This window comes from Henckelia pumila, chromosome 2, assembly GCF_033568475.1.
Source record: "Henckelia pumila isolate YLH828 chromosome 2, ASM3356847v2, whole genome shotgun sequence".
NCBI lineage: Eukaryota > Viridiplantae > Streptophyta > Magnoliopsida > Lamiales > Gesneriaceae > Henckelia > Henckelia pumila.
Genome location: NC_133121.1, coordinates 30,263,913 through 30,336,001, shown reverse-complemented (window position 1 = coordinate 30,336,001; position 72,089 = coordinate 30,263,913). Strand labels below are relative to the sequence as shown.

At 38.1% G+C, this 72,089-nt stretch overlaps 3 protein-coding genes across 7 annotated transcripts; 2 read left to right on the top strand and 1 right to left on the bottom strand.

The window, feature by feature from the left end:
• The first annotated feature begins 30,918 nt into the window (after positions 1-30,918).
• On the top strand, positions 30,919-52,597 carry LOC140881564 (ALBINO3-like protein 2, chloroplastic). 2 transcript variants are annotated; one of them, XR_012150007.1, is made up of 14 exons: positions 30,919-31,258; positions 31,863-31,969; positions 39,760-39,887; positions 40,848-40,919; positions 42,091-42,192; positions 47,291-47,350; positions 48,749-48,814; positions 49,423-49,470; positions 49,966-50,142; positions 50,231-50,286; positions 50,362-50,479; positions 50,726-50,815; positions 51,593-51,713; positions 51,797-51,934. XR_012150007.1 is itself a non-coding variant. In XM_073286972.1 (14 exons), exons 1-14 carry the CDS (start codon positions 30,933-30,935, stop codon positions 51,948-51,950), a joined length of 1,614 nt encoding a protein of 537 aa, XP_073143073.1. In that variant the 5' UTR covers positions 30,919-30,932; the 3' UTR covers positions 51,951-52,597. The 2 variants fall into 2 exon arrangements, 1 of the variants encoding a protein (XP_073143073.1); XM_073286972.1 differs by having other exon boundaries at positions 51,604-51,713; positions 51,797-52,597.
• Positions 52,598-54,688: 2,091 nt separating this feature from the next.
• On the top strand, positions 54,689-55,433 carry LOC140885332 (B-box zinc finger protein 32). The gene has a single exon (XM_073292301.1). It carries the CDS (start codon positions 54,793-54,795, stop codon positions 55,366-55,368), a length of 576 nt encoding a protein of 191 aa, XP_073148402.1. The 5' UTR covers positions 54,689-54,792; the 3' UTR covers positions 55,369-55,433.
• A 543-nt stretch (positions 55,434-55,976) lies between these two features.
• Positions 55,977-58,013, bottom strand: LOC140884764 (beta-glucuronosyltransferase GlcAT14A-like). Of its 4 annotated transcripts, none has more exons than XM_073291611.1 (4): positions 57,223-58,013; positions 56,886-56,964; positions 56,679-56,797; positions 55,977-56,590 (listed from the first exon to the last, which is right to left on the bottom strand). In XM_073291611.1, the coding sequence occupies exons 1-4, from the start codon at positions 57,758-57,760 to the stop codon at positions 56,097-56,099; spliced, it is 1,230 nt and encodes a 409-aa protein (XP_073147712.1). In that variant the 5' UTR covers positions 57,761-58,013; the 3' UTR covers positions 55,977-56,096. The 4 variants fall into 4 exon arrangements, with proteins under 4 accessions (XP_073147712.1, XP_073147713.1, XP_073147714.1 ...); XM_073291612.1 differs by having other exon boundaries at positions 56,679-56,794; XM_073291613.1 differs by having other exon boundaries at positions 57,286-58,013.
• Positions 58,014-72,089: the final 14,076 nt, after the last annotated feature.

Sequence of the window (72,089 nt, the reverse complement as noted above, 5' to 3'; positions counted from 1 at the left end):
TTTGTACAAACGATCTTTTGTTTAATGTAATTTACACTTTTATTAATGGCAATGACTTTATCTTTCTTCATATTGTTATATTATGATATACTATTGTTGTTTTGATAAAGACCTTGAATATACTATAGTGTATGTAAGATGTGGTAGAACATGGGGATGTCTATCATGAAATACATCTTATAGTCACTGTATATTCTAAACTGTTCCTAGTCGATTGAGCCGTCCGATAATAAGGATAAGGATCGCTCGAGTTTGAGACTAGCATTTGCGATGCGGAGTACCACGTTTCATTGGTAGGGAACATGGAGATGTTCGAAGCATGCAAATGGATATTCATAGGATGAATAATCGAACTACCCTATCCGGACTTTCCAAGTGGTTATCACTTATCGAGTGGATTAAGTCCGCGGTTTTGGTTGTACACCATTAGTCCTTACTACTTGAAACATCATGGAGACTCTATATGCTAGTACTGTGCTTTGACTCGTTTACCGACTCTATGGGGGTCATCAGGTGTCGGGATTGGGTACAGTTACAACACATATAGGAGTCGATGCATTGTTGTCAAGGATTCACCACATACTTGCGAGTGTGGATATCCTATGCGATCTGAGGAGATATTAGTGTGACGAATCTCTGGCCAGAGTACTTGATGTGATTTAAGAAATGGTTTCTTAGTAGCACATGCGATGTCACTAATTTGATCTTCAAGATGTATTGCATAGTTATCGAATCTTGAGCGACTCTCGATATACCAATGGTTGTTGATTCGATCGGGATATATGGATGAAGGGACCGTACTGTACGCTAACCAAAATCTACTGGTTCTTGTAGGCACTATCAGTGATACCTAGGGAATCATGGGGCGATGTTGCTAGGCGCTTTACCATGATTCGATGGGCAAGTCGGAAAGTGTTGTTCCGAGTCACAAGGAGTTGTGAGCCCACGGCTAGCTGTATCCCTGAACCATTGAGGGTCACACAGTGTAATGGAGTTTTAATCCCCGTTGAGATAGTTAAATTTAAAGAGTTAAATTTAATGAATAAAGAAGTTGAACTTCTTAAATAAGAGTAAGGGAGTAGGATTTCCTAAAATGACATAGGGATGGACATTTTTGGAAACCACTGAATTCGGATTCAGGAAAATTTATCTTGACTTTAAAATGTGCAGAAATGGTTTCTGTGCACATTGGTAAAATCGGTTTATCAATCGGAGTCACGATGAATTTTATATTAATTTCTGAACGTGCGGGCTTTGCTTGTCGGGCCTCAACTTATGACTAATGGGCCCTAAGGTGTTAGTGGCCTGCATTATAAATAAGTTATTGCAGTACAGAAATTACACACAACTGGTCATAATTTGAGAGACAGAAAATCGAAAACCCTAGCTCTCTCTCAAAAGAAATTCGGCCGCCCCCTCCCTTCTCTGCGTGAGAAATTCCGGTCTGTGATTTTGAATTGCAGTCTGGAATAGCAAATCAAATTCGTTTATTCTCTTCGTAGAAAACTTCTGATAGATTTTCTAGTGCAATCTATCAGAGGGATTAAACCTCCATTCGTGGACCTGATTGAAGGAGTTCATCAGTTCCTGGGAGAGACAACAAGAGCAGAGAAATCTGTTGGAGTCCAATAATCTCGCTTCGAGATTGAAGGTAAAATTTAATAATAGTTATTTAATTTTACACACACTTATAATTTAATCGTTAAACGGTTGATACCCACACTATGGAATTGTTCCATAATAAAATTTTTAAACTTCCGCTGCACCGGGTATCAATCGTGATTGATCTGAACGCCAGTTTTCCAACAGTGGTATCAAAGCCAGGTTGCTCAGATCAAACGATTAAATTAATCGATTGTACAAAAATTTTTGAGTCTTGCTTTTTAAAACAAAATAAATATTTTAAATAAAAAAAAAAATTTTTTTTTTCGGGCAAAACCCGGGCAGCGATTGGATCGCTGCCCGGTGGGGCAGCGACGGTCGCTGCCCCGGGCGGCGCACGGCGCCGCCCAAAGGGGGCGCACGTCGCCGCCCAGGGGCGGCGCTCAGCGCCGCCAGGGCAGCGCAGCGCAGCGCTCGGCGCTGCCCAGGGCGGCGCACGGCGCCTCCCAGGGCAGCGCACGGCGCCGCCCCCTGGGCGGCGCCAGGCGCCGCTAGTGCAGCGATTGTCGCTGCCCTAAAGGGGCAGCCGGGCTGCCCCGGCCCGCGCCCACGGGTGCGGGCCAGCCCGGGAGTGTCCCGGGCGGCCCGCGGGAAAAATTATTTTTTTATTTAAATTAATTTTAATGTGTTAAAATTTTATTTTTGGTCCGGTCAAAAATTGTTTTTGATTGGTTCACGAGGCATCGGATCGAATTGTTCGAGTCCGAAAATTTTAAAATTGATTTTTGGATAAATTTGAATTTTTGGAAAACTTTAATATTTTATCCTTAAATTGAATTTTGAAATCAATTATTTTTGGTACAATTGATGATAAGATTTGATCTTATGTATATATTAAGTAAAATATGATTTTATCTATAAAATTAGATTCTGTAGATAAAATATGATTTTATTTAATAAAAGGTAAAATATGATTTTATATGTAAAATATGATTTTATATATAAAATATGATTTTATCCTGTTTAAATTTAAATTTCCATATGCATGATATCCAATAAATTAATTTTAAATTAAATGTTATTGGATAAGGATGATCGATTGCCATGACCAATTTTGTAGGTGTATGTTAGGAATATACATTTGTTTTATTGTTGTTGGTTTTATTAATGGGCCTGGTTTATGGCCCAAAATGAATGTCATATGTAATAAAAGTGGGCTTGGTTTATGGCCCGTTCCCACCTCTAAAATGTATCCCCTACTTGTCATTGCTATTTATTGTAAATACATTAGATTTAGTGGGAGATCAAGATTTGAAGATGGTGGGCCCAGCAGACAATAAAGACGAAGAAATGTAAATTGGAAGCTAATGTAATAGGATTGCATTGCATACTGCATATTACCTAGGATTGGACTAAGACTCGTGATTGGCAACCACGAGTCAATTAGAAATGGAATCGATCATCCTATATATAATATATGATATTATGATTGTATGCATGTTTTAGACATAATTGCGTGAATCCGGCAAGCATGCAATAATTTGAAATTGATGAGACAAATTTTTTATAATTAAAAATCCCTCATTTTAAATATGATTTAAAATTGATATCAAGATAAATAAAGGAAATTTAAATTTGTTTAAATATTTCTACCTTCCATCAACGGTCAATGTATGAGATGCTACCCGCGGATACGGTCCGGCTCATATTATTGGGGGGGCCCGTTCGTCGGAAAGCTGTACATTGGATCGACAAATGTTGTAAGTTGGGTGGAACTCCCATGGGATCGTCTCATATTATTGGGGGATCCACATGGCGACCGTCCATCACAACTTAATATTGATGGGTCATCTTGACATGTCACTTTAAACGGCGTCATATTATTGGGCCCTTATTGGACATGAGGTAAATACATGGGGGTTGCTTTGGAAGCAATTGGGCTCTACCTTTTGAGAATTATGGTTGGCTGATATTATTCGGGACCATAAGTTTGTCAATTGGACTCCATGTTCTCACTAAGAAAAAAGTTTCCCGTTTTCACTAGAGGGTAGTGAAATCGTTAAAATAGTGGGAGTGAGATTCATAAAATTAAATTCGCCTATTTTATGTCTTAGTAAATTGCTTAAACAATCATTGATATATGTCTGTTTTTCTTTTCAGTATTTCATACAATGAATTCGCGTAATCCATTATTCTCGATCCTCGAACAAAACAAGTTGACTGGCGCAAACTATACGGAATGGTTCCGGAAGTTGAAGATTGTCTTGACTTCGGAGAAGATGCTCTACGTGTTAGAGAAATCACCTCCGAAGGAAGCACCAGCTGACGTAAGTCCGGAGGAATTGGCCAAACTTGATGCATGGTGGGACCATGACATCAAGACCAAATGCTATATGCAAGCCTCGATGTCTGATGAACTCCAGAGGCGATTTGAGGACACCGTGAATGCTGCTGACATTCACGCTCAACTCAAGGAACTTTTTGGGGCTCAATCGAGGGCTGAAAGGTTCGCTACTGTTAAGGAGCTAATGACGTGTCGCATGCGTGAAGGGACTTCGGTCCGTGATCATGGGGTACGAGTGATTTGGCTCATACAGAAGTTAGCAACTCTTGATTTGGTGTTGGAGCATGAACTCAACGTGGATTTACTGCTTCTGTCTCTTCCTTCTTCGTTTGACGGATTTGTGGTAAATTTTAATATGAACAAGATAGAGGCCACCCTTGAAGAGATGGTCAATATGCTTGTGACATATGAATCCACACTAAAGAAGGATAAACCAGCTTTCTTGGTGGGCTCCTCATCTTCTGCTAAGAAGGGGCCAAGTACGAAGGGTAAGAAACGTTCTGCCCCACCCAAGAAAGTCGAACCCGAGAAGAAGCACAAGACAAAGGCTTCAAACAATGGAAAATCCAAGGATGTTTGCCATTACTGCAAGAAGCCCGGTCATTGGAAGCGCAACAGCAAGGAATATCTAGAGCAGTTGGGAACTGCAAAGGGTATGTTCTATATTGAAATAAACATTTCACTTAATACTACTTCTTGGGTATTGGATACCGGATGTGGATCTCACATTTGCAATGATTTGCAGGTGATGACAAGAAGTCGCAGGCTTAGAATGGGTGAGACCCAGCTGAGGCTCGGGAATGGTTCCAGAGTTGAAGCTACAGCCATTGGAGATGTTTGTTTAATTTTGCAGAACGGTTTTAAGTTATTTTTAAGAGATGTTTTATTTGTTCCGGATTTAATTAAAAACATTATTTCTGTTTCTATGCTAGATAGAGATGGTTATTCTTGCAATTTTGTGAATGGGATTTGCAATATTTACAAGAATGAATGTTTGATTGGAAATGGACAACTTGAAAACGATCTATACAACTTAAAACTAAAAGACGTTCCAATAAATTATGTTGATAAACCGGCGACAACAAACAAAAGGAAAATCGATAGCCAAAACCCGGCAAACCTTTGGCACGCTAGGCTAGGTCATATTTCCTCAAGGAGGATGAACAAGCTAGTGGGAGAGGGCATGTTTGATATGTCTGATATTAACTCTCTACCTACTTGTGAATCCTGCCTAAAAGGAAAAATGACTAAATCTCCTTTTAAGGGGAAACCTGAGCGTAGTCAAAATCTGTTGGATTTGATCCATACAGATGTTTGTGGTCCATTTAGAGTTGGGACTCAATATGGCCACACCTACTTCATTACCTTTACTGATGATTATTCAAGGTATGGGTATTTATATTTAATGAAATATAAGTCTGAAGCATTTGAAAAGTTCAAAGAATTCAAGGCTGAAGTAGAAAACAAGCTAGGTAAAAGTATTAAAGCACTTAGATCGGATCGAGGTGGAGAATACTTGAGTACCGAGTTTTTGGACTATCTGAAAGAGAATGGGATTCTTTCTCAGTGGACTCCTCCTATGACACCACAGCTGAATGGTGTATCGGAGCGTCGTAATCGAACTTTGTTGGACATGGTTCGATCCATGATGAGCTTCACTGAGCTTCCACCTTCGTTTTGAGGCTATGCGCTTGAAACGGCGGTATTGTTGTTGAACAACGTCCACACTAAAGCAGTGGACAAAACACCATACGAGTTATGGAATGGCAAAGCTCCTAAGTATTCGTACTTGAGGATTTGGGGATGTCCTGCTTACGTGAAGCGGACAGTGGGAGATAAGTTGGATAGTCGATCCAGCTTATGTTATTTTGTAGGGTATCCGAAGAATTCAATCGGATATTATTTCTATTATCCTGCTGAAACAAAAGTGTTTGTTTCAAGGAATGCCACCTTCTTGGAGAAGGAGTTCTTATTGGATAAGAAAGGCGAGATGATGGAACTCGAAGAAATTCGAGAAGAACCCGAAATACAAAATAACGATCCTACACCTCAGGAACCATTACTGGACACGCCTGAACCTAGAAGATCCGAGAGGACTTCTAGACCTCCTGTTCGATATGGTCTTCTTCTTGAAGGGGATCAAGATGAACCCGACATTGGATGTGATCCAAGAAACTTCAAGGAAGCAATTTCTGATGCGGATTCAAATATATGGCTTGAAGCTATGCAGTCTGAATTGGATTCAATTCATACAAACCAAGTTTGGTCTTTAGTAGATCCTCCTGATGGAATTGTTCCAATAGGGTGTAAATGGATCTACAAGAGAAAGCTTGGGCCTGATGGTAAGGTATTGACCTACAAGGCGCGATTGGTGGCGAAAGGTTACACTCAAAGACAAGGAGTTGAATATGATGAAACCTTTTCACCAGTTGCAATGTTCAAGTCCATAAGAATCCTTATTGCCATAGCTGCATGGTATGACTATGAGATATGGCAAATGGATGTGAAGACTGCTTTTCTTAATGGAGACATTAAGGAAGAAATCTATATGAAGCAGCCGGAGGGGTTCACATCCATGGGAAGCGAGCATAAGGTATGCAAGCTTCAGAGATCAATTTATGGTCTAAAACAAGCATCAAGAAGTTGGAACCAGAAATTTGATGAAACAATAAAAGATTTTGGTTTCATCAAGAACCCGGAGGAATCGTGCGTGTACAAGAAAGTAGTTAAGGATGCTGTGACATTCTTAGTACTTTATGTTGATGACATCCTACTCATTGGGAATGATGTAGGGATGTTGCAGTAAACAAAGATATGGTTATCAGGTAGATTCTCGATGAAGGATTTGGGTGAGGCATCCTACATTCTTGGGATACAGATCTATAGAGATAGATCTAAGAGAATGATAGGACTCACTCAATCAACCTACATCGACACCATATTGAAACGGTTTTCAATGGATGGGTCCAAGAGAGGACATCTACCCATGTGTCATGGAGTTTCTTTATCCAAGTCTATGTGTCCCAAGACTGATGCAGAGATAGAGAATATGACACATGTACCATATGCGTCAGCTATAGGTAGTATCATGTATGGGATGATATCTACCAGACCGGATGTAGCATTTGCTCTGAGTGTCACGAGCAGATATCAGGCTAATCCTGGTCAAATGCATTGGAAAGCCGTGAAGGACATTCTTAAGTACTTACGAAGGACTAAGAATATGTTCATGGTATATGGAGGACGAGATCTGAAATTGGAAGGCTATACCGACTCTAGCTTCCAAAGTGACGTGGATGACTCGAAGTCAACCTCTGGATTTGTGTTCATGCTCAATGGCGGTGCTGTCTCTTGGAAGAGTTCCAAGCAGGACACCACAGCGGATTCCACCACTGAGGCTGAATACATTGCAGCATCAGCTGCTGCTAAAGAGGCCGTTTGGATGAGGAAGTTCGTCCAAGAGTTGGGCGTCATTCCTGAATTTGTTGGTCCAGTCCCGGTGTACTGTGACAACACGGGTGCCGTTGCTCAAGCAAAGGAACCAAGGTCTCATCAAAGATCCAAACACGTACTGAGGAAATACCACATCATCCGGGAGACTGTGGAAAGAGGAGACATCACTGTCGAACGAGTGGCCTCTGCAGACAATATCGCTGATCCGCTTACTAAGCCCTTGCCAGGACCATTGTTTGACAAACATCGCGAAGCAATGGGTCTACGTAGTATGACTAGTTGGCTATAGGGCAAGTGGGAGATTGAAAGAGTGGGTGCCCAGTGAGCCAACTTGTGGCTATGGGCTTTGATGACTCTTTGTACAAACGATCTTTTGTAATTTACACTTTTATTAATGGCAATGACTTTATCTTTCTTCATATTGTTATATTATGATATACTATTGTTGTTTTGATAAAGACCTTGAATATACTATAGTGTATGTAAGATGTGGTAGAACATGGGGATGTCTATCATGAAATACATCTTATAGTCACTGTATATTCTAAACTGTTCCTAGTCGATTGAGCCGTCCGATAATAAGGATAAGGATCGCTCGAGTTTGAGACTAGCATTTGCGATGCGGAGTACCACGTTTCATTGGTAGGGAACATGGAGATGTTCGAAGCATGCAAATGGATATTCATAGGATGAATAATCGAACTACCCTATCCGGACTTTCCAAGTGGTTATCACTTATCGAGTGGATTAAGTCCGCGGTTTTGGTTGTACACCATTAGTCCTTACTACTTGAAACATCATGGAGACTCTATATGCTAGTACTGTGCTTTGACTCGTTTACCGACTCTATCGGGGTCATCAGGTGTCGGGATTGGGTACAGTTACAACACATATAGGAGTCGATGCATTGTTGTCAAGGATTCACCACATACTTGCGAGTGTGGATATCCTATGCGATCTGAGGAGATATTAGTGTGACGAATCTCTGGCCAGAGTACTTGATGTGATTTAAGAAATGGTTTCTTAGTAGCACATGCGATGTCACTAATTTGATCTTCAAGATGTATTGCATAGTTATCGAATCTTGAGCGACTCTCGATATACCAATGGTTGTTGATTCGATCGGGATATATGGATGAAGGGACCGTACTGTACGCTAACCAAAATCTACTGGTTCTTGTAGGCACTATCAGTGATACCTAGGGAATCATGGGGCGATGTTGCTAGGCGCTTTACCATGATTCGATGGGCAAGTCGGAAAGTGTTGTTCCGAGTCACAAGGAGTTGTGAGCCCACGGCTAGCTGTATCCCTGAACCATTGAGGGTCACACAGTGTAATGGAGTTTTAATCCCCGTTGAGATAGTTAAATTTAAAGAGTTAAATTTAATGAATAAAGAAGTTGGACTTCTTAAATAAGAGTAAGGGAGTAGGATTTCCTAAAATGACATAGGGATGGACATTTTTGGAAACCACTGAATTCGGATTCAGGAAAATTTATCTTGACTTTAAAATGTGCAGAAATGGTTTCTGTGCACATTGGTAAAATCGGTTTATCAATCGGAGTCACGATGAATTTTATATTAATTTTTGAACGTGCGGGCTTTGCTTGTCGGGCCTCAACTTATGACTAATGGGCCCTAAGGTGTTAGTGGCCTGCATTATAAATAAGTTATTGCAGTACAGAAATTACACACAACTGGTCATAATTTGAGAGACAGAAAATCGAAAACCCTAGCTCTCTCTCAAAAGAAATTCGGCCGCCCCTCCCTTCTCTGCGTGAGAAATTCCGGTCTGTGATTTTGAATTGCAGTCTGGAATAGCGAATCAAATTCGTTTATTCTCTTCGTAGAAAACTTCTGATAGATTTTCTAGTGCAATCTATCAGAGGGATTAAACCTCCATTCGTGGACCTGATTGAAGGAGTTCATCAGTTCCTGGGAGAGACAACAAGAGCAGAGAAATCTGTTGGAGTCCAATAATCTCGCTTCGAGATTGAAGGTAAAATTTAATAATAGTTATTTAATTTTACACACACTTATAATTTAATCGTTAAACGGTTGATACCCACACTATGGAATTGTTCCATAATAAAATTTTTAAACTTCCGCTGCACCGGGTATCAATCGTGATTGATCTGAACGCCAGTTTTCCAACACCTATTCTAGGGCCAGGAGGCGACGGAGCGCTGTCGGGGTTGTAGCGGAGTTGTGCCCAAGTTTTGGGTTTATCGCCATCAGTGGGTTGACGACAAACGCAGGTATACTACTAGACTCAGATTAGCTTAAGTGAGTATTTATTAATCTAGTTAAGGCTTTTAGTAGACTATAAGTAATATAATGATTATATGCTTATATGCTTGGGCTTGAGTACTCGGGTGGCTAGGTTTCTTGAGTTAAGTAATCTAAGGTATGGACGTACTATCCGAGATACGCTGGTTGAGTATGCATGTTCTATGTTTGCATGTGACATTGATTATATGTCCATTTATTATGTCACGGATATTATTATGCATTCATTGGCACGTCGAGCCTGTATTTCATTGATGCTAACAGCAGAGGGGTCGCTCAGCCCTATGATATTTTGTGGATGAATACCATAGTTTTGGATCCAGATATATCCACGTAGTATGATATGGGAGTACCTCCTGATGCGACGGCCCAGTGTGCTACATACCATGGCGCCTTTGACTGAGTAGTGTTCTATCGATGTTAGGTTCCGATACCCTTTACTTTCATTGCATTCATAAAATGTGTATACTCATACCTTCGTGCTGAGCGTTGTATCACTCACGTTCATGTATATTTTTTTGGACACCCCATTCGATGAGGCAATTGCAGGTTTCCCAGAATCGGAGACCAGTGTGTAGTTGGCAGTTGGAGAGTTGGGACCTTAGTTGATGCCGACGGTATTAGTTTGGTTTGACCCTTTTGTATTAGATTTTGATTGTGTTGTATATTACTAGTTTTAAATTATTTATCGGTTGTATTTTGCCGGGTTAGAATTTGTTTTAAGTTTACGCAGTTTTCTTTGATTATTATTTAAGTTTTAATTGCATGCTTAAGTCTCTGTTAGTAGGTGATTTTGGGTCGGTCACTACAAAGAAAGCGAGATGGTGGGCGGTTGCGAGCCTAGACGCCGTCTTTTAGAACACTGATTTATACATATTTGAGATGTTCGGCCGAGCATCTTATATTTTTTTTCAAAACAAAAGAACAAAAAAAAATATCATTGCAAGCTAGCGCTCATGTTTGATGTTACCCTGCATACTAAAAACTATGTGTGTGTGTGTATATATATGTATATGTATATATATACCCATCATACGGAGTTTTTTTTAACAATGATATGAATTTATATTGCATTTGAAAGATTTATGTAATTATATATTTAGGGTGTGTTTACTGAAAGAGTGGGTGCCCGGTGAGCCAACTTGTGGCTAAGGGCTTTGATGACTCTTTGTATAAACAATCTTTTGTTTAATATAATTTACACTTTTATTAATGGCAATGACTTTATCTTTCTTCATATTGTTATATTGTGATATACTATTGTTGTTTTGATAAAGACCTTGAATATACTATAGTGTATGTAAGATGTGGTAGTACATGGGGATGTCTATCATGAAACACATCTTATAGTCACTGTATATTCTAAATGGTTCCTAGTCGATTGAGCCGTCCGTTAATAAGGATAAGGATCGCTCGAGATTGAGACTAGCATTTGCGATGCCGAGTACCACGTTTCATTGGTATGGAACATAGAGATGTTCAAAGCATGCAAATGGATATTCATACGATGAATGATCGAACTACCCTATCCGGACTTTCCAAGTGGTTATCACTTATCGAGTGGATAAAGTCCGCGGTTTTGGTTGTACACCATTAGTCCTTCTTGAAACATCATTGAGACTCTATATGCTAGTACTGTACTTTGAATCATTTACCAACTCTATTGGGGTCATCAGGTGTCGGGATTGGGTACAGTTACGACACATATAGGAGTCGATGCTTTGTTGTCAAGGATTCACTACATACTTGCTAGTGTGGATATCCTATGCAATCTGAGGAGATATTAGTATGACGAATCTCTGGCCAGAGTACATGATGTATTTTAAGAAATGGTTTCTTAGTAGCACATGCGATGTCACTATTGGATCTTCAAGATGTATTGCATAGTTATCGAATCTCGAACGACTCTCGATTTACCAATGGTTGTTGATTCGATCGGGATATATGGATGAAGGGACCGTACTGTACGCTAACAAAAATCTATTGGTTCTTGCAGGCACTATCAGTGATACCTAGGGAATCATGGGGCGATATTGCTAGGCGCTCTTACCATGATTCGATGGGCAAGTCGGAAATTGTTGTTCCGAGTCACAAGGAGTTGTGAGCCCACGGCTAGCTGTATCCCTGAACCATTGAGGGTCACACAGAGTAATGGATTTTTAATCCCCGTTGAGATAGTTAAATTTAAAGAGTTAAATTTAATGAACAAAGAAGTGGGACTTCTTATTTAAGAGTAGAGGAGTAAGATTTCCTAAAATGACATAGGGATGGGCATTTTTGGAAACCACTGAATTCGGATTCAGAAAATTTATCTTGACTCTAAAAGATGCAGAAATGGTTTCTGTGAACATTGGTGAAATTGGTTTATCAATCTGAGTCACGATGAATTTTATATTAATTTCTGAACATGCGGGCTTTGCTTTTCAGGCTTGAACTTATGACTAATGGGCCCTAAGCTGTTAGCAGCCCACATTATAAATAAGTTATTGCAGTACAAAAATTACATAACAGAGGTCACAAAATATTTTCGAAAACCCTAGCTGTGTTTTCTCTAAGTGGCCGCCCCCCTCCCTCTCTGCTCGGGAAAATCCAGCCTGTGAATTTTGAATTTTCAGTCTGGTTTAACGGATCAAATTCGTTAATTTTCTTCGTAGAAACTTCTGATAGATTTTCTAGTGCAATCTATCAGTGGGATTAAATCTCTGTTCGTGGACCTGATTGAAAAATTGTTCGTCCATCAGTTCCTGGGATATACAACAAGAGCAGAGTAATCTGTTGGTGTCCATAATCTCAATTCGAGATTGGAGGTAAAAATTTAATTGTTATTTAATTTTTACACGCACAATTTAATCGTAAAGTTTTGATACCCATTATGGAATCGTTTCATATAAAATTTTTAAACTTCCGCTGCACCGGGTATCAATCCTGATTGATCTGATCACCATTCTCCAACAGTGGTATCAGAGCCAGGTTGCTCAGATCAAGCGATTAAATTAATCGATTGTACAAAAAATTTTTAAGCCTTGGTTTTTGAAACAAAATAAATTTTTTTAAAATAAAATTTTTTTTTTCGGGCAAAACACGGGCAGCGATTGGATCGCTGCCCATGGGCGGCGACGTGATCGCTGCCCGGCCCAAGCCCCTTTGGGGCGCGGGCAGCCCGGGAGCGTCCCGGGCGGCCCGGGAAAAATTAATTTTTTTAAAATTTTAATATGTTAAAATTCTATTTTTGGTCCGATCGAAAATTATTTTTGATTGGTCCACGAGGCGTCGGATCGAATTGTTCGAGTCCGAAAATTTTAAAATTGATTTTTGGATAAATTTGAATTTTTGGAAAATTTATAGATTTTATTCGTTAAATCAGATTTTATGAAATTAATTATTTTTGGTACAATTGATGATAAGATATGATCTTATGGAAATATTGAGTAAAATATGATTTTATGTATAAAATTGGATTTTATATGTAAAATATGATTTTATTTGATAAAAAGATAAAATATGATTTTGTTTGTAAAATAAGATTTTATATATGGAATATGATTTTATCCTTTTAATTTAAATTGTCATTGCATGTTATCCAATAAATTAATTTTGAATTAAATATTATTGGATAAGGATGATCGATTGCCATGACCAATTTTGTAGGTGTATGTTAGGAATTTACATTTATTTTTATTGTTGTTGGATTTATTAATGGGCCTGGTTTATGGCCCAATATGAATTGTCATATGTAATAAAAGTGGGTCTGGTTTATGGCCCGTTCCCACCCATTAAAATGTATCCTCTACTTGTCATAGTTATTTATTGTAAATACATTAGATTTAGTGGGAGATGAAGATTTGAAGACGGTGGTGGGCCCAGCAGACAATAAAGACTGAAGAAATGTAAATTGGAAGCTCAATGTAATAGGATTGCATTGCATACCTGCATATTACCTAGGATTGGACTTAGACTCGTGATTGGCAACCACGAGTCGATTAGAAATGGAATCGATCATCCTATATAATATATGATATTATCGTTGTATGCATGTTTTAGACTAAATTGTATGAATCCCGCAAGCATACAAATTTTAAATGATGAGACAAATTTTTCAAAATTAAAATCCATCATTTTAAATATGATTTAAAATTGATATCAAGATAAATAAAGGAAATTTAAAATTGTTTAAATCTTCCTACCTTCCATCAACGATCAATGTATGAGATGCTACCCGCGGATACGGTCCGGCTCATATTATTGGGGGGCCCGTTTGTCGGAAAGCTGTACATTGGATCGACAAATGTTGTAAGTTGGGTGAAACTCCCATGGGATCGGCTCATATTATTGGGGGATCCACATGGCGACCGTCCATCACAACTTAATATTGATGGGTCATCTTGACATGTCACAATAAACGGCGTCATATTATTGGGCCCTTATTGGACATGAGGTAAAAACGTGGAGGTTGCTTTGGAAGCAATTGGGCTCTACCTTTTGAAAATTATGGTTGGCTGATATTATTTGGGACCATAGTTTGTCAATTAGACTCCATATTCCCACTAAGGAAAACAGTTTCCCGTTTTCACTAGAGGGTAGTGAAATCGTTAAAATAGTGGGAGTGAGATTCATAAAATAAATTTCGCCTATTTTATGTCTTAGTAAATTAATTAAACAATCACTGATAATTGTCTGTTTCTTTTCAGTATTTCATAAAGATGAATTCGTGCAATCCACTATTCTCTATTCTCGAACAAAATAAACTGACTGGCGCAAACTATACGGAATGGTTCCGTAAGTTGAAGATTGTCTTGACCTCGGAGAAGATGCTCTACGTGTTAGAAAAATCTCCTCCGAAGGAAGCACCAGCTGACATAAGTCCGGAAGAGTTGGCCAAACTTGATACATGGTGGGACCATGATATCAAGGCCAAATGCTATATGCAAGCCTCGATGTCTGATGAACTCCAGAGGCGATTTGAGGATACCGTGAATGCTGCTGACATTCACGTACAACTCAAGGAACTTTTTGGGGCTCAATCGAGAGCTGAAAGGTTCGCTACTGTAAAAGAGCTAATGACGTGTCGCATGCGTGAAGGGACTTCGGTCCGTGATCATGGGGTACGAGTGATTTGGCTCATACAGAAGTTGGTAATGCTTGATTTGGTGTTGGAGCATGAACTCAACGTGGACTTATTACTTCTCTCTCTTCCTTCTTCGTTTGACGGATTTGTGGTAAATTTCAATATGAACAAGATAGAGGCCTCCCTTGAAGAGATGGTCAATATGCTTGTAACATATGAAGCCACTTTAAAGAAGGATAAACCGGTTCTCTTGGTGGGCTCCTCTTCCTCTGCTAAGAAGGGGCCAAGTACAAAGGGTAAGAAACGTTCTGCCCCACCCAAGAAAACCGGACCCGAGAAGAAGATCAAGACAAAGGCTTCAAACATGGAAAAGTCCAAGAGTGTTTGTCATTACTGCAAGAAACCCGGTCATTGGAAACGTAACTGCAAGGAATATCTAGAGCAGTTGCGAACTGCGAAGGGTATGTTCTATATTGAAATAAATGTTTCACTTAATACTACTTCTTGAGTTTTGGATACCGGATGTGGATCTCACATTTGCAATGATTTGCACGTGATGACAAGAAGTCGCAAGCTTAGAATGGGTGAGACCCAGCTGAGGCTCGGAAATGGTTCTAGAGTTGAAGCCAAAGCTGTGGGAGACGTTTATTTAATTTTGCAGAACGATTTTAAGTTACTTTTGAGAGATGTTTTATTTGTTCCAGATTTGATTAAAAACATTATTTCTGTTTCTATGTTTGATAGAGATGGTTATTCTTGCAATTTTGTGAATGAGATTTGCAATATTTACAAGAATGAATGTTTGATTGGAAATGGACAACTTGAAAACGATCTATATAACTTAAAATTAAAAGACGTTCCAATAAATTATGTTGATAAACCGGTAACAACGAACAAAAGGAAAATCGATAGTCAAAACCTAGCAAACCTTTGGCATGCTAGGCTAGGTCATATTTCCTCAAGGAGGATGAACAAGCTAGTGGGAGAGGGCATGTTTGATATGTCTGATATTAACTCTCTACCTACTTGTGAGTCCTTCCTGAAAGGAAAAATGACAAAATCTCCTTTTATGGGAAACCTGAGCGTAGTCAAAATCTGTTGGATTTGATCCATACAGACGTTTGTGGTCCATTTAGAATTGGTACTCAATATGGCCACACCTACTTCATTACCTTTACTGATGATTATTCAAGGTATGGGTATTTATATTTAATGAAATATAAGTCTGAAGCATTTGAAAAGTTCAAAGAATTCAAGGCTGAAGTAGAAAACAAGCTAGGTAAAAGTATTAAAGCACTTCGATCGGATCGAGGTGGAGAATACTTAAGTACCGAGTTTTTGGACTATCTGAAAGAGAATGGGATTCTCTCTCAGTGGACTCCTCCTATGACACCTCAGCTGAATGGTGTATCGGAGCGTCGTAATCGAACTTTGTTGGACATGGTTCGATCCATGATGAGCTTCACTGAGCTTCCACCTTCGTTTTGGGGCTATGCGCTTGAAACGGCGGTGTTGTTGTTGAACAACGTCCACACCAAAGCAGTGGACAAAACACCATACGAGTTATGGAATGGCAAAGCTCCTAAGTATTCGTACTTGAGGATTTAGGGATGTCCTGCTTACGTGAAGCAGACAGTGGGAGATAAGTTGGATAGTCGATCCACCTTATGTTATTTTGTAGGGTATCCGAAGAATTTAATCGGATATTATTTCTATCATCCTGCTGAAACAAAGGTGTTTGTTTCAAGGAATGCCACCTTCTTGGAGAAGGAGTTCTTATTGGATAAGAAATGCGAGATGATGGAACTCGAAGAAATTCGAGAAGAACCCGAAATACAAAATAATGATCCTACACCTCAGGAACCATTGATGGACACGCCTATACCTAGAAGATCCGAGAGGACTTCTAGACCTCCCATTTGATATGGTCTTCTTCTTGAAGGGGATCAAGATGAACCCGATGTTGGATGTGATCCAAGAAACTTCAAGGAAGCAATTTCTGATGCGGATTCAAATTTATGGCTTGAAGCTATGCAGTCGGAAATAGATTCGATGCATACAAACCAAGTTTGGACTTTAGTAGATCCTCCCGATGGAATTGTTCCAATAGGGTGTAAATGGATCTACAAGAGAAAGCGTGGGCCTGATGGTAAGGTATTGACTTACAAGGCACGATTGGTGGCGAAAGGTTATACTCAAAGACAAGGAGTTGACTATGATGAAACCTTTTCACCAGTTGCAATGTTCAAGTCCATAAGAATCCTTATTGCCATAGCTGCTTGGTATGACTATGAGATATGGCAAATGGATGTGAAGAATGCATTTCTTAATGGAAACATTAAGGAAGAGATCTATATGACGCAGCCTGAGGGATACACATCCATGGGAAGCGAGCATAAGGTATGCAAGCTTCAGAGATCGATCTATGGTCTCAAACAAACATCAAGAAGTTGGAACCAGAAATTTGATGAAACAATAAAGGATTTTGGTTTCATCAAGAACCCGGAGGAACCGTGCGTGTACAAGAAAGTAGTTAAGGATGCTGTGACATTCTTAATACTTTATGTTGATGACATCCTACTCATTGGGAATGACGTAGGGATGTTGCAGTCAACAAAGATATGGTTATCAGGTAGATTCTCGATGAAGGATTTGGGTGAGACATCCTATATTCTAGGGATACAGATCTATAGAGATAGATCTAAGAGAATGATAGGACTTACTCAAGCTACTTACATCGAAACCATATTGAAAAGGTTTTCAATGGATGGGTCCAAGAGAGGACATCTACCTATGTGTCATGGAGTTTCTCTATCCAAGATTATGTGTCCCAAGACTGATGAAGAGATAGAGAAAATGACACATGTACCATATGCGTCAGCCATTGGTAGTATCATGTATGAGATGATATCTACCAGACCGGATGTAGCATTTGCTCTGAGTGTCACGAGCAGATATCAAGCTAATCCCGGTCAAATGCATTGGAAAGCCGTGAAGGACATTCTTAAGTACTTACGAAGGACTAAGAATATGTTCATGGTATATGGAGGAAGAGAACTGAAATTGGAAGGCTATACCGACTCTAGCTTCCAAAGTGACGTGGATGACTCGAAGTCAACCTCTGGATTTGTGTTCATGCTCAATGGCGGTGCTGTCTCTTGGAAGAGTTCCAAGCAGGCACCACAGCGGATTCCACCACTGAGGCAGAATACATTGCGGCATCAGCTGCTGCTAAAGAGGCCGTTTTGATAAGGAATTTCGTCCAAGAGTTGGGCGTCATTCCTGAAGTTGTTGGTCCAGTCCCGGTGTACTGTGACAACACGGGTGCCGTTGCTCAGGCAAAGGAACCAAGGTCTCATCAAAGATCCAAACACGTACTGAGGAAATACCACATCATCCGGGAGATCGTGGAAAGAGGAGACATCACTGTCGAGAGAGTGGCCTCTGCAGACAATATCGCTGATCCACTTACTAAGCCCTTGCCAGGACCATTATTTGACAAACATCGCGAAGCAATGGGTCTATGTAGTATGACTAGTTGGCTTTAGGGCAAGTGGGAGATTGAAAGAGTGGGTGCCCGGTGAGCCAACTTGTGGCTAAGGGCTTTGATGACTCTTTGTATAAACAATCTTTTGTTTAATATAATTTACACTTTTATTAATGGCAATGACTTTATCTTTCTTCATATTGTTATATTGTGATATACTATTGTTGTTTTGATAAAGACCTTAAATATACTATAGTGTATGTAAGATGTGGTAGTACATGGGGATGTCTATCATGAAACACATCTTATAGTCACTGTATATTCTAAATGGTTCCTAGTCGATTGAGCCGTTCGTTAATAAGGGTAAGGATCGCTCGAGATTGAGACTAGCATTTGCGATGCCGAGTACCACGTTTCATTGGTATGGAACATAAAGATGTTCAAAGCATGCAAATGGATATTCATACGATGAATGATCGAACTACCCTATCCGGACTTTCCAAGTGGTTATCACTTATCGAGTGGATAAAGTCCGCGGTTTTGGTTGTACACCATTAGTCCTTACTACTTGAAACATCATTGAGACTCTATATGCTAGTACTGTACTTTGACTCGTTTACCGACTCTATTGGGGTCATCAGGTGTCGGGATTGGGTACAGTTACGACACATATAGGAGTCGATACTTTGTTGTCAAGGATTCACCACATACTTGCTAGTGTGGATATCCTATGCAATCTGAGGAGATATTAGTGTGACGAATCTCTGGCCAGAGTACATGATGTGTTTTAAGAAATGGTTTCTTAGTAGCACATGCGATGTCACTATTGGATCTTCAAGATGTATTGCATAGTTATCGAATCTCGAACGACTCTCGATTTACCAATGGTTGTTGATTCGATCGGGATATATGGATAAAGGGACCGTACTGTACGCTAACAAAAATCTATTGGTTCTTGCAGGCACTATCAGTGATACCTAGGGAATCATGGGGCGATGTTGCTAGGCGCTCTTACTATGATTCGATGGGCAAGTCGAAAATTGTTGTTCCGAGTCACAAGGAGTTGTGAGCCCACGGCTAGCTGTATCCCTGAACCATTGAGGGTCACACAGAGTAATGGATTTTTAATCCCCGTTGAGATAGTTAAATTTAAAGAGTTAAATTTAATGAACAAAGAAGTGGGACTTCTTATTTAAGAGTAGAGGAGTAAGATTTCCTAAAATGACATAGGGATGGGCATTTTTGGAAACCACTGAATTTGGATTCAGAAAATTTATCTTGACTCTAAAAGATGCAGAAATGGTTTCTGTGAACATTGGTGAAATTGGTTTATCAATCTGAGTCACGATGAATTTTATATTAATTTCTGAACATGCGGGCTTTGCTTGTCAAGCTTGAACTTATGACTAATGGGCCCTAAGCTGTTAGCAGCCCACATTATAAATAAGTTATTGCAGTACAAAAATTACATAACAGAGGTCACAAAATATTTTCGAAAACCCTAGCTGTGTTTTCTCTAAGTGGCCGCCCCCCTCCCTCTCTGCTCGGGAAAATCCAGCCTGTGAATTTTGAATTTTCAGTCTGGTTTAACGGATCAAATTCGTTAATTCTCTTCGTAGAAACTTCTGATAGATTTTCTAGTGTAATCTATCAAAGGGATTAAATCTCTGTTCGTGGACCTGATTGAAGAATTGTTCGTCCATCAGTTCCTAGGATATACAACAAGAGCAGAGTAATCTGTTGGTGTCCATAATCTCAATTCGAGATTGGATGTAAAAATTTAATTGTTATTTAATTTTTACACGCACAATTTAATCGTAAAGTTTTGATACCCATTATGGAATCGTTCCATATAAAATTTTTAAACTTCCGCTGCACCGGGTATCAATCTTGATTGATCTGATCACCGTTCTCCAACATTTACTTGCCCTGATAAATGAGGGATAACATTATTAATACTGATTGATCCTATGTTTAGTTGCAAAATTAAAAATCATTATAAATCCTTAAGTCCGTTAATAATGGGATTTAGAAATGATTCTTAATCCTAAATTTTAGAAGGGATTATTAATCTGTACGTGGTGAAAAGAGAAAAAAAAATCAATTCCAAATTTAATCCATCAAACTAAACATATTATTATTTTTTCATAACCACTTCATATCCTATCAAATTATATTAATAATAACATTTTAATATATCCTTGAACAATCTCATATCTCAAAGTAAATGCAGCCTTACAAAAACATTTATGTGAGACCATATCACGTACAACTCTGTGAGACGGATCTTCGACCCAACCCATGAAAAATATTTTTTTTTTAATTTCAAAATATTATTTTTCTCTAGTATATAATTTTTTGCTACTTATCTTATAAAGAAATATATTTTTAAATATATACTGAATGAAAAATATTACTTTTTATGACAAAATACTATTTTTATCAGTATGTCATGAAGAAACACTGATTTGAGTGAAAAATATTATTATTTTTATGTCAAAATATCTTTTTCGTTATAGATATAAAATTGAATGAGTATGACTCTTGTGAGATCTTCTTATGGATCTATACCCGCGAGACAGATCAACCCAACATAAAAAATTACCCAACCACTGCAAGCTAGCGCTCATGTTTGATGTTACCCTGCATACTAAAAACTAAATGTGTGTGTATATATATATATATATATATATATATATATATATATATATATATATATATATATATATAACCATCATAGAAAGTTTGTTTTAACATGATCGATATGAGTTTATACCCTGCAAAATAAAAATTACATGAGTTTATATATTTACAAAAACACGAAATAATTTATGTGAGACCATATCACCTACAACTCTGTGAGACGGATCTTCGACCAAATCCATGAAAAATATCATTTTTTAATTTCAAAATATTATTTTTCTTTGTCATGTCATTTTTTTCTACTTATCTTATAAAGAAATATATACTGAGTGAAAATTATTACTTTTTATGACAAAAGACTATTTTTCATCATATCAAATCTACACAACATGAAAAACGATTCCCATTAGATATGATATGATAAAGTCAATAATATCACAAATCAAGTTAATCAAGGAAATAAATAACTTATATAAAATTATTTCATGTCCAAGAAAGGGAAAAGATATTAAATAAATTTTTTTCAAAATAGGATGATTTTAAGGAATAAAATATTCTTTTCAATCTCCCTTTTTTTGCCTTTCTGGACAAAATACAATTAATTCACAAACAAATCAACTAAACTCCCCCTTAATCAAAACTCCCCCTGAATAGATTCTCCCTCTAAGTATAAGCAGAGGTGTTGTCACGAGATGTTGGCAACATCTAGCTACGACACTTCAGATCAGAAAACATAAGTGCAAGGAGAACCAGAAACAAGAATTCATATCAGAGCGGACATCACAAAAGAACAGTTTTGATTAGGATCAGAGCAAAAAAAACACACAAAACACAAAACCTAAGACCAAAAAAAAATTAAACTATACTAGCAAAACCAAAATAAATAAACTATAAACAAACTAGAATTGATCGCTCTCATATGAGCCATCAGTTCTTCTTCTGCTTCACTTCCTTCTCCCCCTTTTTGTTCAGAAGGGACAGCTCCACTTAATAGGGACTCATAGTGAGCCTTCATCCCTTCGTAATAGGCTAGATCAGCCTTCGCTTGGTAATCTTCTGCTCAACATGCAACAGTTGAGCTTGAATAAAGTTAGGATCAATATCTTGAGCAGCAGATAGTGGTACAAAAACAGTAGTGGCAGAGGAGGTGTTGGAAGCACCTGCCACAACACCTGCAGTAGCATCTGATTCAGACCATGGAAGATATATCTTCCTATTTCCTTTGAGTAATGCAGGTGCGATCTTTAACAACTCCCCAGGCTCAGTAAATAGCTCATCATCATCCTTCTCAATCTCTTGAGACAACATCATAGAATAGATTAGAGATGGATAAGGCAGCTTCAATGTTGGTTGAGCACAATCTGCAAAGGCCATGACTATGTCAAACACAAGTCGGCCATAATTGAATGCAATTCTAGTACCAATAGCATACAAGACAGGGGCTTGATGCTTGGTAACCACAGTAGAATTCCCGGAAGGGGTCCAGGTCTTCACAGCAGTTTTGTGGAGAACAGAGTATAATGAAGTCAGCTTGGCAGCCTGCAACTTCTTAGGGTGAGCTGGAAAAATAATGACTTGACGTCCTTTGATGACAGAAGTCATCTCATCCATGGTAGGCAGTGCAACATCATCACTGGCAGGAGTTTGGAGAAATCCATTTAGGATAGCAGGACTGAAAGAGAAAATTTTCCCATGCACATACACTTTCCCATACTTCATGTACCTTGGATCCTTCACAGCTTCAGTGAGATTGGAGTAGAACTCTCGCACAAGTTCTCTGCAGTAAGGACCAGCAATAGTAACTGTAGAAAGTATGTTCCTTACCTCAAAAAATATGATCATGTTCTGAGCTCCATAGCTCTCCACATCAATGTTGTGTTCCTTCAGGAATTCACGATCAACATACTTATCCCAGCAGTCAGCAATCTCCTTGGAGTAAAAAGTAAATGAATAGGATGATTTTACCCGGTATTTTTCACCCAAGGTGTTGTCCAAGGTGTCGACAACACCTTCCTTGGCACCTTCATCTTCTTCATCAGAGTCATCAGAAACTGACTCTTTTTTCAATTCCTTCTCAGCATCTGAACCTTCACTCAAATCAGAGCTGGAACTATCAGAAGGTTGTGGGCGGTTATTAGAAAATTCTTGAGCATCTCCTCATTTGGTTCATAATCAGATTCATAAATAGGAGCTGTAGCAGCAAACGTAGGATTTTTGCTTGTAGACTTCTTCATTTTAGCCATGAACTGGGCTATTGACATCTCCTCATCATCAGACAGAACAGGAGGAGCAGTAGATGATGGTTCCTCAGGAACAAAAATGGATGCAGATGCATCTTTCTTGATATCAACAACAACTGATGGGGTTTCTGACTCTGTGGAGTCCTTATCAGAGGAATCACTTGCTGATTTGCTTTCAGCAGCAAAAGGAACCAGAATAGCATCTCCAGAAGGTTCCTGGGTACTCGTTTTTTCTCTTTTTCGGCGTACTAGCTTAAAGTCTTCATCAGAGCTTTCATCCCCAGAGGTAAATTCAGTGTCCACTAGAGATGGTCTTGATGGCTGTCCTTTTCCATGGAATCGTTTGGAGGCGGTGTAATCTGGATTGTATCCGGTCTGTCTCTTAGAACGACGGGTCAAGGGTTTCGATGAAAACACCTTATTCAGCACAACCATGTTTGGTAGATTTTCCACATCAATGGCATTACCAGGCTCTCTGTAAGGCCCGAGATTATTTAATTTTAATCCGAGAATATTTAATTTGAGAATTTTTGGAGTTTAGATTTAAATTCTAATATTCTTAAATTATTTAGGATTGAAATTGAATTAAAAAGAAGTTTCAAGGGTCAATTTGCAAATAGTGAAGAGATGAGGGGCCAAAGTGCAATTTTGACATTTTGAGTGGGACACTTGTCTACACATGAATCTGAACGTGTATTGTAAGCATTTTGAATCAGAATTATCAATTCCTTCAGCCCAAAATCGAGAACATCATCTTCTACCTTGGAATTTTGTCTTCCAAGTTAAATATTTCAAGATCCGTGCATCCGAATTAAATTCCGGGCATAGTTCCGTGATCCTTGAAAGAAGAGCTTCAATTTGGTGTAAGTATCTTTATGATTCAGGATATTTCAAAATTGTGTGTGTGAAGAACTAAGAATTTGAGTATGGATTTATGTTCTTGAGATTCTATGTGTTGTATTATCGCAATCGAGTCGAAGATTGGATGCCGTTTCTATTTCTTATGAATTTTTCAGCGTGTATTTCGAAATGGTAGCTGCTGATATGCTGGTATATTGATGTATTTTTGCTGGTATATCATGTATTTGAAGTAGATATGAATGATAGATTGGTTGGATTTTAGTTTTGGTTACCGATTCCGTACCGTTACGCCGTCGGTTTGAAAAATGATCAAGTTGAGTCTAGATTGTTTGAGCTGAGTATTATGTAAGTTCTTGCTGATATAATTAGCTTGCTATGCTCTATTTTCAGATTGGTTTTGAAGGTCATCGAACTCGGGAATTCAACGGCGAAACCGGAATAGCATAGTTCAAGGTTTGCTTTGAAGATTAGCTTCCAAGACTTAGTTTGTTGAGCAGATTTTGATTGAGGTCTTGTTGTGCAGCTATATCAGATTTGAAGAGCTTTGAAACCAAGTTTGAAAGGTATAAGACAACCTTAGAATAAGGGCTTGTACATTCAAGAGACTTTGCTTGAATGCCCTTCCAAAACCACATACTATGTGTTTATATATCTTGTATTTGCACATTTACTTGCTTGTTTGACTTAGCTTGTTATTAGTTGGCTTTTACTCTTATGCTTCTAGATTTTGATGCATTCATCTTGAGCCAACAACCCTTTGAGATTTGAAATGGCAGATTCGCCAAAAGAATACGGATGTTTGGATATATATAAAGGAACCTAGGAGATAGATAAACTCCTATGGTTAGAAACTTGATATAGTATGCCAAAGTCTGGGAAAAGAGCTCAACGCCACCCCGAAAGGGAGAGTAGGTGGGAGATTTGTTGTGTTCTTATTCCCCGGGATCCCAAGAACCGATATAGAACTTGATAGCAGATTTTTAAAATCATGCATTGCAATATATTGGTTTAATGCTTGTTGAGATGTTTATATGAGTATTTCTTTGAACTATATGTTATGCATGATCTAGTTGTTTTATACTGGGATTCAATTCTCACCGGAGATATCCGGCTATTTCTATGTTTGTATGTGTGCATGGGAATAGATGGGGCGAGCACAGGACAAAGAAGGTTGTAAGAAGAACGAGATCAAGATTAGCATGTGGTGATTTCGGGTATAAGAAGTAGAGTTGTTGTAAACCTTTGTATCTAGATCTTGTGTATGTTTTGTTATAAACATTTGCACATAAAGACTTGTATGTATGGCAAGAATAAGAGCATTTGAACATATAGATATGTAGGTTTGTCAAGAACAAGAGTATGTAAGATCTTATGGTTGTATGTCAAGTTCCTTGTTTAGTTACTTGATTAGTTCATGGATTTGCATGTTTTCATCTAGATTTTGATGTTAAATTCATGTTATATATGTTTGTCAATGTTTGAGAATCAAAACAGGGACAAAGACATCATTTTTCAGCTGTTTGGAAGGCAAATCAGAGGGCCAAGCGCGCCCGCCCAGCCCAGCCCAGAGGCGCGGCCGCGCCTAACCAAAGCACTTTGAGTGCCTTGGCCCGAGCCCTATGCGCGCCCACGCGTCAAGGGTTCTCTAAAAAAAAAAAAAAAAAAATTTGTCGATCTTTTCGCGACTCGTTTTTGCGTCGCCAAATGTAAGGTTTTGCGTCGCCAAATGTCTTGTATTATTTATTTAATTTTTAAGTAGATTAATATTCTGATTGAATATTTCTTGTTATTAATTGTCCTATAAGATGAGATTAGTACCCGAGGTCCCCACACTCTCCTGGAGCGATGGAGTCCAGGGGCACAGGTTCTTCAGCAACAGGAATCAATGCTTGTTCACTCACGGGATGTGGTGACATAGGTGTTGGAACACCTTCCGAAACATCCTCTTTGTAGCCCATATCCGATTGAATATCTTGAGGATCAAAACCTTTTCCTGCCATTTGAATTTTACGAGAGTGAAAATCAGAGAAAAAATTAGGGCAAGATGTGAGCAGAGGCTATGAAAATAAAGAGAAGCGAGGATTGAAACAAGGAAATCATGTATTTCCAAAAACAGATAAATACCCAAATATATAAATCACTCAACCTTTCCTATCATCACTCGTATTTACAGCCTTGCTAACGGTAAGAAAGTCAAATGGTAACAAATTCTAATCCTAACGGCACTCTAATTTGATTAGGAAACAAATCTCTTTAATTTTACCCGATAATCTAGGCCCAAATATTTCACCAAATTTTTTCAAAATTAACTCCTCATCAGAATATGACACCACTGAAACAAAATCCAATCCCATTCAAATTCAAAAATTCAGAGGATAGGGAAAAATTCAAAATTTTTGTTTGATCAGAATTCATAACCTTTCGGCCAAAGATATTCACAAATAAAAATATGCATGTCCTAATTATGTCTAAAAATAGAGTGTGAAAGAAATTAAAATGCAATCATATGCACAAATATATGTTGACAAATGAGGTGTTTTCCACGATGTTGGCAACATCTCCCAGCAACACTTCAGGATTCTAAAAAAATTTTGATATCAACTTTATTATTTTTACAGAAGTGGTAGCCTGCACACTAAAGGTACGATCTTCAAATGGACCCCTTTAGGTAGCTTTTTTCCATTTGCTTCTGATTATCAATCAAATTTGATGATTGACTCAATTCAAGCTTAATCATTATTGTTCTTTTGTTATTCTGATTTTGCAAAGTCACTTTTCATTTGGGACATGATCATGGAATACATGAACGTCCCTCCACTACTTCGTGACTTAGTCAGAACTTTTCTTTGATTAATCCAAATTTAACTGTAAAAATTTGCAAAGAATCCTGAGTGAAAACTAGTCAATGGTTACAAAGTATCCAACACATCACAAAACAGAATGAATGCATGAATGCAATATGCCTAAGATTGTATTCTGTCGACTAGTATTTATTTAAGATTCCGCAGCGTTTTTCTGATTACTGTTTATTGCATGCTTAATTAAGATTTAAACACTGATTAGTAGAGGATCCGAGTTGGGTCACTACAAGCTCAGTTAAGGATAATACCAACTTTTTAGATGCTAAGCAAGCATTCAAGAAGTTCAATGAAATTAAAATAATACTTACAAATCGATCAAATGGTTTCCCATCCACAAACAAATCAAAATTTGGCGAAGCCTCAATTTTGTACTTAGTTTGCAATTATTGAATACTTTTCAATGTCGATTTTCACCACTTGGATCTTATCTTTCATTAAAGAACCACTTCTTCCAGAAGAAGAACCATGAACTGGTAAGGACCGCTCCTAAAAAGATCAAAAGCGGAATCAATTTCAATATAAATTTAAGTGAGAAGTTGACAGCACTTGGCATCCATACTTAGCTCAAGCAAGATTAAATTTAACACATTTTGTCACGCCCCGCTTCTGGGTCGGGTGACATCGGCGTTGCTTTCAAATAAAATCCAAAAACAACCAGCCTTAGTACATAATTTAACTAAAACCAGTCTATTTCATAAATAAATTCCAAAATAAATCTTCTGTACAACTCAAAATTCTCAAATATGGAATAAACTTGCGGAAATGTCTTACAACTTAAAAATAAGAATAATAACTATAAAATAAAAAAAACTATCTTCATCACCATCTCCAAAGCATGTCTTGTTCTTTCTCCTCTAATTGTTCTTCGGTACCATCTGGGAGGAAAATTGAGGGGTGAGTGTTTTGGAAAACACTCAGCAAGTGGGGGCAATTCGAGACATGTAACAAATATATGCATAACCATAGGAACACAACACATCATGAACATAAACATAAACATAAACATAACTTAATACTTGGGCCCTCCAGGCCGAAACATCATCTTGATACATAAACTTTCGTCACATGAACATAAGCACTGAAATTCATCTCCTTTCCATGGTTTACTGTCTCCTATATGTTAATCCTCTAAGGAGCGAGACCATGTCCTATATGTTAATCCTCTAAGGAGTGAGGCCGTACAACAGTTACAATCCCACCATATAAGGGTCATATCATTACCATATCCATTCGAATCATAACAGTGCTCGACAACATATATGACACAACATGAACAAACATGACACGAACAAAAGACACTTGCTTGAACGAAATTTTGAAAACCAAATACCATGACTCATACAATGAATATTTTTAAAACCACATCAAGAAATATACATACAAAAGCCCACTTACGAAATTTTAGTCATGTTCCAGGTATCAGAAACATATCGAACCATCGGATCAAATTCAAATTTGGTCTGAACATTCCTAAGGATGTTATCTAAATTGTGAATGGTGTAGATCTGGTTTCAACATCTTTTGGATTCATTTCTTGTCCACAAACAGAAGCTGCTTCTTTCCCGAGTAGAATCTGTGCATAATTCTTGAAAAAATAAGCGAAAAAGTTATATCCGTTGGATCGGGCTTAGACTTCATATTGATAACATCTTATACTACAATATGAACAATGGAGATCGGATTCTTATCTCATTAGCATTGCCGAATAATTTCTAGGCCAAGGCTGCTTTTTCAAACTTGAAGAAAATTTTTGTAGCGTTTCGTCTACTCTTCCATCTTGTCTCACACAAAATTTGAGAGAAATTGTGGTGTGATTTTTTCTGAGGGTTTGAGAGTCTATTTATAGGCACCAATAGTACTCAAGATCAATTAGGATACCTAGGTTTCAAATTTTGAATAAGACTCTATCTCCAAGATTTGATTAGGATTCTATCTCCAAGATTTGATTCTTTCTAAATCTCAGATAACTTGAAATGTCTATTCTACTTATCTTTCATATATTTTATCTTGATATGCAAATTTTCAAAATCCAAATTTTTTGATATTTATTTATCTTGGTACAATCACCTTTAAAATAATCAAGAAAACACAAGATTTAATATCTTGTAATCCTTCGAAAATCCGGGGTTTCACACATTCCATATTCCCCTCCCTGACCTGAACTAAATCCATCGCTTATTGCTTTTTGCACTCACTTCGCCTTGAGTTGCAAGGTGCGCCCCCCCCCCCCCCCAGTGAGTACAAAAACGTGCTATCGACCGACGGAAAAGCCTCACTACTCTTTATCGGAGGCATTGGTCCAGGGAAATAGGCTTCTCCTCACAAGAATACACGGAATAGATAGATGCTAAACTCCAGCATTGAATAGATCGCCGGATAAGAATATTTGCCCATTAGCAATGAAAATTACATTAACAGATATATAAGATGAAACATCCCCTGATTCCTCATGGGACTATCCACTGACCCCACCTTGCTTTAACACATTCCATCTTCTCCTCCCTGACCTGAACTAAATTCGTCACTTTTCACCAAAATCAAACAAATAAATTCAAGGAAACCCACGATTTCGTGAAGGATTCTTGGAAAAGCTTATCTTATACAGTGGAAGATAGAAAAAGAGTAAAAAAAAATTTTTAAATGCTCACCCGAAAAGAAAATAGACGATCTCTTGCATAAACAAAATGTTAGAAATTTGATTCATATCAAATCTCTTCGAATTCAGGAAAAAAACATTCTGAGCGCTTGCAAGTCTGTCAATTGTATCAAAATTCTCATTCGATGAGCTTCGTTCTTCGATGTTGGCAGCGAGCTTCTCATTATATTTCAAGAATGAAAATTTGTGATGGGGCTACGAGTGCGAATCTGTAATGGTTTACTTGTTGAATTTCGAAGGGAGAGCAATGGCGTTACGACATTACTTTTAGTCCACATATTTGGATTACGAAATGGTCAGACATAGGCGGGTCAGGTCGTTAGATCATGGGTCAAAGTCTGCCTCATGAAAATAATCTGTGAGATGGTCTCACAGGAGTTTTTGCCAAATAGAATTAACTCGTTTAATCAATATAGATTCATGAGACTGTTGACATAAGATGATGCATGCTTACAATATTTAAAAGATGCTGAAACCGGTGTTTTTATAATCAGACCGATAAATTCTTAAAAAAATGGTTCAACTAGCCGGAACGGAATATTTTTATATTGTATAAAATAATAAAATATATAGTAATTGATATATTTTAAATTTTCAAAACCTTAAATATATGTATATAATATATATCTCTATGCATATATATATACACACACCGAAGTTTAACATCTAAACAACATATGTATAATCAAAATATCAAATATAATTATTTAAATATTTTATAAATAAAAAATAAATCAAAATAAGCTCAAATAATACTTAAATACTATTTTCAAAAAGTTTAAATCAATATCATGTATATGTAGTCAAAAATAAAACTTTTAAATTTTAAATATATGAAATAAATATTTTTGTAAGTGATATAAGAAGTAATTAAAAATTTAAAAAACTTAAATTTTTTAAAAACATATTTTTTTAAAAAAAATAAGATGAACCGATCGAACTGGTTCTTGGCCGGTTTTGACCGGTTCTGAGAGGGTTGACGAAAAAATAATTTTTTAGATTATTTCGGACCGAACCCGTAATTAGTTCGCGGTTGAACCGATCGATCGGTTTGATTTTTAAAACATTGACTGAAATCTTAACCCTGGTTACTAATTATTATTATTATTATTATTATCATGTAAAAGAGTCATAAAAAATAATATGATTTTTTGATGTGTTTAACTTTAAATTACAAAAACAAACTCACAAAACAATTAAATTATAAGAAAAAAAGGTTTTAAAATAAAATATTATATTACATACACACAAAATAATATTTACATACATTACATAAATAATGTGTGTACACTGTCCATCACCGCCGTCCGGCCGCGGTAATTATTGGGCAGTTCTCCTCTTACAGCACCCATTTTTATTCTAATTATTTTTATTGTTATTTATTATCAATAATAAACAACCCTAAATAAAATTTGGAATAAGTGGAAAATAATGCCCCCTTCTACACAACTGACGTCAAAGCTCCTCCGCCGTCTTCCGCCGCGGCCAACGGTGCTCCTCCATTTCCTTAGTTCCAATCACTTCACACCTTCCGTATTTGCTAGCTCCACCGATCACAATCACCGCCACCACTGCCGACGACATGATGATCAGTGGTGGTTCTCATCCCGGCACTTCGACTCATCCCATTATTGCCTCTCCTTCTCTCGCCGCTTCTCTGTTCACGCCGATATATCTGAACCGGAGGAACTGTTTCTTCCAGTTAGTGCTCTCATATCATTGCTCGATTCATATCACGACCTCACCGGCTTTCCCTGGTGAGCATAAGCGTGATACGTCACTTTCCTCTTGCTGTAGCAGCATAAATATCTACTTTTAACTAGATATGATGACTAGTCAAGACGAATTGAACAGTTTTGGTTTAGCAATTGGGAGCTTTATCTGTTGTGCTTTATGCATTTATGCTTATACTATGGTCATGCATCTACCTTGTACAATTTTCATGAAAATTATCATGTTTGGTGTGAAAAAATTGAAGCTTAATCAAAATTAACTATATTCCATGCATATTTTAAGTATTTTCTGAATCGGATGCCATTTACTGATTTACATGAACCAAATTATAACATGATAGAAGAAATTCCTAGAATGTTCAACATTCCTCCCTTTTTTAAGCGCTCTCTTTCAAGTGGTTTTTCTGTGTTTCCCATTTGCGACCATGCCTATGATTATGAGTTTATGTCACCTTCACACGGTCACACCTTCTATTGTTGGCACTTTTGATCTTATAGCTGTTTCATGGAGACAATTTTTTTAGCCACAAAAAAAGGCTTTTGTATTTTAGGCAACTGAGTTGTAAGCTATTGCTTTTGCTTGTTATAAGTGTTAGTAACTTACTTAACCATGTTGTTTCATATATAGGTGGATAATAATCTCATCTTCCACGGTGGCAATGAGACTTGCATTATTTCCTGTAATCATATTGCAAATTAAAAAGTTGAAGAGGATAGGAGAACTATTACCTAAAAGTGAGTATTTATGCCATATCTACACTATTTGAAGCTTGTATGTTACCCATTATCTTTGTGGAATGCATAAACAAAAGGGAAAAGAGTTGCTAACGACAGAGAAGTATATGAATGATATCAACTATCGAGCCAAATACAGCTATGCATATTGCAAGGGAATAGAGAAAAGAGAATTCTTTGAACCATATTGTAAAATACCTCCAAGTTAAATATCTCTGTTCATTGCAGCAGATCCTATCGTAAATGAACGTACATCTTTCTATTTTCAACTGTTAAGGTGAGATGGAAAATTTATTTTCTTTACGTTTTCATTTGGGTTTGGAATGGAATTTGTTGTGAAGCTTATAAGGTAAGGAAAATTTTCTTGTGATTTATGCCATCTGCCCATTTTGATAAGACCAAGATCCAAAAGAGAACGATGAAAAGTTCCTGATTTGTTTCTCAAGATTTTTTGTAAAGTCTGTATATTATTTTTTCTTTTTTTATTCAGTTTGAAAACACCAGATAAAAAACAGGGAGGAACTAGAAGTTATTGTGTGTTTGCTATCTTGATGCCTTCTCTCGTAAACGAACGAACATCTTTCTATTTTCAACAGTTGCAGCGAGAAGGAAATTGTCTTCTTTTTATGTTTTCATTTGGGTTTGGAATGGTATTTGTTGTGAAACTTATGAGGGGAGGAAAATTTTCTCGCGGTTGACTCCATCTGTCCATTTTGATAAAACCAAGATCCGATAGAGAATGATGAGAAGTTATCGATTTGTTTCTCATGTTTTTTGTAAAGCCTATATATTGTTTTCCTTTTTATTCTGTTTGGAAAACTCCAGATGAAAAACTGAAGGGATACCAGAGGTTAATGTGTGTTCGCTATCCCGATGCCTTCGCTTGTCTTTTAGATGAACCTTCTCAAACTAAAACAAACTTTAACCTCACATGGGATGTAAACTTCTTCTTCGACGATTTCTTGCAATAGTTTCTTTGAATCGTTTTATGCTTCCATCAGCTTTGTGCTTAAGTGAGAAGATCCATTTGCAATTGTGCACCCTACAGTACGCTGTCCAAGTGGAAGGTAAGTGATGAGCCAAGTGTTGTTCTTGTCAAGAGCCATTATTTCATCATGGGCACCAACTTTCTAGTTAGGATCTTGAAGAGCAACTTCAATGGTTGATGGAATCTGGACCCGATCAATCCTGGAGACAAAAGCTCGATACGCAGATCATAAGTGCTCAAGAGAGACAAAATTACAAATAGGGTGTTGTGTACAGTGCCTCATACCTTTCCTCAATGCTATAGGCCTAGCATCGTGATCGGTGTTAAGAAGGTGGACTTGGACCTAAATCGACCATCCAAAAGCTAGATCATGGGGGAGGATTGTCTTTGTCTATATATTAATCTCCCGGGATATTTACCCAACCGATGTGGGACACAACTAACACACGTACACCCCTCTCATGCTCAAGAATGAAACGACTGGAGCGTGGAGACATTAACGGGTGGCTCAACTATGAGCAGTCCAACATTTAACGGTGGAACTTGGCTCTGATACCATGTTAAGAAGGTGGACTTGGACCTAACTCAACCCCAAGAGCTAGCTTTTGGGGTGGAGTTAGGTCCAAGTCCATTTCTTAACAATCAGTATATTCAATTTCATGGGAATCAACATTACCTTGGATATTTTTCATAGATTTTGGTTCCGAGGAAGCATTAGGGCCATGCTGACTTTGTTCAGGGTGTTGTAGATCTCTTTGCGAGTTGGTTTTCTCCGAGAATAGACATGTAATGCTTCCCAGTTTTGATTTGGGTAGGACTGGTGTGGTTGGTTTGAGAGGCTCCAAGTGAGGTAAGACTTGTGTGTTTGGTTGGAGGGGCTCCAACTGAGGAGCATCTCAAGTTGGTCTTTGGTGAAAGGCTGAGAATTCGATGCATCGTGTGATTCCGTCACAGAGTTAGCGCACCTGTCTCGAGCAGATTTCTAGTTTGCTTGTTTCCCATGGATCCTCCAACATGTCTCCAATGTATGGTTAGGCTTCTTACACTTGTCGCACCAAGGACGACCATAGCGCATATTCTGATTTGCAGCAGTATTCCAGGAGTTTGGCCCATTTGGAGGGATTGCTGGATCAGCAGATTCAGATTCGCAACAAGTGCAGAGCCCTCCACAAGTGGGGTGCTTGAAGAAGGTCCGATCATCAGTTTCCGCCTACTTTCCTTATGGCGTACTGCAGAAAATACTTCACGAAGCTTGGGTAAGGGCTTAACTGCAAGCACACTCCCTCACACTTCATCTAATTGACTGTTGAGCCCTAAGAGAAATTTGAAGACTCGTTTTTTTCTCAATGATGGCTTTGTAACAGGCTTCATCGTCCGGACACTTCCAGTCGTGCACGTAAAAAAGATCAAGTTGTTGCCAACAACGAGTGAGTGATGTAAAATACTGGGTAACCGATGCATCACCTTGCTTTAACTCTTGTAGGGTGCTTTCTATCTCAAAGAGTTCGGCAGTATTTTCTTGCATGAGTATCTGCCGGCATCCCAAATTTCCTTGGTTGTGGGATTCAGTTAGAAATTTTCACCAATATCGGTAGTCATGGAAGTGATTAACCATGACATATCCATATTGTTCTCCAATTTCCACACTTTGAAACCGTTGTCATCCTTCGCTGGACATTTAGATGCTCCTGATAATAAATCATCTTTGCCCTTCCCACAAATAAACATCATAACTGATTGTGACCATTGGAGATAGTTGTGGCCATTCAGTTTGTGGTTTGTGATCGAGATGGCTGTGTTATCCGAAATTCCAGCCATGTTGTGGTTAGGATTAGGGGGCAGGTCGGACGAATCACCTGAAGCGGATGCCATCATGGATCGTTCATCCTCTTTGATACCATGTTGTGAAAGATGGATGAATCATGGAATAAGGAAATCAGAGTAATACAGTACATATGTATAGATCTAGTCAACCAAACCTAGGACTCTAGGACTCTAACCTAGTTAAGATAATACAGAATTTGAAATACAAAAAATATGTAATCCTAATCCTCCAATGAAGCTGATAATGCCATCCAACACCTTGTAATTTGAAAGTACAACAGAAAAGATTTGCACCCCATGGATCCGTTTAGTTGGTCGCAAGGGAAGTGTTTTCTTGTTTTAGATGTTGGTCACAAGGGAAGTGTTTTCTTGTTTTAGACCAAGTAGTCGATGCAAAGGATTAGGAGATTATGTCAAGACATCAAACTATTGTACCATGACTATGTGCAGTATTTTGGTTGGTCCGATGCTTTGGATCCCAATATAACTCCCAAATGTTTGAGATTTTGGCAATAGATGTTGGTTGACTATACATATCTGAGTGTTATTTCTTGACTAACCATTGAGATATGATTTGAACAATGTACTATTCACATCATGGATCCCAGCTAATGGCCACAATGCATTATTGACTTGATAGCATGATAGGAAGTATGTTGGGGGAGCTTGGTTGTCTTATTAATTTGGTGAAATTGGAATTTAGTTGGGTCTGGGGATGCCTCCAAGTCCACAAACTCATTAAATTTAACCAAATTCAAATTGTCACCACTCAAAAATGTTTTATGCATTGTAATATGGGAGTCAGAATCCATTCATTCAACTTTATTCCATCCAAGGATATTATGTAGTGTTTAGAATTTACATTTGCAATTAGCAGAGGCTCCATCAATTTACAGTGTGCCTTCTAAAGGTATTTACTGAAACTTCGATGATTTTGAACATGTTACCTACTCTGATGATGATCAAACTATAACTTTCATTATTTACTGGGTTTTGCTTTCATCTAGTTTTCCAACTTGCCTCATTTCCGCCTCATTCCTTTCATGTTTACTGATTGGAGTACCTGATTATGCATTTTTCTATACCTCATTGGTACTCGCATCTGGACTAGTATGGATATGGCTGTAGAAGTATTGTATGTGTTGTAAATGATGGGAGGCGGTAGCGGGGCAGTCTGTGACCACCTACCATCTCGGCTGCCTAGGCGGTTGAATTTTTTTTAGCAATTTTTTTATAGGTAATCATATATAGTCATGCAATGTAATAAAAAATAGTCATAATTTTTAATGTAAGATGTGTAATTAAATAATCTTTATGCATGAAAAAGCTTCATAAATATAATACCATCTATACAAGGTGTAAATAAATATATAATGCAAACTAACAAGAAAATTAATACATATTCATCATCATGTTAATCCTAACAAATTAATATAATTACTATTACCAAAAAACTAAGTTTAAAATTCAAAGTTTCAATCCACTGTGGCAATAAGTATTAGACTAAACATAACAAAATCATCTACATATGCACCATCAACAAATTCATAATCCTCTCATCATCGGACTCAAAATCAACATCTTCTTCCTTCTCCTCCTCCGATGTATCTAAATCTTCATCAAGTTCTCTAATGAGGATGTTCTTTGCACTCCTCCTTGGTTGTAGCACTTCATCTGCTCCCGAGGCCTTCGGTACCATTCTCCAAGTAAGTCCGGAACCCGTGTATCTAAATCTTCATCAAGTTCTTTAATGAGGATATTCTTTGCACTCCTCCCTGGTTGTAGCACTTCATCTGCTCCCGAGGCCTTGGGTACCATTCTCCAAGTAAGTTCGGAACCCATGTATCTAAATCTTCATCAAGTTCTCTAATGAGGATGTTCTTTGCACTCCTCCTTGGTTGTAGCACTTCATCTGCTCCCGAGGCCTTCGGTACCATTCTCCAAGTAAGTCCGGAACCCGGCTCGACCTCATCTTCATCTCCACCATCAACAAGCCAACTTTGAGCTTCACTAGCTTGAGAGGATAGAATCAACTCTACACCCATTTCTCTTTTACTTTTATTCTTCATTAGATTGGCGTTGAATTTGACATATACAAGAATCATTCAATCTTGATGTCTCGAGCCAATTCTTTTTCTTAGTATGTATCTAAAGATTTTAAACCATTGATATTAATAAAATGAAAGGATCTTTAACATAATTTATGAATTACTACTTAACATTTACCCCTTCAAATTAGCTCCAATTTCTTTCAAACCCTGATGAACTACTTGTCAAAGAGAGAAATCTCATTGCCATTTTTTGTAAGTTTGGAGTGTCCCCACCATAATTGTATCACCATCCGACTTGAAAAATTAAAGAGGCAAAAAAATAATTAAAATTTAAACCAAAAATGGGTAAAAATACTACATGTATGTTCGTGAATAAATAGACGAAAGGGATTTACCCGGATCAAAGTCATGGTACACATCCACCTTTCTCATATGCCATGACCGTCATTTTTCTTCCAAAGTTTTTGAATTTGCTCTTGTACTTCAACAATTCATCATTAGCAATGGTAGATTGCATGTCCTCATCGGTGGGAAAAATGATCTCAACACAATTCAAAATCTCATTCATAACCTTGGTGTAATTCATAACCTTGGTGTCATTTGATAGGCTTGAATCTTTGAAGTAAAAGACTGGATTCAACAAGTAAGCAACATAATGCAAAGGACTATCAAGTCTACCCCTTAGACTTCTCATCAATAATCTTCAAAATAGAGGTGACATTTTTGTCTGTTTTGAAAGACTTTCTAATGTCTTCTTTGGCTTGTTCAAGTGCACCCAATAAAAAGACCATTGAGGGCCTCTTGTCACCGTCAACAAAACGTAAAACTTTCACTAAAGGGGTGAAAACTTTCAAAGCCAAAGAAACACCATTTCAAAAAGATATACTTGTTACCGTCGCCTCTGTCGCTTTCCTCTTCACACTACTTCTTAACTTTGTTTCGCTCCATTTCTCGGATGTAAACATAAGTCTCAGACTCTCAATTGATCTTTCTTGTCTTTGAGACTTTCCTCAAAACATGAAGTAGCAAATCTAGTCACCCCGGGCCTCACTATATCCCTCTTCTTGGTATATTGCATAGATGAATCTGGTTAAGGCCTTTGCTTTCTCAAGCATTCCGTTAAACTTTGATAGCTTTCCAATTTGCTTCAAGCATGAGGTTGATTGTATGAGTCGCACAAGAGTTCCGAAAAATTTGAGGTTGTGTAACCTTCAATAAATCTGTCGTCGCCATATTGTTTGTGGCATTGTCCGTCACTATTTGAACGAATGTTGCGGGCCAATCTCAATGATATATTTTCATTAAACTCAAAAGATGTAAAGACTCGTGTGTGCCTCCATGGATTCTTCAATAGAACCAAGGAATGAAGTGCCTAGCTTGGAATTAACACATATATTCATATGCTTCTCCTCTTGCGGTTGGTCCATGCATCGATCATTATTGAACATCCATTTTTCATCCATTTTTCTTCATGCTTTTTTAGGGATAATTTGATCCTCTCGACTTCTTGCTTTAAAAGTGGCTCTCTTAAAAGATATTGACTTGGAGCTTTGTAGCCCGGACCGAATTGTCCACTTGCCTCTACAAGTTGTCTAAAACTTTGATTGTCAATTGCATGAAAAGGAAATTCCGCTTCATAAATCCATCTAGCAACGTACTCATGCACATCAGTTGTAAATTTTAACTTCAAGACACCATTTATGTTTTGTTGTCTTGCCTTTGTTGGATCGATTGCGGATGTCCACATATCAATAGGCCCGAGGTGCTTTAACTTCTTTTTTGAAGAATCCTATCACTTGACAATCATCATCCTCTCCATTAACACCTATGTTAACCTCCGCTCTTTCTTCCTTTAGTTCTTCCGTCCTTTCCCGCTTCATATTCTTGCTATTTTAAAGATAAGCTTTCACTTTTTTTTTGTCCTCATCGAAAGCTTTAGGACATGCTTCAACTTGTTATTCTTGCTATTTTCAAGATAAGCTTTCACTCTTTTTTTGTCCTTATCGGAAGCTTTAGGACATGCTTCAACTTGTCTTACATTACCCACAATATGATGTTTCATCCTATAAACTCCTCTTTAATAAGCCTCTTACACATCTTCCATGTGATACAATCTTTTTTTTCTTTATTGTAGAACACCCCATAATCCCAAACAATATCATTAGACTTCGGCGTAAATTCCAACTCCGGTTATTTATCTTTTTCCGCCATTAATCTTCAACAATTAATAAAAGAAAAAAAAACAATAAATTTGAATTTTGAAATAACAAAATCTGAAAAATTATGTAAAAATATGTTAAATATGCAAAACTTAACCTAAAGACTTGCTGGCGGCGGCAGACAGTGGCTGGCGGTTTGAGGCGTGTGGGGCTACTGGTTGATGATGAGAAGACTTGGAAGCAAAAGTGAAAACAGAAAGAAAGTGAGTAGTGTTTTTAAAGTAACTAGAGCTTTAAAATTGGTTGACTTTGACTAGGTTTTTAAAATTAATTGACTTTGACTAGAATTTTAAATTTAGTTGACTCTGACCTTTGACTGGAATTTAAAATTTGTTGACCGCCTTGGCCGCCCCACCCGCCCGAGCGCCCACCACCACCGCCTTGACCGCCTTGCTGCCCGCCGGAAAGCTTGGGGCCGCTTGATGCCAAGGCGTCATTTAGAATACGATGCCTAGCGACCGTCATTTAGAATACTGAGTATTGTTAAAGACATAATTGCTCCAAACATGGTTTATCAACTTTCTATAAGCCTTTTCACGCACTCTTCCTTGTGTAATATGTCTTAGAAAACAAGGTTAATTTAATTTTCAGTCTTCATGCTCTTCCTTTAGCGTTTTAGCTTAACGTGCAATGATCTGAATACACTTTAAATGAATGCGGCACATATGGTGAAACTTATCATGTTTTTGTCTTGCGCATTTGTAATAGTACCTCCACCATTTCAACTGCCTCTGTCCGAGAGAAGTTTCAGTGACCAAATTACCTCTTTCTGGAAAGAAAAGCAGGCTGCTGGGTGCCCGTCGTTTTTTTGGTTCATCTCTGCGTTTGCAATACAGGTAATGTTGTTGATTCTGAGATGTTTTTTGGAATAAAGTGAAAATATGAAATTACCCAGTCAAACGCGGTAGTGAATTTACAAACCGTGGACAAGCTAGTATAAGCTTCTACTAGATAAAAGAACCGAATGCCTAATCCTAAACTGTTACTCCCCACTTATTACATAACAAACTACCATCTCACGTAATATTTCCCTCCCTCCACTTGTCTCCATCTCCTCTGTTCCTTCTTGTATACACATTTTTAATTATGGGCCTACGTCTAACAATTTCTTGGCCCATATCATTGTCCCACCTATCATGTTCTTTTCTACTCCGTGGAAGAAGATGCATCTTCCCGTATTCTGGATTCGTAAGTGTGGAAAAATGAACTTGCTGCAAAAGCGATTGTACACCATTAACTTAAAGGTCTATGGTCCTTTCCTGAACTAATCAAATTCGTGGGAGCCTCTTAAATTAATTTTTGTTGTTATTGTGGGATCCCAAACATACCTATGTAGCGTCATTTATTGACTTTTCCATTTATTATTGTTCCTTCATAATATCCTGCATGTACAAGCTTCACCTTTGATATATCTTAATGTACAGATGTTATTTGGTATGATTTAAAACCAGTTAGTTACTTAGATTTAGCTGTGAGTTTTTCGGCAGAATTAACATTCAATCAGAGTTCCACTGCCTTGGTAATAGCCATCACTAGTCTTTTTGTTTCTATTTGTCATGCATCATTGTCACATGGTGCTGGATTCAGGTAACAGGGTCTCAGTGCTGCATTGCGAATTATAAATGCTGAGTTTTGTCATTTTTCTGTAACAATGAATCCTCCATGTGCTATAGGGCTTCAAGTATTTGAAACCACCGAAGCATCTTTTTTTCTCTGACGGTTCTGAGTATTTCCTGGGCAAATTGGTAAATATCAAATGAAACCTGAAATTTTTTTTGGCCTGTGATAATTTGCAGGTCCCCTGCTTTTTCTTATGGGTCATGAGCATTCGGAAGATGTCCTTGGACCACCACCCTGGTTTTGATTGTGTATGCCACTTTTATGCAAGTTTGATGCTCCTAATATTTGCAAGTAAAATACTTTTCTATTTGGTTTTGGAAATACTTTGTTCTTAGCCTTAGAAACAGATGCATATCAAGTTGTTGCCTGCTTTGCAATGTTCTAAAAAGCGGTAGGCGGGCGGTCACCCTAGGCAGCAGCTTAGGTTGTTTTTTTTTTTTTAGCCCAAATATCTAATTCTTCTTGTTCATCTCAATATTTCTTCAATAATTCCTCTTTATCGAATTCAAACTCAAAATTCATCGTATATTCCTCGTCTTCATCTCATACAAATTGATCGAAAAATCTGTCAAATAATCTTTTTAAAAGTTTAATTTAAAATAAAAAAACGAAAAAATATATATTATATATTAATCCAGGAGGCCACATGGGTGGATTTTGAGCTGCCTAAGCAGCAATTATGCGGTCTAGGCGGCCGATTAATGAAATAGTACCCAGAGGCATCAACCGTCTAAAAATCATGACCGTGGGCAAATGCCTAGGCGGTCCTATGCGCCACATTTTAGAACAGTGCTGCGTTGAGTGAATCCCTTTTGCGGGCGTTTTAGTAAGGAGAAAAGAATCTTTTGCTGGTATTTGCATGCTACAAGCCTCAGAGACACAAGACCTGGTGTTATTCCATTCCTTTTTACATCCTTCAAATATTTATGTTGATCAATACGATTGCTAAGAGTAGAAGAAATAATAGAAGTGTTAAGTTAAAAAATGGCTTCCACCTCCTCTGAATATTAGAACCTTGTGATATATTTCCAGATACAAAATTATTAATCATAAAAATTATGTTTATGCTTCTCGAGTAGAGTTCCATTGTTTGTCCTTCTTACTCACTCAGAAAATAGCATGACTGCCTCCTCAACACTGCCTGTGATGCCGCAGTTTAAAAAATGTTGTGGCTGCATGTGGGGCTTGAAAGTGGGGTTTTGTGGGGAGATATTATGGATTGGTTTGGAAGACAAAAGGAGCATAGAAAGTATTGGACTATATACGGAGAATTTTTCTTTTTGCATCTGTTTATAGAATATTGTTGAATGATTCTTATTGTAATCTTGATTTTGGTAAACATCTTCAAGTTTATTTCTCATATTGTTTCCCTATTTTTTTTGGTAATAACGAAATGAAATTTTTCTGACGATATTACAGGGAGGAATCTTATGGTTCCAGAACTTGACTGAAAATTCACATGGTCTGTTTGGACCTATTATCCCTTTATTTATTGGGGCTTTGCATTTCACTGATATTCGGGTATGAAGACACTGCTCTTTTAATTATATCTTATTTTTTCAAAATGTTTTTGAAGATAAACTGATGATGAATGATCTTGGGATGTGTCAATAAAGATACCTTGCTTCATGATGTAGCAGAAACATACAATAAAAGGGATTAACTTGTTAATTCACACAGAATGCCAGAAAAGTCTTGAGAATATAGTAAACACTCAGATAGTCTCGTTGAATCACACAGAATAACCAGGAAAATCTCAAAACTATAGTAAAATGCTCACAATAAATTTTATTTAATCAAAAACTGTCTTCTAAATCAGAACGATACCCTTTTTTATGGAACAAACTGCCAATAATCAAAACCATAAAATATTCTAGTTATTGCAAGGAAAATCAAATAGAATCTAATCTTGAATTTTCTTTGATAATTTATTGCCTAAACAAAATGTTACCAAAAATGAAAATACGCCCAAAATCCTGGCAATTTGAATAACTACCTTATGCTTTCGGGTGATCTCATTGTACCAAAAAGGCATCTTGCACTGCACCACTCCCCTGGGTCGAAAACATTCATCCTCGAATGTCCAACTGCATCTTTGTCAAATAACGAATCACCAACATAAAGAATCAAATGCTTAATGTAAAAGACGTCGTGCATCTGGAGAGTAAATGTTCAACATTCCTAGCTTGCTAACCATTTCTTGAAATGTAGGCTGATGAAGACTCTTAGTTAGGATGTCTGCCACATGGTCTTTTGAAGGTTTAATGAAGTGTCGATCAATCTCTACATGTTTTGTTCGATCATGTTGGACAGGATTATGGGCTCTACTAATGGCCGCCTTGTTGTCGCATAAGAGCCGCATTGGTGAGTCCATAGGAAGTTTCAACTCCTGAATGATCCGTCAAAGCGAGAGAAATTCACAAACCCCGTGTGCCATGGATCGAAATTCTGCCTCTGCACTACTCCGTGCAACAACTCCTTGTTTTTGCTTCTCCAAGTCACCAAATTACCCCACACATAAGTACAATAACCGGAGGTTGATCTTCGATCGAATGATGATCTGCCCAATCCGCATCGGTAAAGACAGTGAGAGATCGAGTACCTTGCTTCCTGAAAATCAGGCCGTTTCCAGGACATCCCTTGAGATATCGGAGAATCCAAATTACTGCTTCATGATGTTCTCGGTTGGTGAGTGCATAAATTGACTTACGACCCCTACAACATGTCCAATGTTGGGTCTAGTATGAGCCAAATATATCAATCGTCCAACCAACCGTTGATATTTCTTTGTATCCACAGCAGCTTCTTCATTCCGTTGGCTGAATTTTTTATAAGGATCCATGGGAGTTTGAGCGGGCTTACATCTGAGGTATCCCGTGTCTCTAAGAAGATCAAGGATATATTTCTGTTGAGAAATTACAATTCCTTTTCCAGAACGAGCCACTTCCATGCCAAGAAAAAACTTCCAATTTCCGAGGTCTTTCATTTCAAATTATCTTGCCAATTATTTCTTTAACTCTCTCATCTCATCAAGGCCATCTCCGGTTAAGATGATATCGTCAACATAGACAATAAGAATTGTGACTTTGTCAGTTGTAGAGTGTTTGTAAAATAGGGTATGATCTTATTGTGACTTTGTCAGTTGTAGAGTGTTTGTAGAATAGGGTATGATCGGATTGAGATTGAGTGTACCCGAACCCCGTAATACACTTTGCAACTCTTCCAAATCATGCTCGAGGTGATTGCTTGAGACCGTATAATGGTTTTTCAACCGAAAAACTTTGCCATTTTCACTTTGTCCCTTAAATCCCAGAGGAACCTTCATGAAAACTTCTTCTTCTAAGTCTCCGTTGAGAAAAGCGTTCTTTAAATCTAACTGGTGCAACGGCCAGTCCAAATTGGCAGCCAACGAAAGAAGAACTCTCACGGTGTTTAACTTGGCGACAGGTGCAAAGGACTCTTGATAATCAATTCCAAAAGTCTGTGTGTATTCCTTGGCTACAAGGCTTGCTTTATACCTCTCTATTGTCCCATCCGAATTGTATTTGATGTTGAATATCCATCTACAACCAACTGTGGTTTTTCCTTTGGGAAGATTAGTAATTTCCCAAGTACAATTTTTTTAGAGCTGTCATTTCCGTCGTTACTGCCTCTCTCCACTTTGGGATACCTAGAGCTTCCTGTATTGTTTCTGGAATCTGTTCATCAGTGAGTTGAGATATAAAGGCTCTGTATTTTTCGGATAGGTTGGATGAAGACACTAACTTGGCAAGGAGATATAGAGGAACTTTTGTGCAAGTCCTAGTGCCTTTTTTTTGAGCAATTGGCAGTTCATGGGCTGGATGTACAGGAATAGGAGTGTCAGGAATGTCACAAAGAGAAAGAGATGAAGGGTTACCTTGTTGAAGACCCGGATCGGATGATAGCAGCTATGAGATTGTAGGAGGCTCCCTTCGAGTACCTTTTCTCCTAGAATAAACACGAAGCTCCAGAGGTTTAGTAGTAGGAGGGTCAGCTGATTCAATGGTAGGAGGGATGTTGTCCTGGATAAAATCTATGGTTGGAAGACATGGACTCCTAGTATTAGACACACTCAAGTTTATCGGTTCTTCCCCGTATTCCCAAAAATTACCTTCATAGGATTTTGTCTCCCCCTGACGGGAAGATTTGGGATAGTACGATAGATTCTCGAAGAAGGTGACATCGGCGCTAACAAAGATTTGTTTTGTGACTGGGTCTAGACATTTGTACCCTTTTTGTGTGGCTGAATACCCGATTAAAACACAACGAACAGCTCGTGGATCAAGTTTGCTCCGACCTGGTTGATGAACATGAACAAAGGCGGTACACCCGAATATTTTTGAGGGTAGATGACTAAAGGACCTATTGTCGGGGAAAGATTGGGTGAGTGTTTGATGAGGGGTGTAATACTTGAGGACTTTTGATCGCATCCGATTGATCAAATATGTGGCTGTAAGAACAGCATCTCTCCATAGGTATTTAGGAACGTGACAATTAAACATTAATGCTCTAGCAATCTCGAGTAAATGTCTATTTTTTCGTTCGGCAACACCATTTTGTTGAGCACTATGCGTACAAGAGCTATGATGTATGATCCCGTGTTCTAAAAGATAGTCTCCCAATACTAGGCTAAAATATTCACCCCCATTATCTGTTCGTAAGGCTTGGATATTGGTGTTGAATTGAGTTTTAACCATGGTATGAAAATATTTTAACACTTCGATTCGGATTTTTCTTTTAGTAAATATACCCAACAATATCGTGAATGATCATTGATAGATGGATTTTTATTAATAAATAGAGAGGGAAACATGTGTTTTAAATAACCAACACTGGGGTGACCTAATCTTTGATGCCACAACATTATTTCAGAGTCACGAGAGACAGAAAAAAGACTACTACTAGTTTGCAGAGTTTGTCCATCTAGAAGATTAGGTCTCTTGAAGTAATAAAGCCCCCCGTGTCTTTCAGCACTGCCAATCGTCCTCCCCGAGCCCTGTTCCTGAATTTCACACAAATTAGGAAGAAATTTAGCTACACGATTGTGATCAGCGGTTAGCTTGGTTACATACATGAGATTGCATGATAATTTGGGAACATGGAGTACAGATTGTAGGGTTAAACATGGAGAGATAACTATGGAACCTTTACCTGCGATTTTGGATGGTGTGCTATCGACGAAGGTGACCCTAAGATTACCCGGACTAGGAACATAGGTTGAAAACATATGGGGATCATAGGTCATATGATCGGAAGCTCCAGAGTCAATAATCCAAGGACTGAAATTCCCGTGATTGACATTTAGAGCAAACGGGAGATTGCCTTGTTGTACACAGGACGTGGATGGGGAGTGATTAATGGGCTGAGAGGCAGACAGGAGTTTGTACAAGTGCTCGAGAAGTTCTCTGTTGGAGAGAGGGGATTCGTTTGACAATGATTCGTTACTAGGACTTGAGGCAGCAACTGTGTGGAGAGCTTTGCTGTCTCTCGGAGGACGAGATGATTTGTGATCAAGAGGTCGACCATGTAATTTCCAGCAGGTGTCCTTGGTATGACCCGGATGCTTGCAATGCTCACACCATGACCTACCAGCACGACGAGGCTGATCTTCAAACCGGGAGAGACCAATGCAGATGTTTCTGGAATGTGAGGGGCAGCAACATTGTTTAACATGATCTTTCGCCGGCTTTCCTCTCGGCGGACTTCAGCAAACACCTCTCGGATGTTTGGAAAGGGAGATCGGCCGAGAACACAACCTTTAACATCATCGAGGTCCTTAGAGAGGCCTGAAAGGAAGTCGAAAACTTGCTCAATATTCTTAAGTTGCTGGAAGTTGAGCCGGTCAGTAGCACAGTGCCATTTGAAGTCAATGTAGAGATCACTCTCGTGTAAAACTCTGTGACCGATTGGGATCCCTGCTTCGTCTGGCGGATCTGAGTTTTTAGTTCGAACATCTGTGAGGCATTCCCGACATCGGAGTATGTCGCCTTGACTGAGTCCCACAAATCTTGAGCAGATGGAAGAAACAAATAGGATTTTCCAATGGTTGGATCCATGGAGTTAATGAGCCAAGCCATGATCATGGAATTTTCGGCTTCCCATGTCTTAAACGTAGCAGCAGTGGGTTCGGGCATCGGATTGTCACCTGTAAGGTAGCCGAACTTTCCTTTGCCTTGGAGAAACAGTTTTACACATTGAGACCATTGCAGAAAATTCAATCCGTTCAACTTGTGGGTAGTAATGACTAGAGAGGGAGTCATATCTCCCGGAGATTGTCTTGAGGCTACAGTGGAATGGCTGTTAGACTCAGATGACTCGAACTTTGGTGCTTCAGACGCCATTTCTTTTTCTTTTTTCTTTTTTTTAAAGAATGGATCGGACGGTCTCTGATACCATGAAAGAATTAATGCACGACAATTCTGAATGAATATTATTAGGTCACAAAGGATAGAGTATATATACAACAATAGGAATCAATAATTCCCTGAGATTCTAAGATCCTATAAAAAAAAGAAACTTACGTATTGACTATGACTAGAATATATGAATAATTACATCAGGTTTATATACATAAATAACTTCTCACAGTGTTTTTCAGGTTTCTTTTCAACAAATGACGGTTCAACATTCACCTGGATTGTTGGGATTGTTGGTGAAGGTGAGTTTGTAGAAATATGCAAGTGCTTTTCTTAATCCCAACCTTCAATCCTGTCATGGAGCCATTGCTGTTAAGAGTCTTTTTGAGCTAATAATAGATATCATGATAGATATGCATTTACACTGACCATTCATCTCAAGTATCTAGTGTCCTTGGGTTTCATTGTATAAGAGGGCAGATTTACTTCTATGTAGTTGCGCTATGACCTCTGCGTTTATTTATTTCTACAGCAGTATTCCTCATTGTGAAAACAATAAAGTAACTTAGTTTTCGAATTTTTTTGTCTGTTATTTATATTAATTTTTTGAACCACCAACTTTGCAATGGGGATTTCAGGCAGAACCCAACCTGTTGAATGTTTGTCTGAAACATTGAGAAGACGGGAATCAAGTGGTACCTCTGGAAAAAAGCTGAACATAGGGAGTAACACGTTATTACAAATGATCTATAATCTTAAAAGAAAGAAGGTTCAAGGTAGTAGGACGAGTGAAATGAGATATTTAGCAGTGGCTCACACAGGACCTTGAATACCTTGAATCCAAGATTCATGGACTTGAAATATGATCCAGTGTATGCTGGTTAACGTCCACCTAACAATAGCCAGACCTTCAAAAAAAAAAGGTGCAGCCACCAATAGAAGAGAGGTGGATCATATGATTGAAATTACAAAATAGCAATTTCTAAAGTTTGCGTAATCATGTTGTCTTTTAGAAAACATGAATAATTGAAAAAGACTTGGGGCAATTAGGTTACCTTCACTTGCTGTGGCCTAGTTAGTGATAAATACATTCCAAAAATTGTAGCCTCCGATATTGTTTAAAACTGATTCATTTTATCTCATGGTCATCATTAGGGGAACGAACGAACCAAATCTAGCTGAATAATTAAAAATTTTGAGACATGATTCAAGCTCAAATATTTTTATTCAAGCTCAAGTTGAAGCTCGAAGCGATGAATGTTTTTGGCTTGAATTTGACTTTAATTAAAGCTCGAGTTCAAGCTTGGCTCGAAAAGTTAAAGCTCGCGAGCAGCTTGCAAACTATTGAACAAAATAATTGACTTGAAATTTTTTTGAACATGTTTGAGTTCAATTTGAATTCGATAATTTCGAATACGAATCAAATATTTTTCTAGTCGGCTCGACTGTAGTCGTCACTATTTGCATTTGTTCAAGTATGCTCGAGAAGATAGTATCAATTTCATTTTTTTCGCTTGAAGCTCAAACAAATTTTGGGTTTATTGGCAGTCCAAAAATTTAATGCTAATATGTTTCATGCATTTTTTTCGCCTTCGTAACATGTGATTTTTGCTAGTTTTAAAAGTTTGGCTAAAATAAAGATTTCTGCGATAATGTCAGGGTAATACTAATGCTGGTATTTTTTCCTTTTCCCTTTACAGTGGTACTCAATTTATTTGCAACTGCTGACACTCCCTATTATGCTTGTTGCTTTCAATGTGCCCCAGGTAATTGGGATTATTTTCCCACAGGATTTGGGATAAGGTGTTGGAGTGTTTCCAAATATTGATCATGTCGTAAACTTTGCTCACTTGCATCATGACATGCCAATTTTCGTTCAACGATAATTTGGTTGATATTTTTCACTTTCTTTTCTGTTGGAAGTTGGGGGAGTGGGACTAGTTGAGTGGATGTATCTCTATTCAATTCTAGATCAATTTCTCCAATCTGGGCAGAAGAAGCCCATTTTTGCCAATTAAAATGGCATACTGAATTCATCTTAGTTTTTGAATGACCCCGGTAAAAATCATTTGAACAACGTTTTAATGCTTTACAGAATTTGTGCCACTGTACCACGAAGATTTTAGTGAATTCTGCTAGTGAAATTCATAGAATGTAATATGTATCATTAAATATGATCATATTGTACCATTCAAAAACTTGCACTGAAAATATTTATTACCTTATCGGATATCATCTTCAATTGAACTTTGCTAGTGAAATTCATAAAATGTATCACGAAATTATGATCATATTACACCATTAAAAAATTTGGACTGGAAATTTTTATTATCTTATCAGATATCTCCTTAAATTCATCTGTTTTTTTTTGCAGGGAAGTTTAGTATATTGGCTTACAAACAGCTCGTTGTCTCTGATTCAGGTTGGTCCTTTTTGCCTTCTCGAATCAGTATATTACTATATCGAGTGGCTTAAGGTTAGATACTCGAGTCTTTTGTTATGAAATGCTTATCTTTAGATTTGCTAATTTCTTCCAAGGGCCTCAAGAATTAGCTTATGAGATGTCATGACATAGACTCCTACGGAAGTGCGAGGGTGCTTGTAAGCAAATGGTTGTTTGGGTGTTAGTGAAGGAAAGTTTACTGGTGGACTGGACTTGTGGAGATAATGACATATAGTGAAAAATCAACTTCAGGGTGATACTTCCACCCTTGAGTTTGTCTGTCAATGGTAAAATGCCAAGGCAAGCATGCATAGTAAATGTGGTGTGGATGGCATGCGCTGACAAAGAAAGAAACTTGTGATGCAGAAGTTTACTCAAGCTGCTACACTGTCATTTCCCCAACTTCATTTTGACAACTTTAAGCAAAACTGATCTGATTGTTATTTTCACTGGTCTTTTTTTCCCAATTTGCAGCAATTATGTCTCAGCCATCCTGTTGTTATTCAGTATTTGGGGCTTCCTAAAAAGAACGCTCCTGCAGTAGCTTCAAATATTGAAAAGAGAGGCTATTCTGGAGCTGCAGATATTTTAATTTTGACAAAGCAGGGAGAAATCCCTGCTCAAAACCTTTCACCTGAAGAATTGGTTTCTGTGAGTGACAGAGTTATATTATGACTTTTTAGTTTTATGGTTCTCATGCAAGTTCTCTTACTAATTTATCTCAGAACATTTTTCACAGTTTTCAATCAAAATCTTAACTGATGGGCATAAGGATACTGCAATTAAGTTGCTAAGGTAATAAATCCTGTCCTTGAGATGATAAGCTCTCTTCTTATGCTTAAGTTGTATTTTGTAAACTGTGAACCACAGACTTGCTCTTGAAAAGGATCCTGGATCTATAAGAGCTTTGGTTATAATTGGACAGACACTGTTGCACAAGAAACAATTTGCCGCAGCTACTGAATGCTTGGAAAATGCTATATCAAAGGTCTGATCCAGTTTTATAAATGTTCACCAATTTCCTGTGGAGAGAAGAGATATTCCAGATGATAGGATCTGGATTTGTGCGAATATCTGCATTTTAACTGCCATGAAAAGATTTGTAGCTCCTCATCCAATGCATTATATTTTTCTTTTTTCTGAAGCCTTCCCCGAAGAGGTCATGATATTTTTGCCAGCCCATAGTTTCTATGCTCCAAGTGACATTGCCTTATCTGCTTGATCTTTGATTCAGCTTCTTGTGGCTGGCGAACCAACAGGAATTGAAGAAGTTGATCTCTTGATTCTTTCATCTCAGTGGGCTGGTATTGCTCTGGTGCAGCAGGTAAGCCAGAATGATGCCTTTTGAACTCCTTAATAACTTTTAGATCTTAATTTCCAATGAAAGATAACCATGCTGACTTTCTTTATGTAATCTCCAATCAAAATACTCTCTGAACCCATCAATTGAGGAAAACGTTGACAGTTGCTTGTTCGAGAGTTTTACCTCTCAAAAAAATTTGTTGTCCGAAAGATGTATTAACCTGTTCTATATAACTGCAACTTTTGAAATCAACTGAGGCATTATTGGCAAGGCCAAGTGATTACGTAGAGAGAATTAGAACCATATTTGAAAGCGCTGACAGTTAGCTGTGAAGTTTTTCGCTATGCGGTTGTGTATTAGGGCCACTGAAGACAAATCAATATGATGGTTCTTTGCTCTCTCTGGAATGCTTTTGCATTCAATGAATCTTAAATTGGAGTTCATTGCTATTTTTCCTATGGTCTAAAAGAAAAAATTGACACGATGGTGACACGCAAATTTTTGTAATGATTAGCTTCAGTGAAGGCAACTAGCTACCTGCATTAACTACTGTGAATAGCGGAAGATAATTTGAAGGAACACCCGTCAATAATTTGGGTACTGAGGGGGACATTGTGGATAGTTTTAATGGCTTCTGCATTTTATATTTCCAAAGGGTTTAGGTGTGTTGCTTATTACTGTCAAAAGGGTTTTGTTTTATTTTATGATATTTTGTGTCTCACTGGGCTTGAATGGCACGACCTGACCGGTGAATGCATGACTTTTCTTTTGCTGTCCTTCAATTTTTTTTTCAAAAAGCATCTATGCAGGAAAAGATGGAAGAAGGTCTTCGTCACCTAGAAAGAATAGCTCAATTGGAAGAGCCGGAGGATTCAAAGAGCAAGGCACACTACTATGATGGCTTATTTCTTCTTTCAAGGTATGAAGCAAACACAACTACTCTTATTTTCTAAAGAGTGAAACTTAGTGCGCTAACAGGTGTTGCTTGGGAACCCATTTTAGTATTCTATTGAACACGGGACAAAAAGCTGAGGCATTGAAGTACTTGCAAAAGGTCGCTGCTTATGATCCCCGTTACAATGTATACTTGGAAGGCTTGGAAAATGATGATGATGATTTTGCCATTCATCTAACGAGTGGGAAGAGATTTTTTTGAGTCTCTGAACAGTTCGTTACAATGGATTTTTTAGAATTTATCGGGGTGCAGAGATCACCGCGAAGGATTGGAAATTTCTGATCGGCTGCAATTATAAGAGAAGTGGTTTGAGTATAGGTTGATATTATTCGTAAAGCCGCCTCCAACACGCGGAGGCATTCGGGAGATTCTATTCCAACCATTTCAATCACCATTCAAGTGGGTGATGCAAATCCGACTGTTAATCAATTGGCCTTGCAGGATATTTGGTAGTTGTTACCATGATTGTTGTTTAGTGGAGGAGACTAGTCGGCACAAGTGTGTGGAATAAGCTGATTTGGCCAGGCCATAGTTGATGCATGTGAAATGATAAATTGATGTAATAGTAGTAGACACATGTTTGATTTTGGTCCAGTCCAAGGAATGAGAGGAGTGTGGATGAAATCAAGGCAATCGAAATATGAGGTGCCAGCAATTGTTGAGTTGGATGCAAATGAATGAATGGTAAGAGCTATAAACAAGCTTTTGTCGTTAGAGATCGATTACGTGAAGTTGTGGGAGTGTTTGTTTTTATCAAAACATGATCAAATTTTAAACGCGTGCCATTTCTACATGCCTTTATTCCATTTTCTTTTTCAATAATATTTAAGCTTTATGACATTCTAGTTTGAAATAAATAAATATATAGATGTATGATATTATGATATCTTACACAGAGATGAGTATGATATTCTTGGACGTCAGTTAAAGTGAGTCTAAAACCTGATGTTATGTTTTATTATTCCCTATGATAAAAATTTAAACTGGGTTTTACTAAGAAATACTAAAATACATGTATATCAAATCAGCTGGTGTGACTCATAAACTCATTCTATGCTGCACCCACCGTTCATTGGCCCGGGCAATTCACCCAGTGGATCTGGGTCATTCATTGGCCCGAGCCCCACACAATTTCCATCCGATGGATCTGGGCCATTCATTGGTCCAGATCCACCGGGTGGAAATTGTGTGGGACCCAGGCCAATGAATGACCCAGATCCACTGGGTGAATTGCACCCGGTGGATCATAGATGCACCCGTTTGTGAATAATAAAATGGGTGAATTGGTATTCAGTCCCTAAATTCAAAGGCAAATTAAGAATCAGTTCATTGTCAGAAAAAATTTGTTTGCACTCCCTGGGCCCACATTATTTTACTCGGATAAAATTAAGTACAAAATATTGAAAATATGGTACAAATACAAGATATTTGAGCACTAATTGTTCAAGATCGAGTACAAAAATACAATTTTGAGTATAAAATCTAAACATCTTTATTAATGTGAACTTGCAACATGTATTTGAGTACTCAAAAATCATATATTTGTACTAGATCTAACACATTGGGTACTCAAAAATCACATATGGGTACCATATTTTCAATCTTTTGTACCGATTTTCCTCCAAATAAAATAAATGTGTTATTAATATCAATATTTTTTAGTTCTAGAAAATCATATATTTATACTAAATCTAACACATTTGATACTCAAATATCATGTATTTGTACCATATTTTTCATGTTTTGTACCGAATTTTATCCGAAACAAAACATGTGGGCCCAGGGAGTTTAAACAAAGTTTTTTTCTGACGGGGACTGATCATTAATTTTTGTTTAGGTTTGGGGACTGAATTATAATTAACAGTAATAAAATTAAGGGGTACGAGAAGTCATGAAACATTGTATTCCTGATGTAACGTGTGATTGAGATTGATTATGTCGAACCACCACTAGATAGCATCCACGAATATTTAGTGATGTGGTGATTAAAAGTCACGACATTTAAAATTTATTATTCCACAAAGTAATGTACTTGGGGATATGTACATACAAGATACATGATTTTATGTTTGATCTAGCACGCGTTCTGGTCAAATTCTGAACCACGTGGCTCGCATATTTCCGTGCATGCAATTAGTTTCGTCCATATATATTTTTGAACACACCACTACATAGTTATGCATAATATTTGCTTTTCACCGTACAAGACTACTCGTGATCCGGAAACAAAACGACCCCATCGCCATGCTGATTTCATTTCTTATTTTCCTTTTTCCCACTTGCCAAAATGAATGAAATAGAACCATATTTTAGTTTGAATCGATATATATATATATATATATATACTGGCGTATGCGTAAACCTACACCTGTATTACTAGACAAAATTCCCGCCGGTAAAGATACTTTGACCAAGTATAAAAAGTAAAAGCAGTATATGAACAAGAATAATTTTACGTGGAAGATAATATATATATATATATACATTTGAGAGGTTGATCGAGAATTGTGGGTACGAGGGGAAGCAGGTGTATGTGGACAGAGATGTGCGTGAATAAAACAAAACAAAATAAAAAATGAATGAAAAAAGTGGATATTTTTATTTTTTGAGAGAGAGTTGTTTTGTGGTGTATAATAAAATAATGAAAATAAATAAATATATGATTATATAATATAAATGGACGTAAATGATGCCACCCCGCCAACTTTCAAAATATATCTACGACAGTACTGTTTACTTGATCTCCAGCCATCCACATTTTAAACTCATAATAAAATAATTAATATATAATAACTATTCTGCCGAGTGTGTCTACATACATACATACGTAAATATAGGAGATCATCAACCATACTTCTCTCCGCATGCAAACTATAAATATATTCCGAAGATCATAAAAATAAGCAAAGATTCTACATTCTCTCTCTGCCTCCCCAAATCTTTTTCTCCCAATTTTCACTCTCACACCGTACACTCTTTCTTTTCTACTTCCCCCTGTCCTTTCCTACATCTCTCCTTCATTAATTATATTGATTTCTCAACCATGGAACAACCTCCAATCATCTGCGAGCTCTGCGATGCGGAGGCCGCCGTCTTCTGCCCTTCCGACGCCGCAAATCTCTGCTGCCCCTGCGACGCTAAAGTGCACCAGGCTAACTTCCTCGTCGCTCGCCATTTTCGCCACCCGTTAATCGGTACTCGCGACGACGATTCGCTTTCCTCTTCCAAGGAGTACTCCGTCGTCGCCGGAAGGAAGAAAGCCCGTTCTTCGTCGTCTGTCGCAAAATCGAGGCCGCCGGTGGGACGTTATTTCAAGGCGGAGGACATTTTCCTGAATTGGATCGGGAAGCTTGGAGTGGGTGATCATGGGGAGGCCGTAGGGATTGGTTGCAGGGCGTTGGACGTTTGTTTGGATCGGTGGAAGATTTGGCCTCTCCGGTTGTGCCTGGCGGCGTCTCTGTGTTTGGGATTGAGGGCCAAGTCGGTCATCACTTGGCAACTCCTCAAGAGGCTTCAACAGTTATCCAGCGTTCCGGCCAAGCTTATATTGGCGGCGGAGTCCAAGCTGAAAGGTGGCCGGCGGCGGGTGGAGCTGGAAGAGGGATGGGCTGAATGCTAGCTAGTTTTTTTTTTTAGTTTTTTTTTTTTTTTTTCTAATTCTCGCTCGTTGAGTACCGTGTAATTTATTTATGTGTATTCAGTTCGGATGATACATTAGGATAAATTTACATCTATATTATTATTATTATTATTAAATATCAACGAAAGAATAAATATTTTTGATTTTGAGTGGATTGGAGATTAATTTCGCATTTCAAGTTATTATTCTAAAACAAAGGGTTGACCTCGAAGAGATTTCATTTCACATGAGTCGAAGATTTATTGGCTCATGCAGGGTTAAATCGAGGAATGTGCACAAATGGCAAGGACCTGAGGGACTTCAGGCCTTACCAACTCACCTATGCCCCTGTTGGCTTCAAGTTATTATTCTAGTTATAAATTACGCTGATCATGTAGTAAATTGTAAGTTCTTTTGACTTGGTGATGCACGTATTGTTAGTCTTGGAATGTTACATTAAAGTATTAGTACTGAAATGGTTCTTAGGATGAGTTGCGTATCAAAGTTACACACATTGTACGCTGGTTTAAATACGTTTTAATTGAGGGAGTTTTACAATCTCAAAAACAAAATGTATTGTATATATAACATTTTTATCTTAGCCTGTGATGATATAATGCAAGCAGTGGATCAAAAAATGTCACATGGTCAAAGGCAACATTTCTCTAGCTATGCACGATAGGTGCTTATAAATATGTTCAAAAATTTCATTATCATCGGAGGCTGAACTATGTATGGGTAAGTATGTGGTCACACGTCCCCCCTGATTTGCTAGCTTGAATGGCTATTGACAAGGATTTTTGGAGCTCAATCCCTCTGTGCCCTTCCTCCACTCCATCGATATCATCTACCACCGAGCAAAAATCTTGTCTATCATTCGTTTTCTTGCACCATTTTCCGGCCACGACTCTGTCCGTGCCTCGATTCAGGACATGCTCGTCTATCTCTAGCAGCACAGGATCATTTTCTTCAAATGCACTGCCGAACATCGCTATGTTCGTATCGTGATAGGTGTGGTGCTTGTAGTAGTCATCAACAATATCCTTCTTCACGATCACGGTCGTGTTTCGGAACTCGGGTGTGTTGCAGAGTATGGTGTGGAAGTATGATTCCAGGGGATATGCCAAGTTGTTGAAGTACATGAGCAACTTTCTTGGAAGATTATCCCATCCATTCACGCAATGCTCCATCAGACCTCTGCTCAGAATCATCCACCTTGAACCTGCACCCACCATTCAACACATACATACATTCATACATACATACATATGAACCTTACTCAAATTGTGCTAGTGATCCTTCTAACCAACCTCCAAATACGCGAAAAGCATCTGGTTTTTCTCTACTTTCTGCGGCGTAGAAAAGGGGCTCGTTTTCTGCGAGGTACAGACTAGGATCGACTGCAATCTCACTCAAATTTTGCTTCCTGCTGCATCCAAAATTGGTTTCTTCTTAGCAGACTGGATTGCTGCATCTATCGTGAGAAAATGATTCAAGAAATGGTGGGTTGTGCTTACTTCTTGAGATGGATGGTGTCATTTGTATACCCAAGGAAATTGATATCCCTAGGCAGGGAAGTGAAAGCATAGAGGATATCTGCACAAACAGGACCATAATCACCAAGTTATAAAAATAAGTAGTTTAGATATTCTAGGCGCCTCTAACATGTGAACATCGTGGAATTATTCCAACAACGGACGCCCAGAATATCATACCTCTACGTATATCATTGAGACGCTGAATGTTTTCAAAATCTTGAATAAAATGTGTACGAATAGCTGCCAGTACAATTACAATTACTATTACTACTAATATTACTTGAAAGCCTGAAAGCTGCATAAATATATTGGGTACCATCCTGAGTCAGAAGCGGATAATCCAAAGTGGTTAATGGAATGAACCAATCCCAATCCATACTTATTTTGAGAAGCACCGCGGCGGCATGAAGCACAGCAGCAAGCCCTGAGGCTCCCATTTGGTTGACAGCATAAGTTTTGCCAACAACATCGACATTATCGAACTCCTGAAAAATGGCTTGAGAATGGATCACAAGGGCTAATTCCATCCTTTCCTTGCGCGTCGAAGACGAGTCAAGATACAAAAGGTACTGATTCCTCGGATGATATATTGCTTGTAGCAGCCTCAACATCCTCTTGCTCTCTTTGCCTTTGGTGCCTAGAATCAAATAAGCCAAGATTGGAGGGGACCCTTTCGAAGCCACGTTCGTCCTCCTCCTTGCAAGTGGACGATGATCATAAGACTCTCTAGTGTATGAAATGTTTGGTGTATTCAAGAGCGGAGACGATAGCAGTACAAGGAGAAGGAGAAGCGTTAGAGCAACCGCAATGCTCAGAAGCCATAGTCGACGATCACGAGGCCGAACGAGGCTCATAACATATGCCTATATATGTTACTAATCCACTCTGTGGTAAGATAAAGTCGAAGAATTTGATGTTTTGAGTAGAAATGTGAAAGAACAGAAGAAGATGATTAGACTAGCAACCTGAGTGGATCCATTATCGGTTTGAAGAAATCTAAACTTGATATTAGAGCAATCATAGAATTGAGATGAAGAAAGAAAGAGTGAGTCAGTTCAATTCCAAGAAAGACCAAGAAAATTCTTTGTGACGGCCGCCCGGCCCTTATGTTCTGATAATCATTATTATTATTATTATTTAAAAGTAAAGAAAACTTGTAATATTTACTTTGGATGTCGCCTTCTAATTCACTTATTATGCAGGCATCTTTTTGTTATCAAGAATATGTTTTGCTATGTGCCAAACAACCAATTCATCTCACCCTTGTTTCATAGTCAAAGAATACTACTAGGTACTTAGTTGTTTAACATTATATATATATAATTTTGATCCCCTGCATCCTAGGGTGCAGAAAAACTGTGTGCGACCACTAAAATCCATTACCGGGTTTTAGTGGTCGCACACAATTTTTCTGCACCCTCGGAGCTATATATATATATATATATATATATATATATATATATATATATATATATATATATATATATACTAGCAACAATGCACGTGCGTTGCACGTGAAAAACACGTGTTGAAATAATATAATTTAAAACAAAATTAGACAACTCTACAAAATTGTTATGGCATCAATATTGAAACTTTTGACAATTCATGCTAAATAATTACTCTCAAATCGATCTTGAAATAAACATATTTGTTTAATTATTTCTAAAAAAATGGACTAAATTTTGTAATGTTTTTTTTATCGTATCATTTTCTTTTGTTTGTCTTATTATGAATTTCATTAAATTTTTTTTGGTATTTTGTTATATGTATTATTCTCTCAATATATTTTTTTGGGCAATCAATGATACAATCTATAACATTCAAGATCCGACGACTATCCCCACTATATCAACACGGATCTTTCCAGCATGCTTATGTATGTCCCCACTCGCACACATCCTCTGAAACTTCTCAGGGGGTCGCTCATCCTATAATTGTCTCAAGTCAAGCATGCTTAACTTTGGAGTTCTCATACGATGAGATCTCGAAAAGAAGATATTCACCTTGATGATATGAGTAGTTCCTATCAAAATTTTCAAGCCCAAACCGTTCAGTCGCATACCTACGTAGTTTCAGACCTCTCTCATTTTGGTATAAAATTGGTTCATTCAAGTTTTTCTTCTCCTAGAAGCTTATCAAGAGCCGCTTAATTCTTTTAACTTCTCGACACCGACGATTACTCTCCACTCTCTTGCCAGACTCGTACATCACAATTCAGTCTATGAACTTTGACTTTTTGTAATGATGCAACATAACTACTTAAGGTCAGTGAACTCTTAATTTACACTAAAAGAGATACTTGTATATTTGAGTTTTATACAGCTTAACCCATTTAATATTTTCAATAGTTCACGTTGTGTTGCATCTTTTACTCCACTAACTTTGTAGTGAATCATTGTAGCTCAATCAAATGTTAGTTTTTATTTTTATTTTTAACTAAATAAAGCCTCTCACTTCCCCAATTTTGAGAATTCAATATTAGTAAGCTATAGGTAATAGAAAATTATTTAGTTTTTACTTGTGATACTTTTTGTTTAATTGTAAATTTTTTTTTTATATATCTTGTGTAGTTCATGTTTTATGGTTTTTTTTTTGAACTTTTATATTAATGATTATATGTATTGCATGCATACAATATACATCTACTGTTGAATCCGACATTTTGGTGATAACAAACAACAACTCATTGTATAGGAATGTGCTGCCAATCTTTTGTATTTCAGGAATCTACTACAACTCCTATCGCAACCGTCTAAACCCTTCAAGTTATCTACCGGAAGCTTGTCAACCGCCTTTGTCTCTCGACCGGTTGCAGTCACAAGCCTATCGACTGGTTATTCAAACCAGCAGAGGATAAATCTATCTACCGGTAGAATGCCAACTGCTTATCAAGATATCTCAAGACAAGTACTTGTGACAAGACGTTCATTGCAAAATCTTTTATCAAAAGCAGAACCGGCGAATCAGAAAATCTGTTGACTCTTGCATCGAGACAACAGGTTGCACTAAAATGGCAAAAACGCAGAATGGCTACAGATAAAGCATTCGACCGTTTATACCAGTTTTGGACCCTGGAAGTTGTCTGCATTTAAAGAAGTGTACGATCTTCATGCAGAATCATCAATGCATTTATGAAGCATTAAATGCGCATTCAATGCAGCATCAGAACGTTCAAAATAAAGACGTTGATGATTGACCTATATAAAGGGAAGATTGCTCAAGAAGTGATAAGAAGACAAGCAACACGAAAAATCTCAATCAACTCAATCACTTGAATACTATCAGAAGTCCTCATCTGATATACTGAAGCAATACTTGAGCACACTTAAAAGATCATTCACTTGCTGCTCAAATAAACCCTCGCCTACAGTTTACATATCTGATCTTCAAGGATCATCCTAGGGTTTCCAAGCCTCTCGACCGCTCTGCAGTTTGAGAAGCTCAACCGGACTGTACTCATTATTGAAGAGACTTGAAGCTACTCTGAAAGATTCCACCAGTCTGATAAGAACTGAGAATCTTATCTGTGTAAATCTAGGAGTTTTGGATTAGGCATTGGATAAGTCCTAAGTCTGAAGTGGGTGTATTGCAAGACGTTGTAATAACCAAAGTCTTCTAGTAAATTCCTTCCTAAGTGGAAGAAGGGGAGACGTAGAAGGATTAAGCCTTCGAACTTCCATAAATCGTGCCTTAGTCTTTACTGCTATTTATCTTACATATTGCTCATACATCGTGTTATAAACTTTGCATCACTAAAACCTCTGAACTATTTCCGCACTATTTAAGTTGTTCAAACCATTTTAGAAGTTGAGAAAACAGATTAAGTGAACTAAACTTCACTTGATAATTTTGAAAAGAAAGAAGAAAAATTTCAGAGTGTATTCACCCCCCCTCTACCCTCTGAACCGATCACAACAAGTGGTATCAAAGCGGGTTCCTTTCTCAACTGCTGATCTAAAGTTTTAAAATCATGACTTCTTTCAACAAAATTCCTATGTTCTCTAAAGAAGATTATGATGACTGGAAAATTCGTATGCAGGCACATCTTGCAGTACAGGACGGTGACATGCTATATGTCATAACAGACGGTCCTATCAAAATCATGAAGGTCAACCCAGCTCTAACCGATGGTGCAGGACAAATGATTGAGAAACCAAGAGCTGAGTGGACTACTGAGGACAAAAAGAAGGCCAATCTTGACAATGTGGCCCGGGACATCCTATACAAAACACTGGACAAGAACATGTTCAGCAAAATCAAGTCATGCTCCACAGCAAAGGAGATTTGGGAGAAGCTCACTCAGCTGTGTGAAGGAAATGACCAGACCAAGGAAAACAAGCTCACCATGGCCATTCAAAAATATGACAATGCCAAAATGAAGCCAGGGGAAACCATGGCTGAATTTGATGAACGGTTCAGTAGTATCATTTGTGATCTTATTGCTTTAGGAAAAATTTATACTAACCGTGAAATTGCTGTGAAGGTTATGAGAGCCTTGCCCAAAGAATGGGAGATCAAGACAGTGGCCATGAGGGAGACAAAAGACTTAAGCAAGGTTGAACTGCATGATCTCTTTGCAGATCTCAAAGCCTACGAGTTCGAGCTCAACATGAGGACAGAAGATGAACCATCTACCTCTCAACCAACCAAGGCCTTAACCTCAACGGTGATGCGTCCACCGGTCGAGGAAGCTCCAAAGAGATCAGCTGAGCAAATCAGCAACGAAGCCATGACACTCTTTGTCAAGAAATTTGGTAGATTTATGCGTAAAAACAATTCTAAATTTAAAAATTATCATAAATCGGACCATACAGACGATGGTCCTACTTGTTTTAACTGTGGCAAGCCAGGCCACTTCATTGCATATTGCACCAAGCCTAAGAGCAATGATCAGAAGCAATTCTTCGAAAGAAGAAGGGGCAAGGAGGACAAGAGGACGTTTAGAAAAGGAAGAGACCAAAGGGTTCTAGTAGCTGCCGAAAGCAAAAGCAAGTGGGCTGAGTCTGACTCTGACAACCCCAATACCGGAAGCTCTTCAGATGACAGCGATGATGAAAAGGTGGAATGCCTTATGGCTGACATCGAAGAAGAAGCTGAGGAGGTATTTGACTTTGGTTCACCTGAATTTACTCACAGTGATCTAGTTACTGCTTTACACGAAATGGCTAATGAATACAAAGCATTATCCAAGGAATTCGAGGAGGTAAAGGCAGAAAGAGCTGACCTAAAAGATAAGTCAAGCGAATCAAGCTGCATGCAGCGAAAAGAGCTTGATGATCTTAAGGTCAAGCTAAGTCTGCTGGCTACTAAGAATGACACCTTGAAAAGAGTGTTCCAAGCAACCTTGACTGAGAACAAAAAACTACTTGAAACAATTAAGGCTTGGAATAAATCTTCTGTAACCATTGACAAGATTCAAGAAATCCAAAGACCGGCACATGACAAAACCGGTCTAGGGTTTGGAACAAATGAACAGTCTATGGAATCTTGTATTCAGTCAAGCCTGGACAAAGGCAATCTTAACAAAATAAGATTTGTCAGGTCCAGCACGATATATGAACATGATGAGTGCAGCTTTGACCAAAATCAGAAAGTATCTAACGAACGAAGCTCTAAGCATAGAGGGCTGGGATATGTGGATCCCCAGATCTCTAATCAAAGAGGAACTTGGATTAAACCAAAACCTAATGAAAGAAGAAAGGGAAACCAATCTAATTTCAAAAGGCCATGGAATAAGACTAACTACTCTAAGAGAAGATGGTCAAAGGAGAAGCCTTACCAGTACTTTAATTGCAGGCCAGTTCAAAAAAGGTACAGGCTAACTGATAAAGATCAAAAAGGCAAGCAGCACACAACAACCTCACAAGCACACACATTTACTGCTTATCGACCGCACAGATTTCTGGACACACACACGGGCAAACCTGTAAGGGTGTTCCAGGTGTGGGTCCCGAAAGGGCTAATCCGACCTGGACCCTACTAGATATGGGTACCAAAAATTCTTCACTTTTTGCAGGTACTAAAAGTCCAAATGGGCGAGAAGACCACTTCTATCAAGGACACTACCTGGTACTTAGATAGTGGTTGCTCACGGCACATGACAGGGAATCCAGAACTTCTAACAGAAGTTGTGCTGTGCAAAGGACCAAAGATTAGCTTTGGAGACAACTCCAAAGGTAACCGTGGGTAAGGGTAAGATTATCCATGGTAACATCATTATTAAAGATGTGTTGCTTGTTGACAAACTGTGCTATAATTTGATAAGTATTAGTCAACTATGTGACAATGATCATTCGGTCGAGTTTCACAAACACACTTGCATCATCAAAAATGACAAAGGTGAGACTCTTATGACCGGTGTAAGAGACCTAAACACCTACAAGGTAAACTGGTCTTTCTCACATACTTCTTCACCTACTTGTCTTACTGCTCATCATGATAAACATTGGTTATGGCATAAGCGGTTAAATCATCTAAATTTTAAGTCCATCACTAACTTGAGGAAGCATGATTTGGTTTCTGGTCTGCCTGAAAGAGATTTTATAAAAGACAAAGTTTGTCCTGCTTGTCAACTAGGAAAGCAGGTGAGAGCAACCTTTAAAAATAAAGGGTGTATGTCTTCTTCCAAATGCTTAGATTTACTTCACATGGACCTATTTGGTCCTATACCAGTAAGAAGCATAGGGGGAATGAGATATGCTCTTGTTGTTATAGATGACTTTTCTCGATTTACTTGGGTCATCTTTCTCTCCTCAAAAGATCAAACTGCACCTCACCTGATTAAGCTTTTTAAACGCTTGCAAAATGAACAATCTACTGTGATAGATAGAATCAGGAGTGATAGAGGGACTGAGTTTTTAAACACCGCTCTTATGACTTATCTAGATGATCAGGGAATCAAGCATGAGTTGTCAGCTGCTAGATCCCCACAGCAAAATGGGGTGGCTGAAAGAAGGAACCGTACTTTAAAAGAAGCAGCCAGAACTATGATTGCTGATTCAAATGTTTCTCAAAGGCTTTGGGCAGAAGCAGTTAACACAGCTTGTTATACTCAAAACAGATCTATGATTAATAAACGATTTAACAAAACTCCATATGAGATCTGGAATGGCACAAAACCTGATATTTCTTACTTCAAAATTTTTGGGTGCAAATGCTTTATCCACAACAATGGCAAAAATCATTTGACAGCTTTCGATGCCAAAGCAGACGAAGGAACTTTTATTGGTTACTCAGCCGTTAGCAGAGCTTATCGAGTGTTCAATCAAAGATCACTAACGGTCGAGGAAACCATTCATGTTGTTTTTGATGAATCTACTCTCTGTACAGAACAAACTCAAGGGAGCATAAATGATCTGAGTCATAGACTGGAAAACACAAATCTACAGGAAGAGAGTGACAGTGATCCATATCCTCCAAAGAAGGATGATCCAGTTCCCTCTACTGTGTGTGATCAAACAAGGCCAGAAGAGGATCCACCGGTTGATAACGATCCTCCTGCCAATGATGATCCAGTAAACGAGGACGTTCGTCAACCAATTGATGACAACCCTTTAGGGAATTATTTTAGGTGGAACAAAGATCATCCACCTGGGTTGGTCATAGGTGACCCTTCTGCTCCTCGAAAAACACGTGGTCAAATGATTAATGAATTCTTGCATGCAGCTTTCATATCTCAGGTAGAGCCCAAGAAGATAGATGAAGCTCTATCAGATGCCAGCTGGATTGAAGCTATGCAAGAAGAGTTGAATCAATTCACCCGCAACAATGTTTGGCATCTAGTTCCTCGACCGGAAAATCAAAATATGATTGGAACTAGATGGGTGTTTCGTAACAAGCTCGATGAACATGGCACTGTTGTGCGTAACAAAGCTCGACTTGTTGCACAAGGATTCAGACAAGAAGAAGGCATAGACTTTGAGGAATCCTTCGCGCCAGTTGCAAGACTAGAAGCAATCCGCATCTTTCTTGCCTATGCAGCTTTCAAGGACTTTAAAGTTTATCAAATGGATGTCAAGTCTGCATTCCTCAATGGTCTACTTCAAGAAGAGGTGTACGTTGAACAACCACCAGGTTTTGTCAATCCTACTCATCCTCAATATATCTGTAAACTTGACAAAGCCCTCTATGGATTAAAACAAGCACCGCGTGCATGGTATGATACATTACTAAAATTTTTACTGGAACATGATTTCCAAATTGGAACGGTCGATAAGACCTTGTTTAAATTTGTAAAAGGTGATCATGTGTTACTAGTACAAATTTATGTTGATGACATTATATTTGGGTCAACTAACCCCAAGTTGTGCTCAAAGTTCTCTAAGATGATGCAGGAGAAATTTGAAATGAGCATGATGGGCGAGCTAAATTTCTTTCTTGGATTGCAAGTGAAGCAACTTGAAACTGGAATATTTATCAATCAATCCAAGTATGCCAAGGAATTGGTAAAGAAGTTTGGAATGGAACAGTGCTCAACTGTATCTACCCCCATGAGTACATCAATCAAGCTTGATAAAGATGAAGGGGGAATCCCGGTCGAGGTAACAATGTATCGAGGTCTTATTGGCTCATTGCTTTATTTGACTGCCAGTCGACCGGATATCATGTATTCAGTTTGTTTATGTGCTAGATTTCAAGCAGCACCTAAGCAATCTCATTTCATTGCCGCCAAACGAATAATTAAATATATTAAAGGAACTACTAATGTGGGTCTTTGGTATCCCAAAGATTCAAATCTTAATCTTATTGGCTATTCAGATGCAGATTATGCAGGTTGTAGAATTGATCGCAAAAGTACAAGTGGCACATGTCAATTCCTTGGAGATAGACTAATTTCGTGGTCAAGTAAGAAGCAGACATCAATTGCTACCTCGACCGCCGAAGCAGAATACCTTGCTGCTGGCAGCTGTTGTGCTCAAATACTCTGGATTCAACAGCAGCTTAATGATTATGGAATCCGGTCGAGTGAAGCTCCAATCTACTATGACAATACAAGTGCCATAGCCATCACTCACAATCCAGTGATGCACTCTAGGACAATGCACATTGATTTCAGGCATCACTTTATCCGAGATCATGTCTTAAAGAAGGAAATCAGGCTGGAATACATCTCTACCGATCAGCAAGCAGCAGACATATTCACCAAGCCTTTACCGGACGCTAAGTTTTCATATTTTCGAAATATTCTTGGCTTAGTAGATCTAAGTTAGTATGAATGTTTTTAGGGGGAATGATTGCTAGTATGACGTTAATAGATTAGCTGTTACATTGCCATAAATGTTGGCATATCATCCGCCTTTAGCTAGTCTCTGACAGGCTCCGTACTAGCAGCTTTGTGCTTTGAACCAAATGACATTAATTGGGCGCGGTGATTATACTTTTCAAAACTTTTTGAATTTCAAAAATACTTTTCATGACGTCACCCTATGGCCCATAGGTTCCTATATATGCTTCTTTACACTCGTATATCAACATTTCACCGTTGCTAAAGCTTTCATATTGCATTAAAAGTTCTATCGTATTACTATCAAGCTTTTGCTTACTCTCTGCTCGAGTTCTTATCTACAGCTATCATGTCGATCCAGAAGACTTGCCTTGCAATCAACTTTGATTCTGTTATTGAGGCAAACAATGCAGGAATCACTGAGGTCTTCACCATGCTTGAAGCCTCTGGACTGAAGAAATTTTTGGGAAGCAGCGCCATCTGCGATCTGCCTGTCTTGAAGGAGTTCTTTGCAACCGCTCAAATCGAGCATGGGACTGTCAAATGCTTGATCCGGACAGAGTCCTATTCCTTCAATCAAAAGTTCTTCGCCAGCACATTTGATCTGCCCTCCAAGGGTTTGACAAAATGCGCGGATCTTCCCGATGGTAACTGCTCATACTGGTTGAAGGAATTCTCAACCACTGATGCTCCGATCAAACTGCCGGCTCAGAAGACATCTCTTAAAGCTCCATTCAGGCTGTTGACCAACATCGTGGCCAAGAATCTTCTTGCCAAGGCTGGATCATACGACAAGGTGACGATGGAGAAATTCCAATACATGGCTTGTATCGCCTCCAAAATCAACATCAACTGGTCAGACATATTGTTCACTACTTTATGTGAAATGATCAGGGGAAAAGGGCAATCCGAGGGATTTGCTCTGCAAATTTGCAACATCTTGAGCGTCCTTGGAGTAGACTTCTCCAAGACTGAGCCTCTGCATCCCACCAAATGGCTCAACAAGTCTACAATCTTCAAGTTTCTGAACAAGAAAGAGGTTGCGGTCGACACTCTGCCTTCAACCGCAAGTGTTGTTGCTGTCACTCAACCGCTTTCAACAGTTCCGGTAGCGGCCAAACTAGCCCATACCAAGAAATCTGCCAAGCGTCAACTTATCATAGAGTCTGACTCTGAAGAAGAATCACGTGAGAATGTTCCACTGATTCAAGCCTTCAGCAAGTCATCTCCTTCTGTCTCCAAAGAAGCTGTGCCATCCACGCTTGCAGGCGAGAAGAAGAGGCAGCACAAGAAGTTAAAGTCCCTTTCTGGACTTGCTCCTACCGTTCCAACACCAATTCTGCCAACGATCGAGACTACTACCACTACTGCTACTACTGCTCCACGTCCTACCAAGGGTGTGATAATCAGGGAAGGTGCCTCATCAACTCCAAAGGTCACTCTCGCTGATCCCAAGGACAAAGGAAAAGGTGTGATGATCTACTCACTTAAGGCTCAACCAGCAGCTACTGTGGAGCTCAACTTGATCATCTCTCACGTTCTCCACACTGTCAAGCGTCACCTACAGCGCTTTGACAGATGACATCATTCCCGTACTCACCTGACGCTTGCTCAAATATTTCCTAAGTGGAAAGCTCTGAACGTTATTGAGAAAAAGATGCTTCTTTTTGCTGACCCTGAAGACATCGTGGAGGCTCTGGGAAGAAGACAGCTCATCGACTTGAAGCTTCGAGGAAGCCTGTTATCTCTGCTGATTAATGAGCGTGTCAAGAACTTCAAATCCAAGAGTCCTACCGCCGCCGATTACTTTGTGATTTTGACTGGACTACAGAATAGTCTACGTCAAATCACTCAACTACTTCAGCACTTCCAAGCTCTTAACAACGTAAAGACGACAGCTTCAGCAGCTTGTTTACAGGCTTATGGACTGGAAGCACAGGTGATGATGAAGACTTTTCTTACCCAAGATCAGGGTGAAGAAGACGTCTCTGCTATTACTCTTTCAGATGGGATTCTGACCGGTCTCATCACTGCTGACCTGTTTCAGTCATCCACTCTAGGATCGATTGTGGGAGCATCTTCATCGGTCGACCCCGCCTCAACCGCAGTCCAAGCAGTAATTCAACCGGAAGCAGCTGTGACTGCTCACTCATCTCCAGCGGCGACCGCTCACACCTCTCCCAGTCGTCCACAAGATTCTTTCGAAGTGATTGAACAAGAAATTCCTGTCACCTCTGTGACAGAGGCTCCTTGCAGCAGTGAAGCAGTAGTGCCCCCAACAGAGATACCAAGCACTATTGTATCACTTGCACCTCCAGAACAGCCAGTGACTGATGCTGACCCAGCACTTCAACCGTCTCCATCTACTGAAAAGTTTGTGGAAGATCTCCTAATGGATGAACCGAGTGCTGATCCTGCTACTCCACCAACCATCTTGGCTGCAGTCGAGACTCCTACATCTCCAACTGTACCACTATTGGAAGGTCCATCAGCTAGCTCACCAGCCAGATCACCAGCACCACATCATCTTGAGTCTGGCCTGGTTTCACCAAGGAATGACACACAGAGTCAAATGCTTCAGACTGATGACTCATTAATTGAAGCCATGGCCGCAGCTCTGGATCACACTTTGATAAATAGGCTTCATGAGCTCATGCAAACAGTTCGATCCTTTTCACAATACATCACAAACTCATCCTTATCGGTTGACAATTCACGCCAGATGATGATTCGGCATTTTGAGACCGTGTCTCGAGACCTTGCTCATCTGTCCAAAGAGATCACTGCCCATCATCGCACTCAAATCAAAACGCTCTCTACCGTCTCCGAACAAGTTGTCAGATCCGAAAACCGCCTTCATAGGCAGTTGAATGATCGGATGGACACTATGAAAGCTATTCTACTTGCTCAACTAGATGCAAAAATTGATACTATGCAAGCCTGCCTTGGCACTCAACTCACTGAGATCATCCTTCGACTCAACCAAGGTGATGCCAAAAAGGGGGAAGAAGAGCAACGAAGAGCAGCAGAGGCAAGAAGACGTGAGGAAGAAGCTGACAGAAGAAGAAGAGAAGGCGATAGGTCAGGAGGAGCCAGTTGGTTCAAAAGATGAACAACTTGTCTCTTCTTTACTTATCGCAGCTGTATCTCATTTTGTTTTTCTTCAGTAGGTGTAATAAGAATGCTTATTGTAATTAATGAAATTCATTCTCTCAATGAAGTTCATTTTAATGCTTTCATATTGTTTTTGGAGCACTTAAGTTTTGTCATCACCAAAAAGGGGGAAATTGTTGAATCCGACATTTTGGTGATAACAAACAACAACTCATTGTATAGGAATGTGCTGCCAATCTTTTGTATTTCAGGAATCTACTACAACTCCTACCGCAACCGTCTAAACCCTTCAAGTTATCTACCGGAAGCTTGTCAACCGCCTTTGTCTCTCGACCGGTTGCAGTCACAAGCCTATCGACTGGTTATTCAAACCAGTAGAGGATAAATCTATCTACCGGTAGAATGCCAACTGCTTATCAAGATATCTCAAGACAAGTACTTGTGACAAGACGTTCATTGCAAAATCTTTTATCAAAAGCAGAACCAGCGTATCAGAAGATCTGTTGACTCTTGCATCGAGACAACAGGTTGCACTAAAATGGCAAAAACGCAGAATGGCTACAGATAAAGCATTCGACCGTTTATACCAGTTTTGGACCCTGGAAGTTGTCTGCATTTAAAGAAGTGTACGATCTTCATGCAGAATCATCAATGCATTTATGAAGCATTAAATGCGCATTCAATGCAGCATCAGAACGTTCAAAATAAAGACGTTGATGATTGACCTATATAAAGGAAAGATTGCTCAAGAAGTGATAAGAAGACAAGCAACACGAAAAATCTCAATCAACTCAATCACTTGAATACTATCAGAAGTCCTCATCTGATATACTGAAGCAATACTTGAGCACACTTACAAGATCATTCACTTGCTGCTCAAATAAACCCTCGCCTACAGTTTACATATCTGATCTTCAAGGATCATCCTAGGGTTTTCAAGCCTCTCGACCGCTCTGCAGTTTGAGAAGCTCAACCGGACTGTACTCATTATTGAAGAGACTTGAAGCTACTCTGAAAGCTTCCACCAGTCTGATAAGAACTGAGAATCTTATCTGTGTAAATCTAGGAGTTTCGGATTAGGCATTGGATAAGTCCTAAGTCTGAAGTGGGTGTATTGCAAGACGTTGTAATAACCAAAGTCTTCTAGTGAATTCCTTCCTAATTGGAAGAAGGGGAGACGTAGAAGGATTAAGCCTTCGAACTTCCATAAATCGTGCCTTAGTCTTTACTGCTATTTATCTTACATATTGCTCATACATCGTGTTATAAACTTTGCATCACTAAAACCTCTGAACTATTTCCGCACTATTTAAGTTGTTCAAACCGTTTTAGAAGTTGAGAAAACAGATTAAGTGAACTAAACTTCACTTGATAATTTTGAAAAGAAAGAAGAAAAGTTTCAGAGTGTATTCACCCCCCCTCTACCCTCTGAACCGATCACAACATCTACAATTAATTATATTCCAAATATCAATATTTATGAGTCAAAATAAATTTATTGAATCATAATTTAAGAACTATTTACAAACTAAAATATACATCATAATTAAGATACAAGATTAACATGATAACATAAAATTATGATAAAAATCTAAAGAATAAATGGTGCTAGTTCAAAGACAAAATATGATAATTATAAATGACGTTAGCTTAATTAATTAGAATTTTTTTACTATATGTGTTTAAATAATTAGAAAGTTTTCAATACAGTATGTTGATAATTGTTTTTTATGTATGAGTTAGTGATTGAGTCAGGTATGATCATGTTTTGAATTTTTTTTCCACCTTAAGTTCTAATAATAGTTTCTTGTGAGTTAAATTTCCAAATGAAACAAATTATCAAAACAAAAACTAATTATACAATTCAAGAATTCGGGTTATTCGATCAGTGACATCAATAGTTTGCTAATTTAATATATTTTGAACTCATATTCGATGAGTTTGACAAGAAAAATAACGTAGAATAACAAAATTTAAGTAAAAATATTATTTGATTGTATTTGTAGCGCAATATTTATATTTCATATATGTTTGAATTATTTCATTTATTTATTTTTAATATCCATATATTATTTTGTAATATTAGTAGATAAACAATGTGTAAAAAACATAGACATTTAAGTATGTAGTACATTATACAATTTTTTATTTAAATATTCATATAATATATTGTAAAATTTATAGAAAAATAGTGTATGAAAAATAAGAATATTTAATTAAAATCATAATTAGAACTCAAATAGTGATTAAAAAAGGATATATAAATTGATTATATTTTGTAATAGTAATTAATATATAATTGATAATAACTAATATATCAACAAAAAAAATAATGTGTAAAAAATTAATTACATTGTTTTTATTTTAATTATATATACATATATTATTATTATTATTATTATTATTATTATTATTATTATTATTATTATTATTATTATTATTATTATTATTATTATTATTATCTTGTAAAATTAATAGAAAATTAATTTGCATTAAATAAGTTAAATATATTTGTACGACTATGTAAATTTTTTTTTTTTTAAGTACTCATATACTATCTTGTAAGATAGAAAAATAATTTATATTAAATAAATTAAATATATTTTGAAAGAAAAACTCAAATAAGAAAATGAGCAAATAATAAATAGTATATACACAAAATAGAAAGTGGAAAAAATAAAATAGTTTGTAAAAAAATATTTAAGTTAATTCATAATTGTTATTTATATATTTATAATCGTAATAGAATAGACCATCGATATATTAATAGAAAAAATAAATTACACGATTTAAATTTTATATTTTAAGTATTCATAAAATATCTTGTAAGATCTAGAAAAATA

What these genes read in the sequence shown, in the direction of transcription:
- LOC140884764 (XM_073291611.1), bottom strand. Translation starts at nt 57,760, where the DNA reads ATGAGCCTCGTTCGGCCTCGTGATCGTCGACTATGGCTTCTGAGCATT. An exon ending in GACACCATCCATCTCAAGAA is followed by an intron (nt 56,798 to 56,885) that starts GTAAGCACAACC and finishes TTTTGGATGCAG; the next exon opens with CAGGAAGCAAAATTTGAGTG. An exon ending in TGCTTTTCGCGTATTTGGAG is followed by an intron (nt 56,591 to 56,678) that starts GTTGGTTAGAAG and finishes TGGTGGGTGCAG; the next exon opens with GTTCAAGGTGGATGATTCTG.
- LOC140885332 (XM_073292301.1), top strand. Translation starts at nt 54,793, where the DNA reads ATGGAACAACCTCCAATCATCTGCGAGCTCTGCGATGCGGAGGCCGCC.
- LOC140881564 (XM_073286972.1), top strand. Translation starts at nt 30,933, where the DNA reads ATGCCCCCTTCTACACAACTGACGTCAAAGCTCCTCCGCCGTCTTCCG. An exon ending in AGGAGAACTATTACCTAAAA is followed by an intron (nt 31,970 to 39,759) that starts GTGAGTATTTAT and finishes CATTTGTAATAG; the next exon opens with TACCTCCACCATTTCAACTG. An exon ending in ACTGCAATTAAGTTGCTAAG is followed by an intron (nt 50,287 to 50,361) that starts GTAATAAATCCT and finishes TGTGAACCACAG; the next exon opens with ACTTGCTCTTGAAAAGGATC.